The sequence below is a fragment of the Mya arenaria genome, chromosome 6 (genome assembly GCF_026914265.1).
Source record: "Mya arenaria isolate MELC-2E11 chromosome 6, ASM2691426v1".
In the NCBI taxonomy this organism is placed as follows: Eukaryota; Metazoa; Mollusca; class Bivalvia; order Myida; family Myidae; genus Mya; species Mya arenaria.
This window is the reverse complement of record NC_069127.1, coordinates 77,724,613-77,796,701: the sequence shown is the minus strand read 5'-3', so window position 1 is coordinate 77,796,701 and position 72,089 is coordinate 77,724,613. Positions and strand designations below refer to the sequence as shown.

Below are 72,089 nucleotides of genomic sequence, written 5' to 3'. Positions count from 1 at the left end.
TTTTTGGTTAGGACGAAAGAAGGTTATGACTTACCTGTAAGATCTGCGCTCTGAGAGTAATTTACACCAACACGGGTTAAGTATAAAATGACCACTCTCGCGCGCCCACTCCAGAAGTCATTCTGGTTATCTTACAGGTAAGAGTACAATTTATTATTTTAGGAATATATTTCATTATTTTATTTAGATTCTTTTTTCACAAATTGTTTGAAGTCTTTCTTATGAAAAATGAACTGAGTTGTTTATTGAATAAGATTAAAAGAATTATTTCGTCAATATGTTTAGTATTTTATTTGAATTTCTGTTTGCTTTCATATTTCTTGAACTAATATAATTCTAGGAATTACTCAACAGTATTGATATGTTTAAGAAAAAATCATTTATATTTATTCTAGTCACACTAATGAATTTTGTTACTATTCGCTGTGTTAAAAATTGTATCATGTTATTCATGTGTTGCTTTCAATTAAATTTGTTATTTTATTGTATAAGGTATTTATCACAAATTGTTATCTATTGTGATTCTAATAAAGAAGTAATTCTGGTTATCTTACAGTTTTGTCTTCTGGTCGTGTTTCGGATTGAGAGACATAACCTGGTACCTCTCAATGAAAATTGAAAAATGAATATGAGCTTCGCTTCCCCAGTTGGTACGAACACCAACATCAATAACGAAACCAATCCGTAACACATATTCAAAGCGTCATTGATTTTGAATACAACCTTCGCTCACTCCGTCCATTCATCATCATTAAGATTTTAATTCCTGTCATCTGCCTATTACTTTCATTAATGAAACGTACATATATTGAAATATAATTTGTACTACGAGTAATCAAAATAACGATGTTTGGATGATTTAGCATTGGATGACAGAACGGCCTTGTACATTACATATTCAATCTGAACACAGCATACGTACCAGACAGAGTGGAGCTTCACTCTCAGTTTGCTTTGGAAACCAGACATGATTAATTTGCATAGACACAAAATAATGTCCTTATTGTAATTTAAAACTCAAACCAGTAAATCGTCTGGAGATGGCAACAATACAACAATGTAAAACATTTGTTGGAGGACAATTGCCTGCAATTGCAAGATTCTGGAAAAGTAAACTTGTTATGTCCTTGGTGTCTGAGTTCTCAAGATTATTCACATTCAATTAAGTTTGATTTGTTTGTTAAAATATAAGTCGACACCTATTCAACTGTTGGACGTAATGAAATTCGCTTTTTATGTTTGAATGTCGCTGTTTTGTCGTTGGATTAAGACCCGTATCCGATAAAAAAAATTATCTTGGTAATTGATGTTGTCTGGAGTTTCAATTGCATTATGTATTGAAACCAAATGCAGATTGCTCGATTAGGAATCCGTTTCAAATAATTCTGTCAGATCTAATGGAAATACTTTAATTTGATAAACTTCAAAAATGGAAAACTTCTGACATTATTATAGATAACATAAATGTTACAAGTAAAGCCTGTTCTTCATTCGATGGTGTCATTTTCCGGCACAGAGATATATTTGCGTTCATTGATAATGAACCGTACTCTAATATTAAACTCTATGGTTTTTGTTCTGCTTTAATAAATATTATAAACTGTATTTAAATCGATTATATACATTGTTATATATTGTACAGAACGCCATGTGGAAAGGATATAATGTGTTTCAATTTAGCAGCAGCAGCAGCAGCAGCAGCAACAACAACAACGTGTAGCAAAAGTTTACCACAAAATTTATATATTATCAATTTAATTATTTAAATGGGATGTAAAAATACAGTGTTAAAATGAAATTGAACAGCACTGTACAGTCAACGACTAGTTCATTGCTCAACAGAATAGCTCATTGTCGGGTACAAGGAATTCAACTGCCCTCTACACTCAACAACTAGATCATTGTCGAGCAAAATTGAACTGCACTGTACACTAAACAACTATCTCATTGCCGAGATGAAGGAACTGAACTGCACTGTACACTAAACAATTATCTCATTGCCGAGATGAAGGATCTGAACTGCACTGTATACTAAACAACAAGCTCAATGTCGAGTATAAGGAACTGAACTGCACTGTACTCTCCACAACTAGCTTCTTGTCGAAAAGAAGGAAATGAACTGCACAATACACTCAACAACTAGCTCATTGTCGAGAAAAAGGAATTGAACTGCACTGTGCACTAAACAACTAACTCATTGTCGAGAAGAAGGAACTGAACTGCACTTTGCCCTAAACAACTAGCTCATTGCCGAGAAGAAGGAACTGAACTGCACTGTACACTCAACAACTGGATCAGTGTCGAGCAAAATTGAACTGCACAGTACACTCAACAACTAACTCATTGTCGAGAAGGAAGGAACTGAACTGCACTGTACATTCAACAACCAACTCATTGTCGAAAAGAAGGAGCTGAACTACATTTTTCACTCAACAACTAGCTCATAGTCGAGAAGAATGAACTGAACTGCACAGTAAACTCAACAACCAGGTCATTGTCGAGAAGAAGGAAACGAACTGCACAGTGCACTTAACAAATAGGTAATTGTCTTGTAGATGGAACTGAACTGCACAGTACACTCAACAACTAGCTCATTGTCGAGTAGAAGGAACTGAACTGCACAGTACACTCAAAAACTAGCTCATTGTCAAGTAGAATGAACTGAAGTACACTGTACACTAAACAAGTAGCTCGTTGTCGAGTAGAAGGATATGAACTGCACTGTACACTCAACAACTAGCTCATTATCGAGCAGAAGGAACTGCACTATACAGTACACTCAACAACTAGCTCATTGTCGAGCAGACGGAACTGAACTGCACAGTACCCTCAACAACTAGCTCATTGTCGAGAAGACGGAACTGAACTACACTGTGCACTCAACAACTAGCTCATTGTCGAGAAGACGGAACTGAACTGCACTGTTCACTCAACAACTAGCTCATTGTCGAGAAGACGGAACTGAACTGCACAGTACTCTCAACAACTAGCTCATTGTCGTGAAGACGGAATTGAACTGCACTGTTCACTCAACAACTAGCTCATTGTCGAGAAAAAGGAACTGAACTGCACTGTGCACTCAACAACTAGGACACTGTCGAGCAGATGGAAATAACTGCACTGTACATGCAACAACTAGCTCATTGTCAAGAAGATTGAACTTAACTGCACAGAGCACTCAACAACTAGCTCATTATCGAGAAGAAGGAACTGAACTGCACTGTGCACTCAACAACTAGCTCATTGTCGAGCAGAAAGAACTGAACTGCACAGTACACGCAACAACTAGCTCATTGTCGAGAAGAAGAAACTGAACTGCACTGTGCACTCAACAACTAGCTCATTGTCGAGAAGACGGAACTGAACTGCACTGTTCACTCTACAACTAGCTCATTGTCGAGAAGACGGAACTGAACTGCACAGTACACTCAACAACTAGCTCATTGTCGTGAAGACGGAATTGAACTGCACTGTTCACTCAACAACTAGCTCATTGTCGAGAAAAAGGAACTGAACTGCACTGTGCACTCAACAACTAGGACACTGTCGAGCAGATGGAAATAACTGCACTGTACATGCAACAACTAGCTCATTGTCAAGAAGATTGAACTTAACTGCACAGAGCACTCAACAACTAGCTCATTATCGAGAAGAAGGAACTGAACTGCACTGTGCACTCAACAACTAGCTCATTGTCGAGCAGAAAGAACTGAACTGCACAGTACACGCAACAACTAGCTCATTGTCGAGAAGAAGAAACTGAACTGCACTGTACAATTCACTCAACATTAGAATTCTTGAGAAGACGGAACTGAACTACACTGTACACTAAACAATTAGCTCACTGTCAAGAAGAAGGAACTGAACTACACTGTATACTCAACAACTAGCTCATTGTCGAAAAGAAGGAACTGAACTGCACTGTGCACTCAACCTCTAGCTCATTGTTGAGGAGAAGGAACTGAACTGCACAGTACACTCAATAACTAGCACATTGTCGAGGAGAAGGATCTGAACTGCACTGTAACCATTAACAACTAACTCATTGTCAAGCAATGGAAATGGAACTGCACTCAATAACTGGATGATTATGGAGAAGAAGTAATTGAACTGCACTCAGTAACCAGTTTATTGTCATAGGCATTTTTTTGTTTTGTTTTTATGTAAGTAGTTATTCCTTCTTCAAACATGTTTTTCATTTGTTTAAAGGAAGATGAACATGACAGAAAGATCGTATTGGGTAAACAAATTGATAAATTATTTCTTTAAAGTACACCTGACACTGACGTTATAGCCTTACTTATGACCTTCAGTCTAGTCGTAGTAATGGTAATGGGACTCATTCCATTGCCTGTCCTTTTAAACGTTAATGGAGAACTTCTGATATATTGATAGATAACATGCACGCCTTTTCACTGGCATTTTTTTTCTTCATATGGGATATTTCTTTTCTGAAATTTATATATATGCGTTGATTTTACGGTGAATCGATCTCTAGTTTAATCGTGTAAATACTTAATGAATGTTCAGATTTGTTCGTTTTTAAGCCGAGTTTTCGTGTATCGACTCAAACTTTCAATATCTGGCGTTGTAGACTGTTTCCATTACAAGAGTAATTTGAAAAGCACATAACAGAAATATAACGACTAGTGCGGTTTGAACAAATAAGAACATGCTAGTGTAAAGTATGCCATGTGGATCATAGGGTTTATCAATGAGAGATGGTGAAGATGAGTTTGGGATATAATTATATGACGTCCCTTGAGATATTTGGTTGGCAGAATACACTTTCAAACTTCGTAAAGCAAATAAAACAGAAATGGGATTAAGCACTTGCCTTGTCTTGTGAGATTCCGGTCCGTTTATAGTTCCGAGAATAATTTATGTCATGTTGTTTATTCATTATGGCGAAGTCGAAGCGAAAAGCGGAAAAAATGGTTCGGCTTTATTTTGAGAGTCATTCTCTGGTAACTGTTATACGTACAATGCAAAGAATGTTTCCAAGACCAAGATCAAGCCGGAGTGCAGAGAACATTGCCATGGCTCATTGAGTGATAAAGGAAACACCCCGAAAACCGGTAAGGGAAGTTTTTGAAACGGTTACAAAGTCCTCTAGTTGTGAAAGTATTTATAGAATATTATGTTACGATTTAAAATTGTTTCCATGATCATTGTCTGTAATGCAGCATTTGAAACAGACGTCATTAGCAGATTGGAATTTGTTAATTAGACGATTGATCATAACGGTCTGTATAAAACACGTGAAAAATGATACCATACATGCTACAATACTGCCTTCCGACGAAGCATTTATGACGCAATTTATCAAGTAGTATACGAACACTGTCATTATGTTGCAGTTGAAATTAAGGTTTTCAGATGAAAACCATATATGTTTGAATTCTACAGCGAACGAGCAAAAAAATCAAGTATGGGGGGATTAGAAACCTGATTTTATCTGGAAACTCCACTTCACGACCAGAAAGTGACGATATGGGCAACATTGAGCTAAACCGGTGAAATCGGGCCATTGGATAGCACACACAGTGAATATTGGTTGGTATCAATCGGAATACCCCGCCCTTTTCCCATCGAAAACAACTTCGGATGTATGACAGTACATCAGAAGAAGTTGGGAAACAAGTTCCTCCCTGCACTGTACAAGAAGGCATGGATATTACCGACATTTGGTTTCAGCATGACGGAGCTATACCACATACCTCGACACAGGTACTCGTTTGGCTGCAAAACATGCTTGTAGAAAAGTTCATTTCATGTAGAAAAGACAGACTTTGGCCTACACATTCATTGAGTTTTTTCATATGTATATGTTTTCATTTTTTTTGTTAATTTGATGAGTTAGTTTATTGAAAATGGATTCAAATGATGTATACTTAAAATAACACTTTGATGTGCCATTTGTATGCATGTTTTAATTTCTAAAATAGTGCGACATTTGCTTAAGTTACTGTACATTACAATGGTATCATAAATTATGAATCACCCTACTATGTCTCGCAACGAGCAGGTCGATAATATCCAACTAACTGCATGTCTTATCGTGAAATTGACTTTAAGTCTGACAGCTTTAAAAAAAAACAATAAAACATGATTTATAAATAAATTATATTGTTCAAAATATAGTGATTTCACTTCGTACACACATTGTCTAGTATGCAATAATGATCAAAGAAAATTATGTTTAGAAAAACAAACTCGCGTATTCATAGCGTTATTGATGGTTTTAACAAGACGTATATTAATGAAACGTACATGTAGTATTGACAGATAAATTTGTTCTAAGAGTGATCAAAATAACGATGTTTGGATGATTTAGCATTGGATGATAGAACGGCCTTGTCTCGAGATCATTTCACATTACATATTCAATCTGAAAACAGCATGTACCAGACAGAGTGGAGCTTCACTCTCAGTTTGCTTTGGAAACCAGACATGCTAAATTTGCATAGACAAAAAAGGTCCTTATTGTTATTTAAAATTCAAGCCAGTAAATCGTCTGGAGATGGCAACGTGACTACAATGTAAAAAAATCTGTTGAAGGACAATTGCTTGCAATATTACGATTCTGGAAAAATAAACTGATTATGTACTTGAGGTCTTAAATTTTATACATCATTCAAAAGCAATTAAGTTTGGTTTGTTCGTTTGTTTAAGTATAAGTATACACCTATTCGAATGTTGGCTGCATGACGTAATGATATCCGCTTTTTAAATTTGATTGTCTCTGTTTTGTCATTGGATTTGTATCCGAAAAAAAATCTTGGTAACTGGTCTTGTCTGTAGTTTCAACTGCATTATGTATTGAAACCAAATGCAGATTGCTCGATTAGTAAACCGTTTTGCAATACTTCTGTCAGATCTAATGGAAACACTTTAATTTGATCATTTGATAAACTTGAACATCGAAAACTTCTGGCATTATTATAGATTACATGCATGTTACAACTAAAGCTTAATCTTTATTTGATGGTGTCATTTTCCGGCACAGAGATATATTTGCGTTCATTGACATTGAACCGTATTCTAATATTCAACTGTACGTCTTTTGTTCTGCTTTAAAAAGCATTATAAATGTTCTGTTCTTTTATATTTCATTTATATATCCAAACTGTGTTTAAAGCGATTATATACATTGTTATATATTCCCCTTTATATATGTTTTTGAAAATTGCCTTAACCCTAAAATGTCTTTATTTCTACATTTTGAGAGCCATTTACTCTATATATAATAATGACCGGGGATTATAGAAAAATGGTTGTTATTCTATAGGGGCTCATCATCTTTCATTCCGACGGCTTCTGTGGAAGAGCTTAAACCTTTTGGCTGAATTTATCCGACTTATACAAGCTCATCTTGACATGCAATAAGATAAATAGATAAGTTTTTTTTCCTCTAAATTTAAGTGCAATACGTATATACAACAAGAAATTACAAAATGATAGTATTACGCATGGCAATGAATTCACACATATATACGATAAATATTTAATTCAATTCAATCAATCAACATACTTGTATATAATAATTCGTATCAGAATTAGAGATATATTCTCAAATCGAATCCAACTATAGTATACGAGTTAAAATATCACACATCAACTGTAAGCAACAAATGGAAGCTAATATAGCGCAATGATTAGACAACGCAGTAATTGACACAAACGTATATTATATTATCATGATCCCGTTACATCGCGATAAAAAACAAAATGCCACTGTAAAGTGTATGGTACAGTAAGCCATGTGAAAATGATAAAATGTGTTTCAATTTAAAAGCAGCAGCATCTAGTTTAATCGAGATAACATTTTATGAATGTTCCGTTATGTTTGTTTTTAAGGCGTTATTACGTTTATCAGCTCAAACTTTCAATTTCTGACGTTGTAGAGTGTTTCCAGTACAAGCGTACATTGAAATCCAATTAAAACACATAATAGAAAAATAACGACTAGTGAGGTTAGCGCAAATAACAAAATGCTTGCAAAGAACGCCATGTGGATAATAGTTGGCAGTATCAATACAAGATGGTGAACAAGAGTTTGGGAAATAATTATATGACGTCTCTTGAGATACATTGCAAGCCCAATTTTGTTTGCAGACTACACTTTTTTTTAAAGCAAATTGGATTAAGAACTTGCCTTGTCTTGTGAATGTCATACGGTTATAGTTCCGAGAATGATCGTGCTTGTACCACTTTTGACTTCAAATAATTCCTCTATAGAATCGCGTTTTTGATGAATATTTCATTTCAATTTTAATAAAAAGTCAAAAGTATTGCACACTTATATATTTGATTTCGCTTTATTTAAATAGCCTAACGATCTTTTCATAAAGTTAACCAAACAATAAATTAATTAAGAAGTGGCGCGTTGTTGCGCGTGACTTATCTTACAAGGGGGTCGTAAGACGGTTTTTGTCTAGTACTAGTCACATGATCGGAAAAACATGACCGGTTAGCAAGAAATATTTATCTCCTGCCCTAGATTATAGGTATCTTCCATGGCCGAGAGTGTAAGACAGGTTAATTTCGATCCGAGCTTAGGGTGTTTGCGGAAACGAGGTTTATGTAGCATCATGGAAACCTTGTCTTGTGGCAATATTTAGAACGCTATTTAATTATTTCTCGCTTCAAATGTCACCATAAAACAGTTTTCACGCACCGTTCAAGAAAAAATGTTTCACTCTCCTTAGAACTATTTAAAGACCATTGTGACTTTTAACATAATCTGAATCACTGCGCGCATATCCATGACAACCACGAATTATCGCATATACATACGTAACTATTTTCACTAAGCACAAAAGAGTTCCAGCAAAAAAAAAAATTTTTACTAAATTTTGTTTAACTGGGGTGGGAGGAAAAGCATCTTTGTTTTTTTTTTGCTTGGTGACGTTAACACTTCATGTATGTTTCGACACATATGAGGTTAAGCGCTTACAAACTTTTTAATACGACGTCATCAACCTTATAGACCGAGGCGCCCCCATTGTGTCACCATTGTAAACAGCCAAGTTTGAGGCTTTCAAATACACGTTTTATAAAGGAAACCTGTATACATTTTAACCGATATGAGCACATAAATATGTAATCTGTCAAAAACCTGTGTGTTTTATACATTTTAATACTTTATATGCCAGGGTTTTGCCTTTTCGTTTCGGGCATCTGCCATTTCTTCATAAAAATGGCTGATGAAAATTAGGCTTGGGAAACACCCTTGTTTAAATATTAAGAAAATACCTCCAATTGAAGCGTGTTATGTGTTTTACGTCATCAGTTATGTGAAGAAAACATGTCTGACGAGGAAAGGTGAGTTTTTTTTGCAGAGATTAAAAAGTCTAAAATGGTTTGCAGTTGGTGAGAAGTGGCCCAACTTGAAAGAGTTATTTATGCTAATAGAACAAGTTTGCAATAAAATGCAATGTGTTATTAAGAAGCAACATGTATTTATAATCAGTTTTAAAGCAATGTTGTTGATATATTTTTGCCATGAATTGCCGCTATGCAGTCAAACAGGGTACCCCATTTTGTCCGGACAAGCATCCAAGATGGCGTCAAAATGTTTACATATTTCGGATAAATCATTCATTCGGACAAACAAAACAAGCGTTAGAAATACTACTTATCAAAGATAGATTGACTTATCAGATCAGTGTATTCAAGTTAAATAATAAACATTAACACTTTTATTTGACTTGGATTTTTTTTTTTAATATTCTGATAATATTTCCGATGGTTCCAAATTGTAATCAAATCAAATTGGACAAACAAGATAGATGTTTGAACAACTAATTATTCGCGTGATAAATCAACTAACTGGATGAATTGAAGTAAAGTTGAATATACTGTATTATTAATGAAATTTCTGGTTAATTACAATATCTGATTATTATCAAATAATTTGATAATATTCCAATTTCCAGATTACCCTCTGGAACTAGTGAAAGTTCTGAGATTCATAATCAACAAGACCATGAGCGCTGTAACTGTGGTGCCAAGGCAAACCATCAGTAGGCTCCAAACAGTCAGTGTGTCCCATTGACATTGCCTGGGCACGCTCAGCCAGCCAGTCCTAGGAGTGGGAGCATTTCGCTGTTTAGTGACAGTAACAGCCCCTTCCAGTTTCACATCTGCCATGAGGTATTAATTAAAAACAAATGTAATATTTTGTCATTGTTCTATGTAATTGTGTAAGCATTATTTTTTAAAAAGTCTTTCCTTAAAATATTTTCAACCAATATTTAGCAGGTGATTAATCATTGCTCATATATCACCAAATCTTAAAATCCGTCAGCACAGTAGACATTTTTATGTTATGCATGTAACAATCATATAGGTATAATTGAGTTAAAAAATAGCGTGGCAGCTACACATAAATGTAACTACTGAATAATAAAATGAAAACAATGGGAAATTATGTTTATTTTAGTCTGATGAGGATTTTATCTCAACAACTGAGGTATTCTTCAACCTGTCAGATATTAGCAGATGGGAATTTTCTCCATTTTGCGAATATACCTATCTTTATCAATTTATATATAATTATCTATTGATGTTTATATAAAAAATGTGAATACAATAAATGTTCATGAATAAAACAGTATTTTGTGTTTAATACAAGACAAAAATGTTCTTTAACTTAAACTGGTGGGCAGTGATGGCATGTTTGTTAATAACCATGTTGAAATGTGTGAGATACTTTGAATAAAAGAGGAATATTGAGAATTATTATTTTAGCTTCATGTTTTCGGGAACTATAGCAACTTTATAATGCAATAACTTAAGAACCACTAAAGATATGGACTTCAATCAAAAACCATTAATCTGCATTTGAAAAGACCTTTCCAATGATTTATAATGTTTAATATGTTTCTCAAAGTAAAAAGAATGACCCGTCTTTGTTGTCAGACTTCAAATACACAGGAGGTTCGTATTTTGGTATTGAATGACCGTCCCAAGGCGGTTACTCCAACAGTTGTCAGTGACCATATTTTGATAGTTGTTCATGTATGTTGTCTTGTAACGTGTCGTCTCCTGTATCTCCCTATGTCATTGCATGTTGCATTGGTTTAATGATGTCTTCAAACCGGTTTGGTAGTAATCGGTCTAATAAAACAAATCAATGTCGTTTTTTATGACCGTGTAATAGATAACTCCAGATTAGATTTTTATACTGGGCTTGGGTTTGTATTATTACTAATAATTTATTAGGATAAGAACTGTTCATCTACTACAGATACGTACGCGTATATTTATTTTTTGCTGTGGACTGGTGAATGAATTCTTACACGATTTTGGTATATGTGTGAAACAGCAAAGCTTCAAGGGAACTAGACACCAGATGATACTGTACAATTGTCAAACACTTACACAAAATTATTATTTTAATCATTTAAAATGTTGTATTATCGTCCTCTTTCTCGCTCGAAGCGACCATTCTAGGCTTGTTAAAGAGAATATGCCGAACCTTTTGGCACTGGCAAATACCGTCAAAACATACACCTATTGAATGTATGGGTTTTGATTGGTCATTGTTTTGCAGAATTATTCCTTAATGTTTAATACCGATTTGCATGGCCTAAATGGGCTACAAATTTACCAAGGAAATTGCAATTCAGATTGCACTGATGCTTTATTCCAACTTGCTCTAGTATAATTCCCGCTGCATTATCGAGCTCAAATGCACCCATCTCCATTACCTGTCAATAAACGAGACAGTTGCACAATTACTATGAAGTAACAGATGACAAAACATACTGTTTTTGTCCTTCTTCTTTATTTGAATGAATGTTTTATTTTAGCTGAGTGGTATGTCTTATGTGTGTCTTGTTGATCAGCACTTTATGTTTTTTGTCCGTTTTACTCTGATTTACGTCTAAAATGCCAAAAAATAATTATGACATAAGGTGTTTGTCTGAATATACTTACAATATTTATGCGAAAAGCCACAGACACAAGCTCATTAGCAAAAAGTTTAAACATAAACCCGGTTTAATGGCACTGGGTAAACGCCAAAGACATAGAACATAAAATCACAAACTAGAAACATGGAAGAACAGCACAAAACTCCACAAACAGCACAGTGCATACATACTTTATATAAAAAACTAGGTATGTTTATCAAGAATTGTTAGGTACCGCCTTGGAACGGTCAGTAAAATGTAAATTTACTGGGAGTTTAAGCCAGTTTATGTGCACAAACCTCACTCATATCCCAACAATCCTTAATAAAGATAAAACGCAAAAGGTAAATCTTATCAAAGTATGCATTTATTCTATGTCAGCATTGATGCAGTAAATTGCTTTGTAGTTCAATATAAAATAGTTGACGAAACATAGGTATTGTACATAACGTACTTGTCAAAAAATAGGTATCCGGGATCTTTAGTTCTGGGTAGTTTGTTAGGGAGTTTTTGCCTTTAAACAGGGCTTATTTCCTGAAATTTTAACAACACTGCTTGTCCCTATGGTTTTCATTGTATTATTTTATATTGCCGATATTGCCAATAAAACTTAAAACTTGTCCGTTCGGCTTTGCCTTTGGTCCTTAACCCATTAAACAAGATCTTGGTGAGTTGTTGGCTGCTTCGCTTGTCATAGTTTCCACTGCATTATAAATTTATATCAAATGCAGAATTGCTCGATTTGGACACTGTTTTGCAATACAACTGTCAGAGATCTAATACTGTCGAATTTGATTTTTTAATGGAAAAAGTCTGGTATATATAACAGTTTTATGGCCATGTGGATCATCATTAAAATTTTTGGAAGTATCCTTTTCTGACGTACATCAATGATTAACGGTGAGACCTGTCCTAGTTATGTTTATGAAAACTGTTGATAAATGTTCTGTTTTGTTCGATTATAAGGGTATGCTTTCGTTTCTCAACTCCCATGTTAATTGTGATTCATTTTACCGAAACACAAATATTGATTGAGCCCTGTTCTGTAAATATTCCAAACTGTATTTTAAGTTTCTTGTTTAATATGTTTCATTTTTCTTTTATGTTTTTCGATTAAATATTTTCACTGCAATCTAAGCAGTGAAAGTATCAGCTTTTAGAACAACTTTTAAAACAAATCGTAGTTACAAAACTTTGATCAACACTTTTGAAACACCAATTTATGACAATATTGAAAATTTGATATTAACAAAATATTTGTTTGTTAAATAAACTTTCAGAACCGTTATAATTTAAGACTTCTTCATCATAATTTTATTTTAATTATTATTATAAAATACATTTTGTAAAACACATTGCACTTGACATTTTAACGAGTAAAGTTGAAAGTATCAAAAGCACTCTTCTGCAATTTATGAAGTGGTCGTTATGTAAATGTACATTTTGGACTTTATCAAATATAGCCGGCAACCTCCTTGGCGCCGTCTTTTACAATGTTTGAGCTGAATCACAAGTAAATAATAAGTTTAAAAACAAATCAGGCAGCCATAGGATTGACAGTCTACGTCATCGGCTATCAAATCTGAGCGTGAGGGGCGTCCAACGGGTATCAAAGGCATATGCAGAAAAGGGGGTATTTAAAAAATATATCAAAATACTTCTCAGCAAAGCACAAATGAAACATAAGTTTTATTTTATTCAGTGTAAGATCAGGTTTAAGAACGTGCTCCTGTGAACGAGCTAAAACCCTTTGGTCGCATTTTCTCTAGTTGTAGACTGTTTAAATACAATTTTTACATTTTACTGACAGTTCCAGGGCGGTACCTAATAATCCTTGATATACACACACCTAGTTTTTTATATAGTATATATGCACTGTGTTATTTGTGAAATTTTGTGCTGATGTTCCATGCTTCTTGTTTGTGATTTTTTTGTGTTTGTGTTCTATGTCTTTGGCTTTTACTCTTTGCCATTAAACGGGATTTATGTTTTAACTTTTGGTTACTGAGCTTGTTTCTGTGGTTTTTCACATAGATACTAGAATTAAATATATATACATAATAGATATATAATGGTTTGTGAGATTGTGACACTTATTAAAATGCTATATTGATAAGTACGCCATGTCGATATGATACAATGTGTTTTAAATTAAAAAGCCGCCTCTCATTTTCTTTCACGTATTGAATCGATTGAAATGGAATGGAAAATTAATGATGTTTAAATCGAGCAGACGGAACGAGTTGTACTCTACTGTCAACAAGGCGTTCATTGACAATTTTTTTTTTAAATTCCATCCCATTATTGTGTCTCCTTTTATGTCCATGTATGGAAGGTTGTGAATATACTATTAACAAAACATATAAAAAAATCTTTCTCAAAACCATTACAGCGAATGCGTTTTGGGTATACACGTAGAAAAAATCATTTTCTTTCTTTTACAGGACATTTAAGCCTTACGTATGACCTTCAGCCTAGTAGAAGGAGTGGTAATGAAGATCACTTCGCCACATGTCCTTTTTGAAATTGAATCAAACATTTCTCTTTAGATACATTGAAAACATAACTTAATTTGCAAACTTCACATAAAAATATTGGGAAAAAAATAAAACAGAAATGGGAATACAAACTTGCCTTGTCTTCGGCAAGATAAGGGTTAGATAAGATATAACTTTGATAAGATTTACCTTTTGCGTTTTATCTTTATTAAGGATTGTTGGGATGAGAGTGAGGTTTGTGCACATAAACTGGTTTAAACCCCCAGTAAATTTACATTTTACTGACCGTTCCAAGGCGGTACCTAACAATTCTTGATAAAAATACCTAGTTTTATATATATATATATATATATATATATATATATATATATATATATATATATATATATATATATATATATATATATATATATATATAGTATGTATGCACTGTGCTGTTTGTGGAGTTTTGTGCTTTTTTTTATGTTTCTTGTTTAGTGATTTTGTGTTCTATGTCTTTGGCGTTTGCCCAGTGCGATAAAACCGGGTTTATGTTTAAACTATTTCCAACTGAGCTTGTTTCTGTAGCTTTTTGGATAAATATAAATTTCGGAATAAGATATATGTAGATACGTTGTTAATAAAAGACATGTTTATTATTATAACATAATAGATAGGTCATCTGCAATCTGCTAGATCGAAACCTTGAGGGGTGGTATGGGTCAAAAGTCCTTGTTATTGATTGCCATACAGCATTACTTTGACCTGATGAAAGAACTTACTAACTGCATGTAGAAACAAACGCAGCTAGTGTGTACTTGCATGTAGGTGATGGATATGAAAAGGGACTGGGATTATAATCACTTGAGATGGCATTTAGCAGAATGTCTGTATTGTACTATAAAACCCCCAAATATATGTAGATTAAAGACCTCGACTAGAAAAAAACAACAAATCAATAGTAAACCAATTCCATGTACTCTCCGGTGGCGTGTATTATTTGATTAAGAAGACAAAAAGTCTACTTCAGTTGATTTGAAGGAAATTTTCAACAAGCTGATTCAAATGTTGCGTGACATAATAGAAGGCAACACACAATTATACAAATCTTGGTACAAGATGAACCTGGTGGGTTGCACAATATCCATGCAGTTACGGGTAACACGACTTTAGTTTTGGGTATATTTGTTTGCAAAAATTGTATCCTGTATGTTTAAAAAAAAATAGAGAGAATCAACAGTTTTTAAATTTATATTAAACACATTGGTTTACACAATTTTCTACACTTAAATACAACTATCAGCGTGACAAATATCCACTAGTCAATGCTTTACTTAAGAACTAGTGTAATTTTAGTAGCCAGTCAACAATATGTACCACCTTTTGCATCTTTGGAAAGTTCCTTTATTGAGTCAGATTTATAAACAACAAAACAATGTTATTCTAATACTCATTATGATTTTAACTACAACAATATAGCTGATATTTGTCACTTACATGTAAAAGAAGAACACTGCCATGTTGACAATTAATTAATGCAACAAACAGCGGAGAAACTGTTAAATATTGCAAAACATATTTTTTTAAACTAGGTTCCCTTTTGTTACAACCACGTACCTGTTTAATTAATGAAGAATGAATGATGCGTTTTCCCTCTTGCGGAAAAATATGATTATCGCAACATTCAAATACATTTATTTTAACAGTTATATGGTAGTCATGGTGCACTGAATTTCTTGAGAGCAATTATATAAAGGCCACATTTTATTGCCAAAAACCAACGTAAAATTGACGATTTCCAGTGCCAACTGTTGCAATAAAAGGATAATTTATAGAACATTAATACAAAACTTTATGAAATCAATAGAGATTGTATTACTACCTTTTTGTTTTTGCTCATCAAATGTGAAAGTTCACTCGCACATCAAAACTCAAATAACCCTTTATTTCATTACGTATGTTAAAAACTACAGAAACAAGCTCATATCGAACGGTAGAGCTACTTCCTAATGACATTCACTAATGACCCGCAAAATCATTTTCCAGTAAGATTTTATGCGAAAATAATTTTATTAACACATAATGGTCACTTAAGATCGTTTAAAGAGCATGTCACGTTGTCAGAAATATCGCTCTAGTACATATGCTGAAGGTCTATACAGGTCAAAGCCAGATGTTCCGTTGTGTTTTATACAAGATATAAGAGTATAAAAGTACACAGACAAACAAAACAGTTTCAACAGAGAAAAAAATATGACTGAGCAGATATGATTCCGTATTCAAGCTCTATTTTCATGAAAACGAAGACAGTTTTTATAATATGACATGTCAATTGCTTTGATATCCGTTGAGATGTTAGTACTAACATTTGATGCATTTAAACGCTGAAGAAACACATTCAAAGTGTCATGTAATTAAAATATATTGCTGAAAACGAACAAAATTCATGCAGCACTCAACATTGGTGTTTCTCAGTCAGGCAAATGACTAGATTCTTGAATTATAATGTCTATGCATTACAAGATGTCACAATTTTAAAAAAAACCATGATAATGCATTACTTTAAATTTTAGTTCTGCTTATCAATTGTTTAAAACTTATTAAAAATGTAAACGTGTGAAAGAAATAGTTAAATAATAATGTAATTTCACGAATATAAATAAATCGTAAAATGAAGTGATTAATACAATTGTATTATGTGATTATTTATACGAATCCCTATTTCAAAACTATATCATATTATATGATTGTATATAATAACAAACACCGTACTACAGACGTCCTCTTAATAACACATTCAGTTGAGTTTTGGTGTTCAGATCCCCAGGGCACTCAGTCGCCAGCTGCTTAATCCATGTTCCATGATTAACCTGTGATACCAATATCATACAATGATACAATATTCTATCGTGTCGGATACCGATACCAGGCAGTGAAACGGGTAATGCATTATGCATTGCTTTTGATGTACATTACTACAAGTATTATATACTTTTATTATCATGTTTTGAAAAAAACAACACATTTCTTTTAACTTAATGAGGTAGCAATTTGAAATATATATATTTACTTTACTTAATTTACTTATGAACTTAACAATGTTATTGCATTGAATCATCTGAAAACACATCTTTTGTCCACTTAGGCAATGGTCTTCTGGATAGAAAGTATGTAAATATATTACCAAAATGGTATGATGTAAATTCATATATTCTGAATGTATAGGAATCACTACAATTCTCGAAACTATATTACGCCTAAAGATGTGTGTAACCAGTACAATGAGAGACACACAAAGTGACACATACTACTTTTATTAGTAAGATTAGACCGAATTCATATCAGGATGAGATACAAGATATGTGTGTAACCGGTACAAGAAAAACACACAACAACTGTATTGCAATCTCGTGAAAGAAGTCTTTCTTTAGTATCAGGAAAAAAAACTGAACCCCATACTTCTGAACTAAATAACACATATTTATCTAAATCTGTCAACATACATGTTTTCAATATCTCCGTTTTCAGTGACATATTAGACTAATCAATTGTTAGTTTATACTGGAGTAAGAAATAATAAGACAAAACAATGTCAAATGTAAACAGGTTAAAGTCAGTTCATTCTCCCAGTCATGTCTAGTATCATACAATACTTCGTGTTCCAGACATCTTGTAGCAGCACGAACAATATGATTTTTTGAAACAAAACATGCTTTATTTGCATAGACAAAGTAAAACCCTATTGTTATTTAAATTCAAGAAGGTAAATTGTCTGGTGGAGACAAACACAATTTAGTTCAAGCGCCAATGCCTATGCATAACTATACATAAATGTTTACGAGTTGCATTTATAATTACGTCTTGGTTTCTATTTTTGTACGTATTGCTGTTTGTTTGGAATTGTGTCTTTAAACATTGTTTTGATCCTTGTGTCTTTAAACATGGTCTTTATATGTGTGTCTTTAAATAGGGTCTTGATCTTTGTGTCCTTAAACATAGTCTTAATCTTTTAAGGAGTGAGTTGCGAAATTGATGTAATTATCGGGGTATGAACGCAGTTTGGATGGTTTAAGTGTGAGGAGTCCTTAGAATAATCCCCGGTTATGGATAACGCAATTTGTTTCTTTTATTTACACCAAATTATGATATATTATTGTTTGAATAATTGTTATAAAAAACTTCATTTCATTTCATCTCATATTTTTCTCACCCATTCTGTAAATAGAACGATCCAACCGAAACCGGAAACAGTTCATCATATTTCGTCAAATTAATGCGGGAAAAAATAAATAATTTTAAACGTAAAATTGAAACGTTGATGACACAATAAATTTAACACATCATAGATACACACTTTCTTACATGTTGATTTCATTTGTTCGTTACCTGCTGACAAAATACAAACAAAAACAAGATGTGTTTTTTTAATTCACATGTATATTAATATGCGATGAATCGCGATCCGAATATATCCGATATAAAATGTTGCGTTCATCGGAAGATTATTCGCAAGTGCCGAAAGGTACTAGGACTTCATTTAAGGTATGAAAGTTGAGGTCTAAATATTGTGTCTTGATTAAAATGAAGGTTACCCCGCTTGCCCCTGTAGGTTGGATTGGGTTAGATAATTCTTTAAACCGGTTTGGTAAGACATCGGTTTAATAAAAACCACCATTGTTATTTACTGGCCCTGCAGTTATCATATCCAAACTTAACTTATATCCCGGTCTTGCTCTTGTATTATTAGGTAAGAACAGTTCATTTATCAAGGATACGAACACGTATTTTTATATGCCGATGTTGCAAAGGGCATGAATTCTTACGCGACTTTGGTTTTTGCATTAACCAGCAACGCTCAATTGAAGATGACGAAGTATCCTTAGCATGGGCAAATATTTAATATTTTTACGCCATTGCTATTGCTTATTTCTTTTGCAGAACTAATCCTTTAAGTCCAATAACGATTTGCATGGTCTACAAATTTTACAAATGAAATTGTTAATCAATTAAAATGCACAGATGACATTTTCAAAATTGATCAAGTATAATTACCGCTGGATTATCTAACATTTGCACAACTATCATGAAGTACCAGATGGCAAGATCTATTTTTTTTCGTTCTTTTTATTTGAATGAATGTCTTACGTAAACTGCGTGGTATGTCATGTGTGTGCCTTGTTGATTACCTGTTTATGTTTTTTTTTCCGTTTCGCTCAGATTAACGTCTAAAATACCGATTTTCCAGATCATGGAATACTGTCAATACATAAATGTTTGTATTGATATATTTCTTTAAATAATATAATTTATCTAAATGTATTGAAAATGCTTTGTTAAGACGTTCCGTAAGCATTCTAGCAGTTGCTCCGTGGTCGTACATCAAATTATTTTCGAAATATGCTATTTTCTATATTATGTACTTCATTTTTCATTTCTCACCACTGTGTACATTTCATTCTGTGCGTTATTGTTCATAAGCTTAATTCATTATCATTTGGGCATTTGCCTTATCCCCTATATGTTTTTGTTCATGAACAAAGCGTAAGTTTATTGTCATAAGGGCATTTGTCTTGTGCCTTTTTATGTTTTTGTTCATGGACAAAGGCTTAGTTCATTGTCATTAAGGCATTTTTTGTGCCTTTTTATGTTTTTGTTCATGGAAAAAGGCTTAGTTCATTGTCATAAGGGCATTTGCCTTGTGCCCATAAACAGGGCTTATTTCCTGAATGTTTGACTACTGTGCTTGTCCCTATTGTTTTCATGTATTATTGTGCATTGCCGATAATGCCAATTAAACTTGTCAGTTCGGCGTGGCCTTTGGTTCTTGAACCATTAAAAGAGTTTTTGGCTGCTGGGCTTGTCATTGTTGTTTCCATTGTATTATTAATTGACACCAAATGCAGAATGGCTCGTTTTGGAAACCGTTGTCAGATCTTATATTGTTGAAATTAATAATTAAATGGAAAACATCTGATGCATCTATACCGTTCCATAGTCAGTTTGTACTTCATTTGGTTGGTTGTTTTTTTTTTACATAAATAATTGTGTTGAATTTACAGTGAAATTGGTTATATTTTTTTTTGAATTGTTTAGGTTATACACATGAAGAAAACAATCCATTAAAGAAGAGGTCATAATAGCCTTACATATGATCTTCAGCCTAGTCGTAGTAGTGGTAATGAAAGTCACTTCACCACATGCCCTTGAGACATTAGATCACAAATGTCTCTTGAGATACATTGCAAACATAATTTTATTTGCAAACTACACATACGAACATTTATAAAGCAATTAAAACACAACTGGGAATACAAACTTGCCTTGTCTTCGGAATAAGATATTTGTAAAAACGTTGCATAAAAGTCATGTACATTTCATAATAAATAGGTCACCTGCATTTCGCCAGATTAAAACCGTTGCGTTAAAGTTCATTGATATAGTTAGGTCAATGTTATCGAGTACCTTACAGCATTACATCAGGTAATATTTTTTATATTTGTAGCAAATCAAAGCAACTATTTAGTTCTTGCAATAAGGTGGTGAACAGGAGACACCAAAGAGCTTTGATTAAACTCACTTGGCACGGCATTGAACTGTTATGTACTTATGAACAAAAATAAAGCAAGTAGATTTTAGACATAGCTTAAAAAAACTAAATCAATATTAAACCAATTCCATGCTTCCTCCGGCGGCGTGTATTATCTGGTTAAGAAAACAATAAGTCGACTTCAATTCATTTGAAGGGAATTTTCAACAAGCTGATTCCGATGTTGCGTGACACAATAGAAGGCAACACGGAATCATACAAATATTGGTCCGAGATGAGTTGTACAATAGCTATGCTGTAAATGAAGACAAAGCATATTGTTTTTGGTATTATTATTTTTTGCTGATTTATTTCTGTATGTTTAACATTAGAATTGATGAAGTAAAATAGTTAGGACAACAACCAAATATACATTTATCCATGTATCAAGACATATATGATTCATAATTTGCATAGCAATGTCAATGCGTTTGATAAACAATGTTTGCAACCACTCGCAGTTTTACATATTACAACTATAAGCTTGCCAATATATTTCATCATTAATGCTTTACTGAAAGCTAGAACTTGTACATTTTTTCAATAACCAGTCAATAATACCACCTTTTGCATGTGCTTCCTTTAGTCAGATTTGTTAGCAACTAAACCATATTATACAAAGATTCGGAATTATAAGCCTATAACAGAAATAGTTTGCATTTATATTGACATGCAAAAAAAACCCACTACCATGTTGACAATTAAATAATGTAACAAACAGCTGATGTTTTGTTCCATATTTCAAAGCATATCTTGCTTCTTAATAACATTATTTAAATGAAAAGCTACATAAACAAGCTCAGTAGCCAAAAGTTTAAACATAAACCCCGTTTAATGGCACAGGGTAAACACCAAAGACAGAGAACACAAAAACAAAACATCACAAACAAGAAACACGGGACAACAGTACAAAACTCCACAACGACACAATGTATATATACTACATACAAACTAGGTGTGTTTATTAAGGATTGTTAGGTAACGCCTTTGAACGGTAAGTAAAAAAATAATGTACAACTCAGCTCAAAACTTCCAAAAAACCTAGAACTTAAGAAACTTAAAAAAGGTTTTCCCTCTTGCCGGGAATCACGAGTATCGTGGAGTTCAAATATAGTTATTTAAAAAGTTATATTGTAACCATGGTGCACTGTATTTCTTGAGAACACTTAAATGAAAGCCATATTTAATAGCCGAAACAAACGAAAATTTACAAGATTCCAGTGCTATCCAAACTGTTGCAATAAAAGGATAATTTAAGATAAGTATAGCACTAATAAACCAATAACACAATACCTAAATCAAAATGAACTGTTTCATTACCTTTTTACTTCTTGCGCATCGAATGTACCAAGTTCACTCGCACATAAAAAAAATCAAATAACATATATAAAATAAACACATAACAATATATTTATATTATTGCTATCAAACAAATAAAAACATCCATACAATATTTTATTGATACCATTTAGCTTCAACTCATAAGATGTTTTTTACGTATTTGTCGTCAAAACAAATCTGCACTTGATCCGATTTTTAAATCTCCCGATTAAAAATTACCGTTACCTCCCTTCTTGAACATTCAAAAGAAAGAGCGACTTCCTATCTTAACCTAATGACCATCACAAATGACCTGAAATGAAAAAAAAAAATCATTTTCCAATTTTGAGTAAGATTTTATATGAAAATAAGTTTCTATACACAGAATGGTCACTTAAGTCCTTTATTTCTTAAGAGTTTGTCATTTTGTCGGAAATTTTGCTCGAGTGTCAAATATGCTGAAGGTCTCTACAGGTCAGATTTATTTGCGTATTATACTTCAAGTGTTGTGTTTGACGATCCTAGGAGCCATATTTATCCTGAAAATAAACTGAGTTCTAAGGGTATAATATAGCATAGGCAAACAAAACAGAGGGTAAAAATATGGACGGATTGTTATCTTTGCTGGATAGAGGAAAATCATATTTTAGTTTTTTAAATGTATAAGAATCACTACCATTCACGAAACAAGGTTACGCCTATGCAAGTGTGTAACACGTACATTGAGACACACACACACAAACACACACACACACACATTGTACAGCAATCTTCGTGTATCAATGACAAACAATACTATGTGTTAGTAAGATTTTACCGCATTGCAGGATTTGATATACGATATGAGTGTAGACCTAACACTAACAAAAACACACACACACATCAACTATATTGCAATTTCGTTAATGAACTCTCAGGTAAAATAATGAACCACATACTTCTGTATCAAATAACACATATTAAGTTAAAACTTTAAACATATATGTTTTCGAGTTCTCTGTTTTCAGTGACATATACGACCTATCATTAGATAGATTATACCGCATTAAAGTAAGACATAGTAAGACAAGTCAATGTCGAACGTCAATAAAGTACATTGTTAATTATCCCAGTAGTTTCTATTTTTGTACCTAATGGTGTTTGTTTGGCATTGATCCTGGTGTCTTTAAACAGGGTCTTGATCCTGGTGTTTATAATCAGGGTCTTGTTCCTTGTGTCTTTAAACAGGGTCTTGATTCTTGTGTTTTAAACAGGATCTTGATCCATGTGTCTTTAAACAAGGTCTTGATTCTTGTGTTTTTAAACAGGGTCTTGATCCTTGTGTCTTTAAAAAAGGTGTGTTGATCCTTGTGTTTTAAACAGGATCTTGATCCTTGTGTCTTTAAACAGGATCTTCACCCTTGTTTCTTTAAACAGGGTCTTGAGCCTGTGTTTTTTTAAACAGGGTCTTGATCCTTGTGTTTTTTAAACAGAGTCTTGATACTTGTGTCTTTAAAAAGGGTCTTGATCCTTTATTTTTAAACAGGGCCTTGATGGTTTATAGATGTCTTTAAACCGGTTTGGTAAGACATCGGTTTAATAAAAATCTTTATTGTTGTGTTTTTCTGGCATTGCAGTTATTAAATCCAAACTAGACTTATATCTCGGGCTTGTTTTTGTATTATTAGGATAAGAACTGTTAATTTATTAAGGATACGAACACGTTTATGTTAATGCTTGTGCAAAGGACATGCATCCTTTCGCGACTTTGGTTTTTTCCTCATTCAGTAACTCTTAATTTATGTTATAGATTTATTCAAAGAATTGACAAATACTGTCATAGTCTATACATATGGCATATGCGACGTTTATATTGATAATTTCTTTTGCAGAACGTATAGAAATAAATACCGATTTGCATGTTCTAGAAATTTTACAAAGGAAATTGTAAAACAATTAGATTGTAAATACCGTCATAACATATACTTATTGAATGTATGACCTTTTTTTGATCATCGTTTGGCAGAATTATTCCTTAAATTTTAATATCGATTTTCATGGCCAATAAATTTTACAAACGAAATTGTAAATCAATTAGATGGCACCGATGTTAATATTCAAATTTGATGTTTTATGATTATCTCTGCATCATGCAGCTCAAATGCACACATCTCCGTTACCTGGCAATATACGAGATAGTTACACAATTACTGTAAAGTAACAGGTGACGAAGAATATTGTTTTTGCTTTTGTATTTGAATGTATGTCTTATGTAAACTGAGTGGTATGCCTTGTGTGTGTCTTGCTCATTACTACTTTGTTTTGTTGGCCAACAAATTTTGCAGACGAAATTGTAAATCAGTTAGATGGCACCGATGTAAATTTTCAAATTTGAACTTTTATGATTATCTCTGCATCATGCAGCTCAAATGCACACATCTCCATTACCTGGCAATATACGAGACAGTCACAATTACTGTGAAGTAACAGATGACGAAGAATATTGTTTTTACTTTTGTATTTGAATGTATGTCTTATGTAAACTGAGTGGTATGTCTTATGTGTGTCTTGCTGATTACTACTTTGTTTTGTTGTCCGTGTTGCTCTGATCTACGTCTAAAATACCATATTTCCAGATCATGGAATACTTTTAATATATTTATGTTTATATTGTTATTTTTTAATAATATAAGGTATAAATTGTCTAAATATATATGCAAAAAGCTACAGAAACATGCTCAGTAGCAAAAAGTTAAGATATAAACCCGGTTTAGTGGCAATGGACAAACGCCAAAGACATAGAACACAAAATCACAAACAAGAAACATAGAACAGCACAAAACTCTACAAACAACAAAGTGCATAAATACTATATATATATATAAATAATTGGTATGTTTATCAAGAATTGTTAGGTACCGCCTTGGAACGGTGAGTAAAATGTAAATTTACTGGGGGTTAAAACCAGTTTATGTGCACAAACCTCACTCTTATCCCAACAATTCTTAATATAGATAAAACGCAAAAGGTAAATCTTATCAAAGTATGCATTAAATTGAGGAAACTTATCAATTAAACAAATAATAATAAAAAACGAAAAGGTTAACCCCAAGTACTTCAATGATTAGAGATCCCATCTCTATCTGCAGACGGAGGGAAACAATTCAGAGCACCTAATGCAAATACTTTTCAAAGATACGATGCAGTCATCGTTAGAAACAAAATACATCACACACAGTCTGCCTTATAAAAAAAGGTTTAAAACTGTGTGATCATAGAGTTTCATAATATAAAGCATATCATTCTACTAAAACTGGGAACAAATAAAGAAAAACATTATTAAAAATAAAAGCGACTTGTATATGCTATTATCTCCTTCCAAATGTTTTGAAAACGTAAAATATTTGAAGAAAAATAAGTCACAGCCAAAACATTCGGAGTCAGTCAACACGTGTCCGCCAAATAAGGTTTTAAAGATAACATGAATTAGCAAATTCTTCATAAAAATCAAAGAACTGAAAGTTTAGTTATGAAAGGAGGCGATATGCAACCCAATATTTTGTTTCAGGTATTCATCTTCAAAAACAAGAAGGCAAGTGCTCTTCAAAATATTGCCTTTATATCCACGGTTTAAATGAAATCCAAGTAATTCATTAAGTCTATCTGCCCAACTACCTGCTGGAAACATTCTAATTTTACGAATATTCTTTAAAACATCACCATAAAAATCGGGATGAGCAATACTATCAGCAATGAGCGATTTAAGACTACTATTGTACTTTGATATGAGATTATAATGACCATTAACAAATTTTGAGAAAGTTTTCCTTAATTTAAAATATCGGAAACCCTGTTTTAGAAGTTTTTGCGTCATAAGTTTACTGCGAGAGCTGAATTTTTTTTTACATCTGTACATATTCTTGCAAATCGTATCAACTGTGCAATAAAAACACCACATGATGGTGAAATAGGAACATTACCATCTAAAGAAGGGTAATTTATTATTTTAAAATTAAAATCATCACGTTTATCATAAAGATTGATGCTCAATATATCTTCCTTTACTTCTAGTTGCAAATCTAAATAGGATGCTTTTAAAACGGATGTATTAGATTTATTAAATTGCAATTGTGAAGGGTATATCGAATTAATGTTATCTGTAAACACAGGATTATCTAAACTTAGAATATCATCAATATATCTAAACGTGCTATTGAATTTTCTAACAAGAGCTAGATCTCCAGACTTAAATAATTTTAACATATATTCACTTTCATAGCAGTATAAAAAGAGGTCTGCAAGTAAAGGTGCATAATTGGCACATATTGGAATTCCAATATTTTGCTTATATAAACATTTACCAAATTTAAGAAAAGAATTATTTAGTAAAAAAATTAAAACTTCAATGACATCTGTGCATGTCCAATAGATGTAATTATCTGAGCGATCATTAGTAAAAAAAGCCTTTTTAACATTAACTGCCATGTAAGTAGTTTTCTCCCTCGCAAAAGTTTGTTTCGATAAGAGGAGTCAATTTGTTTGTAACTTAAGATTGTGGAATAGATGTATAGAGCGTTGAAAAGTCATAAGTATTAAGTACTGAGACTTTATACCGTCTATTTTCAAAATCATTAACTAAATCTAAAGAATTATTGATAGACCAAAAGAGATTAACTGCAAAATTCTCATAAAGTTTACTACAGTATTTTTTTACATGAAACTTTATAGCAGTTAAGCAGGATGTAAGTAAAATTGAAACTTGTTTAGTAGAGCAAGAAATAGAATTAACAATAAATCGTGATTTATACGGATTTTTATGCATCTTAGGCAACCAGTGTATTGTAGGAATGTTTTTATGATCATCATTCAAAATAACTTGAAATTTAGCATTATAATCAATATGATTTTTAATAACACTTTCTTCATCGAGTTGGCTAGAAATGTAAGTTCTGGAAGATTGTAACTCTTCAATAATAGTATTTACATAATATAAACGTCAAACTATGATTACATTATTAGCTGCTTTATCAGCTGGTACAAATAGAGGTTTTTTTTTATATAGGGATTTGATATCCATTATCAACTTTGGAGTTATCGAAATAGACTTTGGGGGAAGTGCCAACGGATTATTGTTGAAAAACTCTATTTTCTTATCTATTAGGTACAATATTTTATTCATCCACGGATATAAGGCATTTGGTTCAACCCCTTCTCTTTTGCACCAGCTTTTACTATATTTGGATAAAGTGTCTGTCAATTCTAATTTACATGTATGAAAATTAATTTCAGATGCAATCCGGTATTTAGGACCTTTATTAAGCAATTTTCTAAGAATATTATTTTTAATAAAAGAAAAATCTCCTTTAACAATATGTCCAACAGGGTCGTAGCGGTACATGGAGTCAATACAATCTCATGAAGAAGGTCTGATACTACTTTATTATAATAAAATATGAAATTTCTAATAGGCTTTTTATATTTGTAACATATCATTGGCATTTCTTTATTCTTAAAGTATTGTGGAATACATTTTTCTACATTTTTATTCTTAAATAAATTATTTAGATTAAGAAGATCTATACCCTTGTTGCTAGAAGAAAGTTTAATGCGATATCTTTTGCTAGTATCAACATTTGCAATAGTGGGATGAAGGTAATGTTTAGTATATCTATTAACGATACAAGCGCATTCATATATGGATCAGTTCTTAAAATAATATTATCAGCTTCCATATCAAGTGACCGTAAAGAAGTTAATGAAAGGGAACATAAAGAAGAAAGAAGCCGATGTTTGCCATTTTGTAACAAGATACTATTACATTTTAAGTCTTTCCGTCAGGAGTTGCTTCGTAGTCGAACATGAAATGACTAATAGTACGAACTATTTTATTTTGTATATTATGTATTACCTTTGTGTACATCTCATTCTGTACGTTTTTGAACATGGACACAGTTCATTTTCATTTTACTATTTGCCTTGTGCCTGTTCCCGTTTTTGTATAAGGACAAAGGCTTATCTAATTGTCGTTTGGGCATTTGCCTTGTGTATCAATATGATTGTTTCATGACCAAAGGCTGAGTTCCTTGTCGTTTTGGCATTTGCTTTGTGCCTCTATATGCTTGGTTTATGGACACACGCTTAGTTCAGTGTCGTTTGGGCATTTACATTTTGCCTCTTTTTGTTTTGTTTATGGTCAAAGCCTTAATTCATTGTCGTTTGGGCATTTGCCTTGTGCCTCTATATGTTTTGTTTATGGACACACGCTTAGTTCAGTGTCGTTTGGGCATTTCCATTTTGCCTTTTTTTGTTTTGTTTATGGTCAAAGCCTTAATTCATTGTCGTTTGGGCATTTGCCTTGTGCCTCTATATGTTTTGTTCATGGACAAAGCCTTAATTCATTGTCGTTTGGGCATTTGCCTTGTGTCTCTATATGCTTTGTTCATGGACAAAGGCTTAATTCATTTTTTTGTGTTGGAATTTGCCTTGTGTCTCTTTATGTTTTGTTCTTAGACAAAAGCTTAGTTCATGTTATTAGGGCATTTGTCTTGTACCTCTAAACGGGGTTTATTTCCTGAATGTTTAACTTATGGGCTTGTCTCTATAGTTTCCATTTATTCTTGATTAGGTATTGCCGATATTGCGTATGAAACTTAAAACTGGTCCGTCGGGCTTTGCCATTAGTCCTTGTCCAATTAAACAAGATCTTGGTGAGTTGTTGGCTGTTTGGCTGCATTGCATTATTAATTGACACCAAATGTAGATTTGCTTGATGTGAAAACCGCTATCAGATCTTATATTGTTGAAATTGATCATTTAATGGAAAACCTCTGATACCTTTAAAAGATTACATGCATGCTCTGTTTACAGTTTGTTTCATTGACAGCTCGTTCTTCATTTTGAAGCTTTTTTCTGAACTAAATGTTATGCTCGTTTTACTTTTTGTGATTAAATTGTCCTAATGTTCCGTTAATCAACTCAGATGTTCACGGTGATTCGTATAAACTGAAACACAAATATATTTCAAGCTTTTGTTACGTATTCGTTCCAATGTGTAATTTAGTGTTAATGTATATTTTTGGTCTGAAAATGTCCTCACACTGTTCATGCAATTGCAAAAAGGACATTTTGCATTGAAATCATTAGGCTGTAGAACCTGCTTCTGTGGGAAGAGCTTAAAATCTGGATTGATTAAGCTGGGGTTGTTAACTGTTTTAATACAATTTTACTTTAACATAAAATTAAAACACATACTATATAATGATAATTTCAGATTGGGACTAATAGCATACTATGTAAAGAGTAAAATAAAGAAGGCACTTACAACAACGCATACTTAGTTTTCAATTATATTTACTTTCACGTTTTGATTGGTTGGAAATGAAATGAACGAGAGCTTGCACAGGAATGTGACAAATGCCAATGCAGTAGTATTCGGTAGTTTTTGGTCCATATGGACAGATAACCTGCAGTTTGATCGCTACCGTTTTAAAGGGCAAGGTATGAAGATTCAATTAAAACTTAGAATACAACAAATGGCTATAAGAAATTTTTAACGTTTAAAGAGAGTGGAGAAACAAAATAAATAGCGCTGAATAACTGTTAAATAAAATAAATGAAGTAAATAATGTGGGTAAATGTTTTTATCATGTTTAATGTATTGAAATCCTGTTATATATTGTAATAGGGGTGATCCACTGGTAGCGTTCAAACTGCCTACACAGTACGAGGATCTTATGCCTAAGTTTTTATCAGTTATTAACCTTTGACCATTGACCTTTAAATTGTTAAGGATCATCTACCGCTCATGATCAACCCGCCTACCAAGTATGAGATATCAGAGACCAAACATTATTCAGCTGTAAATCGTAAATACATTTTCAGCTCATTCCAAGTTTAAGAAAATTGCTGGGTCTTCCTGCCAAGTTTGGGGTCCCTGTGCCCCACATTCTTCAGTTGTTGATCAGAAAGGTATTTTCAACTCAAGGTTACCACAACCTTGACCTACTGACCTGAAAATCGATAGGGTCAATCTGCTGGTCATAATCAATATGCCTACTAAGTTTTAGGTTCCTGAGCCCATGCGTTCTTCATATCAAGGTAACAACGCCCTTGACATTTGACCCACTGCCTATAAAATCTGTTTGTCCCGGCCAACCGGCCATCCATTTTTGAGATCTCAGCGATCTTCAGTTATTGATCGTAAACAGATGTTCAGCTCAGACCTTGACCTCAAAATCAATACACTTCATCTACTGGTCATCACCAACATGCCTACCAATTTCTTGAGTGGCTTGGTCACAGCTTTTTTCAGTTATTGATCAAAAACGGACGATTATGACCTTTGACACACAATCCTCAAAATCAACAGGGTTCATCTACTTGTCATGACCGACCTGTCTACCAAGATTTGCGGTAGCTGAGCCCCAGCGTTTTTCAGTCATTGGTCGGAAACATATCTTTAATTCAAGGTTACCACGGTCTTGATTTTGGCCCACTAATCTCAAAATCATAACGTTTTATCTACAGGTCATGACTAATCCACATATCAAGTTTGACGTCCCAAGGCCTAAATCTTGCGGACGTACGGGCGGACGTACGAACATTAGGTGTATTTCTTCTTTTAAATAAACTCATCAACATGTGTTTTATGGGCTTTCAATACTGACACTATATAAAAAAAACACTAACGCTAATGTAACAAAATCCAATAAGCGCTAGATCTTTGCCCGGACAGACATCCGGTCTGATTGCTAAATGACGCCCTCAAAGGGCAAAAACAAATTAAGGGAAAAAGAGGGAAATAAGCTGCACTCTACAGTCAAACATTACTTCATTGGCATAGTCTTTTTTTAAAGTATATTCTCCTGTTTCCATATATGGAACACTGGGATAATTTTATGAACAAAGCACCAATATTTGCTTTTAAAAAACATGAAATTTTAACACTTAAAGGCATCATTTCCGAAGAAAATTCAGGACACTGACATTATAGCACTAGATATGACTTTCGAGTCGTATTGATGGTAATAAAATCACTTCATCACATGCACTTGTGAAATTGAATAACAAATGTATCTTACAAATGTCTCTGCAAACATAATTTCATTTGCAAACTAGACATGATCAAATAATAATTAAAACACAACTAGGAATAAATATTGCCTTGAATTCGGATAAATATATTTTGAGATGTTTTTAAAGAAGAAAATATACATTTATATTTCCTAATCAATAGGTCACGTGCATTTCTTTAGATCAAAACCTCTGAAGACGACATGCGTCAAGGTTATCGAATATTTCACAGCATTACATCACCCGATAACGCAAGAACTGCATGTAACAAATAGAAGCAGTGATTGAGTTTTTGCATAAGGTTGTGAACAGGAGACATGGCTGAGATTAAACTCACTTGACATGGCATTGAGCAGAATGCTAGTATTGAACTTTGGACCAAAAATAAAGCAAGTAGTTCTTAGAATTGACTGGGAAAAAAAACTAAATTAATAGCAAACCAATTCCATGCTCTCTCCGGCGATGTGTATTATCTGATTAAGAACAGAATAACTCCAACTTAAAATTTATTTGAAGGGAATTTTCAACAAGCTGATTGCAATGTTGCGTGACACAACCATACAAATGTTGGTCCATGATTTACCTTGTTAAGCGCACAATAGCCATGCTGTAACGGGTGACAAAGAATATTGTTTTTGGTATTTTTATTTTTAAATATTTTTTTCTGTTTGTTTAACATCAGAATTGATGAAGTAAACTAGTTAGAACAACAACGAAATATACATGTATCCATGTCTCAAGACATACATATTAAATTACGTCAATGCTGCTGATAAAACATGTGGGCAAGCACTCGGAGTTCTTAATTGTATGTTTAACAAATTGGTTGCACTCAACAATAATAATGGTGCCAAAATAGTTCACCACCAATGTTATACTTAAAGCTAGAACAAGTGCATTTTTTCAGTAACCACCTTTTGCATAATGTGTTTGCTCATGGAAAAAGACTTAATTCATTGTTATTAGGGCATTTGTCTTACCGTCTATATGTGTTTGTTCATAGACAAAGACTTAATTCATTGTCATTAAGGCATTTGTCTTACCGTCTATATGTGTTTGTTCATGGACAAAGACTTAGTTCATTGTCATAAGAGCATTTGCCTTATCCCCAATCTGCTTTTGCTCATGGACACTGGCTAAGTTCATTGTCATTTGGGCATTTGTCTTGTGCCTCTATATGTTTTGTTCGTGAACAAAACATATCTTATTGTCATATGTGCATTGCCTTGTACCAAAACAGGGTTTATTTCCTGAATGTTAAACTAATGGACTCGTCTGTATAGTTTCCATGGTATCATGTTCATGCATTGCCAATATTGCCAATGGAATGTTCAAGCGTGTGACGTCTCTTTCTTTTAAAGTTTTACGTAAGGTAATCATTTGGAAGAAAAGTCTAGCAAATACATGTCGTGTTTTTATGCCCCCGAAGGTGGGCATATTAAAATCGCACCGACCGTCCGTCCTTCCGTCCGTCCGTGTGTCCGGCTCAATAACTCGTGTCCGGGCTGTAACTTTCCCTTGTATGGACAGATTTTAAAATAACTTGCCACATGTGTTCCACATACCAAGACGACGTGTCGCGTGCAAGACCCGTGCCCCTACCTCAAAGATCAAGGTCACACTTAGTCTTTATTCACAATGGAGTGCTGCATATAGGACATAGAGTATAGGTTGTCGTGTCCGGGCTGTAACTTTCCCTTGTATGGACAGATTTTAAAATAACTTGCCACATGTGTTCCACATACCAAGACGACGTGTCGCGTGCAAGATCCGTGCCCCTACCTCTGAGGTCAAGGTCACACTTAGTGTTTATTCTCAATAGAGTGCTGCATATAGGACATAGAGTATAGGTTGTCGTGTCCGGGCTGTAACTTTCCCTTGTATGGACAGATTTGAAAATAACTTGCCACATGTGTTCCACATACCAAGACGACGTGTCGCGTGCAAGATCCGTGCCCCTACCTCTGAGGTCAAGGTCACACTTAGTGTTTATTCACAATAGAGTGCTGCATATAGGACATAGAGTATAGGTTGTCGTGTCCGGGCTGTAACTTTCCCTTGTATGGACAGATTTTAAAATAACTTGCCACATGTGTTCCACATACCAAGACGACGTGTCGCATGACAGACCCGTGTCCCTATCTCAAAGGTCAAGGTCACACTTGGGTGTTTATTCACAATGGAATTCTGCATATATAAGGACATAACAGTGTCGGTTGTCAACTATGGATGGTATTTTTTATGTTTAGAGGCAATTTAAAATAACTTGCCAGATGTATTTGACATTTAAAGGCAAGATCAACTCTTCATGTACTGACCTTGTTCATAGGTCAATGTCACAATCGGGGGCATTCGTCACATACTGTGACAGCTCTTGTTTTTTATAATGTTTTCATTGCTGTTCCCAGCTTTAGTACAGTGATGCTTTTTATTATGAAACTCTATGCTCACACAGTTTTAAACCTTGTATTTACTAAGGCAGTGTGTGATTTTCATAGTTCCAAACAATAACTGCATCGTATCTTTGAAAGGTTTTTGCATTTGGTACTCTGAATTGTATTTTTTCGTCTGCAGATAGAGTCGGGATCCCTGACCATTGAAGTACTTGGGGTTCACCTATTTGTTTATTATTATTTGTTTTATTATTAAGTATCCTCAAGTTAATGAGTAATGATAATATTTACCTTTTAGGTTTTTACTTCATTCTGGAATGTTGGGATGAGAGTGAGGTTGTGCACGCAAACTGGTTTAACCCCCAGTAAATTTACATTTAACTGACCGTTCCAAGGCGGTACCTAACAATTCTTGATAATACACATAGTTTTTTTATATAGTATATATGCACTGTGTTGTTTATGGAGTTTTGTGCTGTTGTTCCATGTTTTTTGTTTGTGATTTTTTGTTTGTTTCTGAGTTCTATGTCTTCGGCGTTTACCCTGTGCCATTAAACGGGGTTTATGTTTAAACCTTTGGCTACTGAGCTTGTTTCCGTAGTTTTTCATATAACTATTAAAACATATCTGTTGGACTTGGTCTTTAGTCCTTTTCCCATCAAGCAAGATCTTGGTAAGTTTCTGGCTGCTTGGCTTGTCATTGTAGTTTCCATTGCGTTATTAATCGACACCAAATGCAGTATGCTCGATTTTAAAACCGCTGTCAGATCTTATGTTGTTAAAATTGATCATTTAATGGAAAACATCTGATACATCCATCAGATGACATGCACGTTACGTATACAGCTTCATGGACAGTTTGTACTTCATTTGGTTGTTTCGTATTCTGACATATATAAATGCGTTAATTGAATAGTAAATGTGTTCTATTTTTTGCGATATAAATTGTATAAATGTTCCGTTTATTCACTTAGATGTTCACGGTCATTCACATTTCTGTAACACAAATATGTTAACACAAATATATTAGGGTAGCACACCCCTAATGGGCACTATTATAAACTATGATCAGCTTGATAATTACCTGTTATTAATTATAACACTTATATATTAATTATAATTATGTGTATCATTTCCTGGATTCAAAAACAAAATTTACAGTCACAGAAGCTTATATTTATGTGTAAAAATGTACTCAAATACTTTTTAATGAAAATACCATTTTAACTTTAAAAAAAATGTTAGCTAATGAAAACAAAGAAGAAAAAAATAAAAAATATATTTGTGCTTCTGGCTGGAATCGAACCATTATCTTGAAACCCTCAAAAAATTTGTAGTCCTATGCTTAACAACATAGGCTAAAGCATTAAAATTGAAGAGTTTCAAGTGGAGGTTTCATTAGGGGTGTGCTACCTTAAATGCTTTTGTTAGATATACGCTCCAACCTGTATTTTTCCTGTATTGTTCCTAAAATGTCCTCCCCCCCCCCAAATAAATAAATAAAAATAAAATAAAAATGTCATTGCAAATGGTACATTCTGCACGTTGTAGAACCTGCTTCTGTGGAAGGGTTAAAACCACTTGACTGCTTTATCTCGCGATATAGACTGTTTTAATACAATTTCAATTTGACATGCAATTAAAACACGTACTAGAACTATAATTATTACTCAGAATGTGACTAATAATAAAATGCTGTCGTAAAGAGTAATGTTAACTACGTCATATCGATATGATTAACTTTAACTTTTAATTAAAATGCAGAAGCATCAATAACAACTCATATTTCACCTAAACCTCTAATGTCATTTAACTTTCACGTTTTGAAATGACAAATGGAACGAACAAGAGCTTTCACAGGAATGAGAAAAATTTGCCCCGAAATGCCTCGTTTGACAGGTAGTCAGTAGTATTTGGGCATATTTGGACGGATAGCCTTCAGTTTATAATATGTAGTCGTGACAACCTCCCTATGAAGTTTGGAAATATTGATAGCTACCATTTTTAAAGAGAACGGGGTGAATATAAGTTATTGCTAGATGGAGTGGTTATTCTCTCAAGCCTACTGCACATTCAATGAGATTGTTAGCCATTATTGAACATTATGGTATGTTAATACTTGACTTAATGTTAAAGAAGTTTTCACAAGGATTCATTTTTAGTGAAAACATAGGATAAAAAAGATGGTATAAAAATATACTTTTTATGTTAAAGTGAGTAAAAAAACCCAAAATAAATAGCACTGGCAAACTTTTAAGTGAATGATGTATGCAGATTACTTTATAAAGTATACCGTATTGAAACCATGATCTCCATTATAAGGGTCATCATCAGGTAGTGCAAACTGCCAATCAAGTATGAGGCTCATATACCCAAGTGATATTCCGTTATTGACCTTGACCTTTGACCACTGACTTCAAAATTGATCATAAATACCCATGCCAACCTGCCTATCAATTATGAGACCAAGTGTACTTCAGTTATTGATTGCAAACAAATTTTCAGCTCAACGTCACAAAGACCTTGTCATTTGCCCGCCTGATCTTAAAATCAGTGTGGCTCATCAACCGCTCATGACCAATTTTTCTACCAGGTTTGAATTTCCTGAGCCCTAACGTTATTGATCGGAATCATATTTTCCGCCAAAGTTCATCATATTATATATATCTGCTGGGCCTTCCTACAAAGTGTTCATCTGCTGATGAATGGAAATGGAATTCTAGCTCCCAACGCCCTTGACCTTTAAGCCCCTTTTCTAAAATTCAAAATGGTTCATCTACTGATCATGACTAATCTGCCTACCAAGTTTGACATCCCTTGGCCTAAGGGTTCACAAGTTATTAATCGGAAACTGAGGGCTCGGACAAACGGAAAGACAGACATACGGTCGGATGCCGAAATGCTGCCCTTTGCAGTCAAACAAATTGATTTTGTGTATGTCGAACAGAGAATAAAGCTGCACTCTACACTCTACTCTCTACAATTACTTCGTTTGCATTGTTTTTTAATTTCATTCCAAACTTTTCCCCTTTTTGTGTCAATGTTTGGAAAACTGTGATCATTGTATTAACAAAACACAAATATTTGTTGAAAAAAAAACACATGACAGTGACTCTGTTATGGGTGTACATTTCCTTAGAGAATACAGGACGCTGACATTAAAAGTAAGACCTTCAGACAATCGATTCGTAGTAATGGTAATGAAAATCACTTCTAGAAAATCTCTAGAGATACACTGAAAACATGATTTCATTTGCAAACTGCACATAAGAACATTGGTAAAGAAATTAAACCACAACTTGGAATAAACACTTGCCTTGTCTTCTGAAAATATATTTGTAGATTTCTTTTTAAAAATAAGCATACCTATTTCCTTATCAATGGGTCTCCTTCATTAATTTAGATCAAAACCTTTTAAGATGACATGCGCCAAACGTCATTGCTATCGACTACCTTACAGCATAACACCATCCAATAACGCAAGAACTTCATATAGAAATAGAAGCAGTTAATGAGAGCCATGGCTCGGATTTAACTCACTTGAAATGGCATTGAGCAGAATGTCTGTATTGTACTTTGGACAACAAATAGACCAAGTTGATTCTAGACTGGACTTAAAAAACACAAAACTAAATCAATAGTAAACCAATTCCATGCTTCCTCCGGCGGCGTGTATTATCTGATTAAGAACCCAAAAAGTCTTCTTCAATTCATTTAAAGAAAATTTTCAACAAGCTGATTCCGATGTTGCGTGACACAATGGAAGGCTTAACAAAATCTTGGGCCAAGATTAAACTGGTTAAGTTGCACAATAGCTATGCTGTAACAGATGACAAAGAATATTGTTATTGGTATTTTTTTAAAGATTTGTTTCTGTATACTTAACATAAGAATGGAAGAATTAAAATAGAAAGGGCAACAACCAAATCTCCATGTACACATGTATTAAGACAAATATGATAAATGATTTGAATAACAATGTTTATGTGTTCACTTAAACCATGTGTGCGATCACTCACAGCTCCTAAATGTATATTTAACATATTGGTTACATTACTATTATCTACACCGTAATACACTTATGAGCTTACCAAAATATTTCATCATCAAGATATACTTCTAAAGCTATAACTTGTGTAATTTTTCAGTAACCAGAAAATAATACCACATTTTGCATCTTTGGAAACTTCCTTCCTTTAGTCAGATGTGTTAGCAACTAAACCTAGATTTATAATGATTAAAACTATAACAGAAATGGTTTGCATTTATATTACTATGCAAAAGAAAATCACCCCCAAGTTGACAGCTAATTAATGCAACAAACAGACAAGGTACTGTTAAATATTACAAAGCGTATCTCGCTTCTATATAACATAATGTACAATCCAGCTCCAAAGTTTTTATAAGGAAACTAGGTTCCCAGTTTAACAAATCATTACACATATTGGCCATTTAAGACCCTTTAAAAAGTTTGTCATTTCATCAGAAATATTGTTTGAGTGTTCACATTTGCTCAATGTCTCTACGTGTCAAAGACAGATGTTCTGATGTATGTTATACAAATTTTGAATTTGACAATCCTAGGAGCCATATTTATCCTGAAACTAAACCGAGATCTAAGAGTACAATAGTGCAAAGACAAACAAAACAGTTTTAACAGAGGTAACGTATATCGACCAATTTCTATCATTTTCTGTGTTTCTCAGTTAGGCAAACGACTAGAAAATGATTATTGAACTATATGGTATATGCACCACATATTACTACAAATAGTAATGCATTACTTTAAATTGAATTGCCAATTTTGCTAAAGAACTGTAGAGTATGTACAAATTAAAAATAATTTATTATGACAATACAGTCCAGACTCGCTATGTAGACGTCGGATATCTCGACTTTCCGGTTGTGTCGACTTTTTTCTCCGGTCACGAATTTATTCCTTCTTATTCTATATAAAATAAATCTGTTTGTGTCGATTTTTCTATCTCGATTTTTTCGCTATGTCGACCTCCTAGTTCAGTCCCTGTGGTCGAATTTCACACGTTTCCCTTGTTCCTTATGTCGAACTATAGATCGAGCTAGGTGCGAAAATATTCATGACTTGCGGCATGTCGCTAAACTAACGTGCGTGTCAAAATAACAAACTGTCATAATTGGAGGTTATTTAATAAGTGTGAATAATTAAAGTTGTTTGTTTATTTTTTTGATTAAAGAGACATCTATTGTACAAGAGACATTTATTGAAACGCACGGGGACGCCGGTGATATCATGGGAAAATTCGACAACAATGAAAGTTACGTGACGAAGAAATTTCTCTACACTGCATGTAGAAAGAAAACTTTTTAAACCAATTAATTGAATTGAATTAAATAAATTTGACACAAATAAATCATTTTTTTTACTTTATTTTTCAATAATACGTTTGCTGTTATCACGACGGTAATATTTAACAAGACCGTTCAATTACAGAAGTCGGACATCGGACATAAATTAAACTCAGATGTGTTGGGTTTGGTGATATTCTTTTTTGTAATTCGGATGTGTCGAATGTTCGTTATGTCGACTTTTTTCCCTAGGTCCCGACAAAGTCGACAAAACGAGTTTCGACTGTAATAGTATTTTATGATTTTTTGGTAATATTATATTAAAAAGAAAACACACACGCACGCACGCACGCACGCACGCACGCACGCACGCACACACGCACACACACTGTATTGCAATATCGTGAATGAACTCTTTCTGTAGTATTAGGAAATTAAATGAACCCCATACCTCTGAACCAAATAACACATATATACGTATTTAGTTAAAACTTTTTTATTTTTTTTATTTCTGTTTTAAGTGACATATTACTAATATTATTATTAGACTAAATATTAATTTGAATCTACTGCAGTGAAGTATGTATAATAAGACAAAACAATGGCAAACGTCAAAACGGTAAAAGTACAAGTTCATTCTCCCAGTCATGTCTAGTGTCATACAATACTTCATGCTCCAGACAACCCCGACCAGCACAACCAATATGTTTTTAAAACTATACATGCATTTGCATAGACAAAACAAAACCCTGTCTTATTTCATTTCCAGAAAGTTACTTGTCTGGAGAAGTCAAACGCAATTTAGCTAAAGCACCATTGCTTATGCATAACTTTACAGTTAACGAGATGCATTTATAGTTAATTGCAATTTCCGTTTATCAACGACACAAAATACTATTTATTAGTTAAAGATTATATCGCATTGCAGGATGAGACATAAGAAATGTGTGTAAGCGGTACAATAAAAACACCCAAGAACTATACTCAAATCTCTTGAATGAACTCTTTCTGTAGTATCAGGAAAAACTGAACCCCATACTTATGAACCAAATAACACTTATTTAGTTTAAACTTCACTTAACTTAAGGAATCGGTTTAAAAAAACATTATTGTTTTTATTTTTTTATTTCTGGCCGTGTTGTTATAAAATCCAAACTAGACTTATATCACGGGCTTGTTCTTGTATAATAAGGATAAGAGCTGTTAACTTATCAAGGATACGAGCACGTTTATGTATATGCTTTCTGCAAAGGACATGAACACTTTGAATACATTAATGTTTCTATTGTTATTTTTTAATAATTTAAGATATAAATTGTCTAAATATTTAAGCAATGCCATGCTAAGTCTTTCCGTCAGCAGTAGCTTCGTAGTCGAACATGAAATGACATGAAATAGTACGAACTATTTAATTTTGTATATTAAGTACTAGGCAAAAGCATTAAGTATTTCTCTCCTTTGTGTACATCTTATTCTGTATATTTTAGTACATGGACAAACTTCATTTTCAATTGACTATTTGCCTTGTGCCCGTTCTTGTTTTTGTATATGTACAAAGGCTTATTTAATTGTCGTTTTGGCATTTGCCTTGTCAATCTATATGATTTGTTCATGACCAAAGGCTGAGTTCCTTGTCGTTTGGGCATGTGCTTTGTGCCTCTATATGTTTTGTTTATGGACAAACGCTTAGTTCAGTCTCGTTTGGGCATTTACAATTTGCATCTTTTTGTTTTGTTTATGGACAAAGCCTTGTACATCTAAACGGGGTTCATTTCCTGAATGTTTATATAATGGGCTTGTCTCTTTAGTTTCCATTGATTCTTTATAAGGTATTGCCGATATTGCGTATGAAACTTAAAACTTTTCCGTTGGGCTTTGTCTTTATTCCTTGTCCAATTAAACAAGACATTGATGCTTGGCTTGTCTGAGTTTGCTTTGCATTATTAATGTAAAAACCAAACGTAGATTTGCTTGATATGAAAACCGCTATTAGATCTTATATTTTTGAAATTGATCATTTAATGGAAAACCTCAGATACATTTAATAGATTGCATACATGCTATGTTTACAGTTTCATTGACAGCTCGTTCTTCATTCTGACGTTTATTTTCTAAACTTAATGTTATGCTCATTTTACTTTTTGTGATTAAATTGTCTCAATGTTCCGTTTATCAACTCAGATGTTCACGGTGATTCGTATAAATATATATGCAAAAGGCTACAGAAACATGCTCAATAGCAAAAAGTTTAAACATACACCCGGTTTAGTGGCAATGGGCAAACGCCAAAGACATAGAACACAAAATTACAAACAAGAAACATAGAACAGCACAAAACTCTTCAAACAACACAGTGCATAAATACTATATATATATAATTGGTATGTTTATCAAGAATTGTTAGGTACCGCCTTGGAACGGTCAGTAAAATGTAAATTTACTGGGGGTTTAAACCAGTTTATGTGCACAAACCTCACTCTTATCCCAACAATTCTTAATAAAGATAAAACGCAAAAGGTAAATCTTATCAAAGTATGCATTAACTTGAGGAAACTTATCAATAAAGCAAATAATAATAAAAAACGAAAAGGTAAACCCCAAGTACTTCAATAATTAGAGATCCCAACTCTATCTGCAGACGGAGGGAAACAATTCAGAGCACCTAATGCAATTACTTTTCAAAGATACGATGCAGTCATCGTTAGAAACCAAAAACATCACACACAGTCTGCCTTATAAAAAAAGGTTTAAAACTGTGTGATCATAGAGTTTCATAATAAAAAGCATCATTGTACTAAAACTGGGAACAAATAAAGAAAAACATTATTAAAAATAAAAGCGACTTGTATATGCTATTCTCTCCTTCCAAATGATTTGAAAACGTAAAATATTTGAAGAAAATTAAGTCACAGCCAAAACACTCGGAGTCAGTCACAAACTGAAACACAAATATATTTCAAGCTTTTCCTCATCCCCTTAATGCAATTGCAAAAGGTACATTCTGCATTGAAATTATTAAGCTGTAGAACCTGCTTCTGTGGAAGAGCTAAAACTCTTCGTTGCTTTATCTAGGGTTGGTAACTGTTTTAATACAATTTTACTTTAACATTAACTGTAAACACATAATATGTATTGATAAGTCAGACTGGGACTAATAACACACCCTGTAAAAAGTGAAATAAAGAAGCACTTACACCAACGCATACTTTACATTAATCTCCAATGTTCTTTAATTTCACGTTTTATTTATAAGAAATGGAATAAACGAGCTGGCACTGGAATGTGACAAATGCCAATAGCCAGTAGTATTTTGCCCATATGGACAAATAGCCTTTAGTTTATAACGTATTTTCATGACGACCTATCCAGATCGCTACCATTTTAAAGAGCAAGGTATGAACACCTGACTTTAGAGAGTTTTATGACCAAGATTCAATTCAAACCTAGAATAGAACAAACTGTTATAAGAATTATGTTTTTATTTTAAAGAGAGGAGTGAAGAATCAAAATAAATTGCACTGAATTACTTTTAAGTGAATAATGTAGATGAATGGTTTTATCATGTTTATTAACGTATATAAATTCTGTTATATATTATAATTGTGGTCATCCCCTGGTAGCGTTCAAACTGCCAACACAGTATAAGAATCTTATGGCCAAGTCATCATCAGTTATAAACCAAAACCTTTGACCTAAAAAATGTTACGGATCATGTGCCGCTCATGACCCTGCCTAACAAGTATGAGATGTCTGATTCCAACCACTATTCAGTTATTGATCGTAACTACATTTTCACCCCAATGTCACCACGACCTTGCCTTTGACTCGCTGGTCTAAAAATCAATAGAGCTCATCATGACTAACCTGTAGACCAAGTCTGAAGCCCCTTGGCCCTAGCTTTTTTCATGTATTAATCGGAAACATATTTTCAGCTTAATGTCACCACGACCTTTAGCTTTGACCCATTTGATACAAAATCACTAGGGTTCTCTGTTGGTCATGACCAGCCTGCCTTCCAAGTTTGAAAATATTGCTGGGCCTTCCTGCCAAGTTAAGGGTTCCTGTGCCCCAGCGTTCTTCAGTTGTTGATCAGAGAGGTATTTTCAGTTCAAGGTAACCACAACCTTAACCCACTGACGTGAAAATCGATAAGGTCAATCTGCTGGTAATATTCAATATGCCTACTAAGTTTGAGGTTCCTGAGCCCATGCGTTCTACATCTCAAGGTCACAACGCCCTTTAGCTTTGACCCACTGTCTACAAAACCACTGATTTTTCTGTTGGTCCCGACCAACCTGCCTTCCAATATTGAGGTCTCAATGCCTAAGCGTTCTTCAGTTATTGATCGAAAACATATTTTCAGCTCAATGTCACCAATACCTTGACCTTTGACCTCAAAATCAAGTTCATCAACTGGTCGTCACCAAGATGCCTACCAACTTTTGGGGTCGCTGGGCCTAAATCTCTACCGGCTATTGTTCGGAAACAGTGTGTACGTACGGATGGACCTACCAACATTAGTTTGTTCCTTCATTAAAACAAACTAATGAACATATGTTTTATGAGCTTATAATACACAAACTATATAAAAAAAACACTATTGCTAATGCAAAATAGAGGGAAATAAGCTTCACTCTACAGTCAACAATTACATCATCGGCATAGTCTTTTTAAAGTCTATTCACCTGTTCCATGTATGGAACACTGTGATAATTTTATTAACACAACACCAATATTTGCTTTTAAAAAACATGACAGCGACTCTTTTGTCGTATACACTTTAAATATCATTTCCGAAGAGATTAAAGGACACTGACAAAATAGGATTAGGTATGACTTTCGAGTTGCAGTAATGGTAATGAAAATCACTTCATCACATACCCTTGTGAAATTGAATAACAAATGTCTCTTGAGATACATTGCAAGCATAATTTCATTTGCAAATTAGACATCATCAAATATAAAACACAACTGGGATTAAACCTTGCCTTGAATCCGGATAAATATATTTTTAGATGTTTTCAAAAGACGAAAATAGACATTTATATTTCCTAATCAATAGGTCACGTGCATTCTTTAAGATCAAAACCTTTGAAGACGACATGCGTCAAAGGTTATCGAGTATTTTACAGCATTACATCACCCGATAACGCGAGAACTACATAAAACAAATAGAAGCAGGTATTGGGTTATTGCCAAAGGTGGTGAACAGGGGATACGGCTGGGATTAAACTCACCTGACATGTCATTGAACAGAATGTTTGTATTGTACTTTGGACAAAAAAGGTTCCTAGACGAATGGAAAAAAACTAAATCAGTAGTAAACCAAATACATGCTTACTCCGGCGACGTGTTTTACCTGATTATGAACACAATAACTCCAACGTACGTGTAGAACAAGCGTATTTTTCAGTAACCCGTCAATAATACCACCTTTTGCATAAGGGCATATGCCTAATCCTAAAAATAGTTTTGTTCATGTACAAAGACTATTGTCATTAGAGCATTTGCCTTATCCCCTATATGCTTTTGCTCATGGACAATTGTTAAAATCATTGCCATTTGGGCATTTGCCTTGTGCCACTATATGTTTTTTTCGTGGACAAAGGCTTTGTTCATTGTCATTTGAGTATTTGCCTCGTACCTGAAAACGAAGTTCATGTCCTAAATATTTAACTAATAGGCTGTCTCTATAGTTTCCATGGTATCAATATTGTGTATTGCCGATATTGCCGATTAATTTTAAAACATGCCTGTTGGACTTGGCCTTTAGTCCTCTCTTCCCATTGAACAATATCTTGGTGAGTTGTTGACTGCTGGGTTGGTCATTACAGTAACCATTGCATTATTAATCGACACCAAATGCAGACTGATCGATTTGAAAACCGCTGCCAGATCTTATATTGTTGAAATTGATCATTTAATGGAAAACATCCGATACATCTAAGGCCTTTTCTTAAATAAACTGGTTAACGGATCCGCCGCCCAGCTATTTCGAAAACTCCACAAAAATAAATTGAAAAAAAAAAATGATTTTTTTTTTTTGGTATTTTTTTTTTTACAAAAAATATTGATAAAAGTAAATCTTTTTTTTTGCGCTCATGAAATGATGTAAAACCTGTTGCCTATTCCTTTGCACTATAGGGATGCAGTTTTAAAAACTGTTTTCAAAATGGCGGCCTCAATGAGCTGAGATCATACAAGAAAATATCTCATTTTCAACATACCATCTGCATTTAAACGATTTGTTTGGTATTATCTGACATCAAGGCTGATGTCTGTATCAATGGTAACAAATCACAATTAACCAGAGTAATTGATAAAATATATTGCCCTGTGTTTGTCTTAGGGGGCATTAATTGTTAAACAAATTATATGGAGACTACTATTCAAGTAATCAAAATATTTGTTAAAGCTGCAGAGAAATATCCTAACTTCAAAGAATGTATTAATGAATATAAAATCATTTTTATTTTTCCTTATTTCATTTAAAAAAATAATTGAGTCAGTAAATTTTCTACAGTGTGCTTTTTCTGTTGAGGAGAAGTAGTGCCCAGCAATTAGGAGACACAGGCATATTCATTGAAATGTGGAAATAGTGTTGCAAATAGAAAAACTCTTGCAGTCAGGATGTGCTTCAAAAATCATCAACAAAAAGTGACTCTAAACTGAAAGTTTGTAATAATATTGACTTTAAATGTGACATTATTTTAAGGTGGAAGTGTATAAAATGCTTATATAATGATTACATTAATTTAAATTTGAAATTGGTAGGAGAGAACATTGGACTGTAAAGCCAAACATATGTGAATGATGAAGTGAGCATCTGAACATATCAATATTCATTATAATATTGAGTTATTGCAGACATTGTGTTGCATAGAAATCAAAACAAACTTAAGCATTTCAAATGTCATTCATTACTTTGATCTTTTGGTTTTAAGTTTCGCCACAAACGCCATGAACAATACATGTATTGTAAAAAATAGTTATGAGTATGAAATCCTTTTTTCTTTTTCGCACCACCCATCCAACCTTTTTTTTAAAAAAAATCCGTTAACCAATTAATAAAAATATTGCCTAACAGATGGCATGCACGTCACGTATGCAGTTTCATGGACAATGTGTTCTTCATTTGGTCGTTTTCTGGCATAAATAAATGTGTTGATTTAACAGTAAATGTGTTCTATATGTTGTGATGAAAATTGTATAAATGTTCCGTTTATTCACAAAGATATTCACGGTCATTCATATTATTGAAATACAACATGTAGACACAAATATGTTAAAAGCTTTTGTTACATATTCGCTAAGAACTGTGTTTTTTCTGTATTTTTTTTCTTAAAATGTCCTCACCCATAAAATGTCATTGCAGCAGGTTCTACATTGAAATTATTAGGTTATAGAACCTGCTTTTGTAAAATGGTTAAACCCATTTGACTGCTTTATTTAGCGTTGTAGACTGTTTCAATACAATTTCAATTTGACATGCAATTAAGACACATTCTAGAACAATAATGATGAATTAGATTGGGACTAATGATAAAATGCTGATGTAAAGAATAATGTAAACTACGTCATGTCGATATGATAATTTTTAAGTGTTAATTAAAGTGCAGAAACATCAACAAGAAGGCATATTTAACCTTAACCTCCAATGTAATTTACTTTCACGTTTTGAATTATGGAAAATGAAATGAACAACAGCTTTCACAGGAATGAGAATAATGAACGCGAAATGCCCCGTTTGACAGATAGTCAGTAGTATTTGGGCATATGTGGACGGTTTGCCATACGTTTATAACATATAGTCGTGACAACCTCCCTATGCAGTTTGGAAATATTGACAGCTTCCACTTTTAAAGAGCACGGTTTGAAGAAAAGTCACTGCTAGATGGAGTGGTTTTTCTCATAAGCCTATTGCACGTTCAATGAGATTGTTGGCCATCATTGAACATTTAGGTATGTTAATATTTGCCTTAATGTTAAAGAAGTTTTCACCAAGATTCATTTTTTAATGAAAACATAGGATAAAAAAGATGGTATGAAACAATATAATATTTAAGAAATATAACACACCACTAAGGGTCATATGACATTATAAGGACCGGCCAGTCAGTCACCGAAAGTGTATATGGACCGAGGCGTTAGCCGAGGTCCATTCACCTTCGAGGGCTGACTGACCGGTCCTTATAATGCCATATGGCCCGAAGTGGTGTGTTATATTTCTTATATTATACCGAACACTTTTCATTACAATTCAATATTTTTAAAGCGATTCAAATGTGTTTTATTGAACAAAGCGAATAATGTTTACTTGCGACAAGTTTTCGCCGTTGTGAAAATAGCAAGCCGCACTTACCAATTGTATGACGTCAGCGGTCCATATTACATTTTTGCCGAGGTCCGGACCGGCCAAAAATATAATATGGACCGCTGACGTCATAAAAATAGATTTTCATCAAAATAGTGATATATGGACCGATCGAGTTTATATATACAAAGAAGGGACGAATTTATGTGAGGTATAATATTATGTAAAGGTTAGTAAAAAAACAAAATAAATAGCACTGGAAAACTTTTAAGTGAAATTGCCCTATAAAATTTACCGTATTGAAATCATGATATCCATTATAAATAGAGGTAATTAACAGGTAGTGTTCAAACTGCCTATAAAGTATGAGAATCATATACCCAAGTGATAATCCGCCATTGACCTAAACCTTTGACCACTGACCTCAAAACTGATCATGAATGTTCATGCCAATCTGCCTACCAAGTATGAGACCAAGCCTTCTTCAGTTATTAATCGTATACAAACTTTCAACTCAACGTCACAAAGACCTCGTCATTTGCCCGCCTGATCTTAAAATCAGTGTGGCTCATCTAACACTCATGACCAAGTTTTCTACCAGGTTTGAGCCCTAGCGTTCGGAAGTAATTGATCGCAATCATATTTTCAGCCAAAGTTCATCATATTATATTTATCTGCTGGACCTTCCTACCAAGTGTTCATCTGCTTATGAATGGAAATGGATTTTTAGCTCAAGGGCACAGCGCCCCTTTTCTAAAATTCAATAAGGTTCATCTACTGATCATGACTAATCCGCCTACCAAGTTTGACATCCCTGGGCATAAGGGTTCACATGTTATTAATCGGAAACTGAGGGCTCGGACAAACGGAAAGACAGACGTACGGTCGGATACCGAAATGCTGCCCTTTGCAGGCAAACAAATTGATTTTGTGTATGTCGAACAGAGAATAAAGCTGCACTCTACAAATACTTCGTTTGCATTTTTTTAAATTTCATTTCAAAATTTTCCCCTTTTTGTGTCAATGTTTGGAAAACTGTGATCATTGTATTAACAAAACACTAATATTCGTTGAAAAAACACATGACAGTTACTCTGTTATGGGTGTACATTTGAAGAAATCATTTCCTTAGAGAATAGGACGCTGACATTAAAGGTAAGACCTTCAGCCCAATCGATTCGTAGTAATGGTAATGAAAATAACTTCTAGAAAATCTCTTGAGATACACTGAAAACATGATTTAATTTGCAAACTGCACATTAGAACATTGGTAAAGAAATTAAACCACCACTTATCCTCTGAAAAATATATTTGTAGATTTCTTTATAAAAATAGGCATACCTATTTCCTGATCAATGGGTCCCCTTATTAATTGAGATCAAAACCTTTGAAGATGACATGCGCCAAACGTCATTTTTATCGACTTCCTTACAGCATAACATCATCTAATAACGCAAGAACTGCATATAGAAATAGAAGCAGTTAATGAGAGCCATGGCTCGGATTTAACTCAGTTGAAATGGCATTGAGCAGAATGTCTGTATTGTACATTGGACAACAAATAGACCAAGTAGATTCCAGACTGGACTTGAAAAAACACACAACTAAATCAATAGTTAACCAATTCCATGCTCGCTCCGGCGGCGTGTATTATCTGATTAAGAAAACAATAAGTCTCTTTCAATTCATTTCAAGGGAATTTTCAACAAGCTGATTCCGATGTTTCGTGACACAATAGAAGGCATAATAAAATCATACAAATCTTGGTCCAAGATAATCCTGGTGGTTATAAAATAGCCATGCAGTACTAAACAAATGACAAGAATACTGTTTTTGGAATTTTTATTTTTTAAAGATTTTTTCTGTATGTTTAACATTAGAATTGATGAAGTAAAATAGTTAGGACAACAACCAAATATACATGTATACATGTATCAAGACATAATTATATGATAAATAATTTGAATAACAATGTCAATGCTACTGATAAACCATATGTTCAAGCACTCGCCAAAAATAGTTCATCATCAATGCTATACTTAAAGCTAGAACTAGTGTATTTTTTCAGTAACCAGTAAATAATACCACCTTTTAGCATGTTTGGAAAGTTCTTTTCTTGAGTCAGATTTGTAGGCAACAAAACTATCTTATACTAAGGTTCATAATGATTAAAACTATAATAGAAATAGCTTGCATTTGTACAGTCATGCAAAAGAAAACCAATACCAAGTTGACAGTTAATAAATGCAAAAAAAACAGCTGGGGTACAGTTCAATATTGCAAAACGTATCTTGCATCTAAATGGCATAATGTACAATTCTGCTCCAAACTTACAATAAGAAAACTAGGCTCCCATTTTTTTTACTATCACCTGTTCAATTAATGAAGAATGAAATAATGATATTTCCCTCTTGCAGAGTGACATGAGTAGCGTGAAATTCAAATATATTTATTTTAAAAGTTATATGGTAAGCATGACGCACTGTTTTTTTTGAGAAGCCTTAAATGAAAGCCACATTTAATAGCCAAAACAAATGGAAATTTACGAGATTCCAGTGCCACCAGAACTGTTGCAATGAAAGGATAATTTAAGATCAGTCTGGAACTTTTATAACATTATTACAAGCACTCAATGAAAACAATATGAGCTATTTTATTACCTTTATAATTCTTACTCATCAAATGTACCAAGTTCACTCGCACATCAAAACTCAAATCACACTATATTTCATATTAAATAAACAAACAGAACAATATTTTACATATTTGCTATCAAACAAACAAAGAAGTCCATACAATTTTTCATCAGCACTATTAACCTCTATTTCATATGATTATTTGTCTCTATTTGCTGTGGAAAAATAATGAACTTTGCACTTGATACGCTGTTTATAACTCCCACTTTACAATAACAGTTGCCTCCCTTCTTGAACCTTCAAAAGGGAGAGCTACTTCCTGTTTCAACCTAATGACCTTCACAAATGACATCCAAAACTGTTTTCCTAATTTCAGTAAAAGATATTTTCATTACACGTATTGGTCTTTTAAGCCTTTTTCCAAAGCTTGTCATTTTGTCAGAAATATTACATGAGTGTCACATATGCTGAAGGTTTCTACAGGTCAAAGTCAGATGTTCTGATGTGTTTTATACTTCAAGTGTTGCATTTGATGATCCTAGGAGCCATATTTATCCTGAAAATAAACAGAGATAAAAGAGTATAATAGTGCATGGACAAACAAAACATTCAACAGAGGGAGAAAAATATGGACAAATTGATATATTTCCTAATTCCAAGCTCTATTGTCACAAAAAAAACCCAAACAGTTGTTATGATATAACATGTAATGTGCTAATTGCTGTTCTATCTGGTTAGATGTTGAAACCTACATTTTAAAATTTATAATTTAAATGCAGAAGAACCTAATATTCCCAGTGTCAGGTTATTAAAACAAGAGGCACGTCAGTGCCTGTGCTCCACTGGCCAAAAGGTTCAAGCAAAGACCACCTAACGAACATTTTCGTCAAGTTTCATAGAAATACAATCATCAATTTTTGAGGAGAAGTTATTTAAAAAAATTTTTTACTTTAATAGCTCTGGCTGCCATGTTGTGCAGTGGACCGAAATGATTTGGGCAATTTGAGTAAAGGAGCACCAAACAAACATTTCTGTCAAGTTTTATCGAAAAAAGGTCATCAGTTTCGACGACAAGTCGTATAAAGTTTTTTTTATTTTTTAGCTCTGGCAGCCATGGTGTGCAGTGGACTGGAACCATTTAACAAATTTTGGTTAATGACCATCCAAGGAACATTTCTGTTAAGTTTCATCAAAATCTGATCATCGGTTTCTGAGAAGATGTTCTTTAAAGGTTTTTCTATTTTTTTGCCCTGGCAGCCATGTTGTGCAGCGGACCGGAACCATTTGAGCAATTTTGGTTAAGGACCACCCAAGGAACAATTCTGTCAAGTTTCATCAAAATCTGCCTATCTGTTTCAGAGGAGATGTCGTTTAAAGATTTTGCTATTTTTAGCTGTGGCGGCCATATTGTGCAATGGACCAGAACCATTTGAGCAATTTTAATAAAGGACCACCCAAGGAACATTACTGTCAAGTTTCATCAAAATCTGCCGAACCGTTTCAGAGGAGATGTCGTTTAAAGATTTTGCTATTTTTAGCTCTGGCGGCCATATTGTGCAATGGACCGGAACCATTTGAGCAATTTTGGTAAAGGACCATCCAAGGAACATTTCTGTTAAGTTTCATCAAAATCTGATCATCGGTTTCTGAGAAGATGTTCTTTAAAGGTTTTTCTATTTTTTTGCCCTGGCAGCCATGTTGTGCAGCGGACCGGAACCATTTGAGCAATTTTGGTTAAGGACCACCCAAGGAACAATTCTGTCAAGTTTCATCAAAATCTGCCTATCCGTTTCAGAGGAGATGTCGTTTAAAGATTTTGCTATTTTTAGCTGTGGCGGCCATATTGTGCAATGGACCAGAACCATTTGAGCAATTTTAATAAAGGACCACCCAAGGAACATTACTGTCAAGTTTCATCAAAATCTGCCGAACCGTTTCAGAGGAGATGTCGTTTAAAGATTTTGCTATTTTTAGCTCTGGCGGCCATATTGTGCAATGGACCGGAACCATTTGAGCAATTTTGGTAAAGGACCACCAAAGGAACATTCCTGTGAAGTTTTGTCAAAATCCGCTTATCAGTTTCAGAGGAGATGTCGTTTAAAGTAAAAGTTTACGCACGCACGCACGCACGCACGCACGCACTCACGACGGACAATCTGTGACGACATAAGCTCCATGGCCTTCGGCCAGTGGAGCTAAAAATTGCTGAAAACAAACAGGATGCCTACAACACTTATTGTTTTTTTCTCAGTCAGTCAAGGGGCATAACTTAATCTATATGCATAAAGAGTTATGGGACTTGCTTCACCAATGTGTATTTTGATAGTGAATGCATGTCATTGTTTTTTAACTAATTGTGAATAGGGCCCGGGGCTTAAAAATTGTGAAAAGAATGTCCAAATGCCTTGAATTGCTCATAAACCCTTCCATATTTTCAATCCAAGAAACAAAGCAAAGACCCCTTTAAGATGACTGCAATTTAACATGTTTCTACTTGTTGAATTGTTGAATTTGTTTCAGTTCAGGATTGTGAATTACCCGATATTGTGAAAATAGTCTACTTTTTGAATTGTGAATCGGGCTTAACTACAGCCTCATTTTCAATCAAAAGAAACACTGAATGAGCGTTCCAAGTTTTGTGTAAATATCTTTTAACCATTTTTGTGTTATAGCCCAATGTTTATGTTTTGCACAATGACAACTATGCAAGGAAATGAAAACAGGGTGAGATTTTTTGTTCCAAAACAGACAAACTAAATATAACAAATCACAACGACTCCTTTTTGCAACAAGAAAACACACATAATAAGCAAACAAAATGAGCAAAGAGTAGATACTGAACTTATCACAACCATCATTTTTTTCAAATATGTCAAGATCACTTGCAAAAAGTGTTATTTCTTGCATACGTCACTCATGTTCATATACTGTTGTTACGGAGCTTTGATTTTGTAAAAAAACAATGACAGTTTATGTTTTAAAAAAAAAAGTGTTTTGGTGAGAAGATTTTTTAATTATCATTCGGGTCAGGTTACCCAAAACAAACATTTGTTTTAAGCCTCAGTGTGATATAATTGATATCATTCTTGCCATTATAAAGCAATAAATAATTGATACAATTCACTGCCTTAATTTCTTTTTACAATCCACACAAAATATCAATGACTTCATTTCCAAAATATTTATTTGTTAACAATTCATTTGGCACTTCTTAAGACCACATACATTTTCAAGTCAGTTCTTTTTGAGGCATACAGAATTTTCTTGTTTTTTTTCAGAATGATAACAGATATATTTCAACTTCTGAATACTGGATGTCAGAGTTTAATCAATAAAACAACTATAATTTGTCACCAAAGAGCAATAACTACATGTAGAAATCTATGCAGATAATGAGTTATTGCATTAAGGTATTATCTACCTAGTTAGTAAAACACATATAATAATTATACACACACTGGTTATACAACACTACCCATAATTGAAATACAGTTAGTGTGAGACAGTTGAATATGTAGAGATACAGAAGTTCCACTACAGGGTTGCTCAATTCAAAAATGTTACTTGGCATGGAAAATCCATATTACTGGGAAATCTTGGAAACAAAGCTTGGATATTACTGAGAAATATTGGAAAACAAAGCTAGCAAGTTATCAATCTTGATATTTATGATACTGATAAGCATTTGTCTTATGGAAAACTGATTTCACAGATTTTCCAACCACTTAACAAACAGAATACAGACTTGCACCACATAACACACTGAAGGGATCAGGGAAAACTTGACTGGCATAAAAGGTATTAGAATGTTTAACACAGGGTTTTTAGGTGGTAATGATACATAATTTTTGTATGTCATTAAATAACAAATGCTGTCGTTTGATTGAATAAGTATTTAAATTACTAAAACATTTGACTGGATATTGGTTATAAAATGTAGATATTTTGTCAATATCTAAGTTTTTTAAAGATATATTAAAAAAACAGGAAGCCATGTATTTAATACGCCAGTCAAGTGTCACTGCTAGCTGGATATACCACATACTGCAGAGAGGAGGGGTCATTCCTGTAAAGACAAACAGACGAACACGTGAACCCCATGCTGATGGTCACCACTGACCAGAGTCATATAAATCCAGTGTACTGGTATGTGGCCATACAGTTGATGTAATGGTTTCTTTCTAATTTGGCCTTGATAAGAAGTCAAGTTATATGATGTACAGTTATGTGAAATTTTGATCTTTCCTGGTTACTCCATATTATTTTAGTATTATTTGAATGGGTTTAATTTGAGGCAAAAAATGTCAGTTATGAAAACACACTGTTATGACCTAAAAATATTGAAAATCGGTTATTACACTTTTTGATTTGTTTGAAATAAAGCATAAAAATACAAACTGCCATAAATATCTTCAGTCATATATTAGACATGATTTATAAGAAATCAGTACATGCATTTCTATATAGTAACTTTATAAAAATATTATATTAACTATACATGTACATACAGTGTTGTAATGGTAATTTATTACTATGACAGTTTTTCTACTCAGTTTGTTTAAATTTGTGTGCACAAAATTCATTAATTTAAATGTTTCAATATAAAAAAGACATTACCCAATAAGTCTGAACCTAAATAAATGATGAATGATTTTTTTGAAGGCAGTCAACTATATAAAGGACAAAATTTGCATAGATTTGAAACAAAGATGAAGTGTTTCCAATTGAATATGGAAATATATGACTCTGGTCTTAATAATATAAATGAACAGTTATGAACGAGATTGTTTCAAGCTGTTTATGCTAAAAAGCTGTTTCCAACAGATCGTGATGAATGTTTTCAATGTGAATATATGAATGAAAGACAACAGCTGAAAAGCAATAAATGTAAAATTTATACAGATGTTAAAACAAATATATACCGTACCAAACATCCCACAGAATAGCTTTCGGGACAGGTTTTGAGGATTTTACTAATATACATGACATGCCATACACTTGAAAATTATAATTTGGACAAAATCTTTTTTCATTCCATTACATGTAAACTGGAGTTCAGGATGGAAAACCACTTGTCCGACTCTGTGACCATAAACTAGTCTCAAATACACCCCGTTGATAGTAGAACCCGGGTTGCCTAGGTGAGAAGCAATTTCTCTCCACTGAGCTAACCTGACAACCCTACACTTGTGACACAGTATCTTTATAAGACTGATAAAACAAACTTAGCATACCAATGTTAAAATAGGTTTCCCATGTGTATCAAAGTTAACATTAGTTTACCATGTGTATCAATGTAAATGTTAACATTTGTTTCCCAAGTGTATCAATATTAACATAAGTTTCTTAAGTGTATCAATGTTAACAATAGTTTTCCAAGTGTATCAATGTTAACATTAGTTTTGCAAGTGTATCAATGTTAACATTAGTTTCCCAAGTGTATCAATGTTAACAATAGTTTCCCAAGTGTATCACTTTACATGTTAGTCTCGCAAGTGTATTAATGTTAACATTAGTTTACCAAGTGTATCAATGGTAACAATAGTTTTTCAAGTGTATCAATGTTAACAATAGTTTCCCAAGTGTATTAATGTTAACAATAGTTTCCCAAGTGTATCAATGTTAACATTAGTTTCCCAAGTGTATCAATGTTAACAGTAGATTCCCAAGTGTATCAGTGTAAATGTTAGTTTCCCAAGTGTATCAATGTTAACATTAGTTTTCCAAATGTATCAATGTTAACAATAGTGTCCCAAGTGTATCAATGTTAACATTAGTTTCCCAAATGTATAAATGTTAACAATAGTTTACCAAGTGTATCAATGTTGACATAAGTTTCCTATCAGTTTGATTTGGTTCCTCATCAGATGGTAAAAAAATCATATAAGAGAAACATTTTTCTTGTCTGTAATTTTTGTCTTGTAGAAGGATCCATAAAACTAAACATTTATTCAATATTCCAACATGGAAATAGCAATAACATAGAAGTATTTAAGAACCGGTGAGTATTATATCATAAGTGACCATTAGTGAATGTTGGTGAATTTATAACAAAACAGCCGAGCAATATAAACTTTCTTCCTGGACAAAGATCATTTTTGAGAAGCTTGTATACAAAAATACAAGTTCATAATCAATTAAAAAGACTATTTAAGAGCTCTGCAAAGCTTTTATGTACAGGTGAAAACTTGTACTGTTAAAAATGGGCCAAGTTTAAATAAAGACAAAAATAACCTTTGCCTTCCACAAAATGATGCAGAATGTCACATCTCTTTGAAACATGGTTCAGTAACAGACAGGGGAACCGGAATATTTCACCGATTATTCTAACAATGTGCCTGCAGCGCCAATACATCAAGACATTTGCCCTACATAATAAATCACAGCAGAAAAATATGCAGCTGGCGTCTGTCAATTGTCAGGACTATTTTGTCGATACAAGCTATTGCAGAATAGATATTTTCCTTGTGAAATTTGATTAAACTATGTGGTTCAACTTCATCATTGCTTTTTTTTTCTTTATAACTTTATTAAGCATTTAAAGTGACATAGGTATGATAATCATTATTCCAGCTTAAAACAATAATGAATTAAGAAATCAGAAATAGTTTGATCAGAGTCGCATGTGCATTTTTATGAAAAAGAAACATTTAATTCAACTTCCCACAATAGCAGACACTTCCAAGTGAATGGCATGTATAAACTATCAATAACGTCCCATGCAAATAGAGTCCCACTGATTTTACCTGGTCAAAGGTTGATTGTTACATGTTTTAGGTACATGGGACTACTTATTTCTCTGCAATATATAGGATTACAGTCTTAGCATTTCTTCATATATAAGATCAATCTTGCATATTTCAGGTCAATTATGCAACAAGGATAGATGAAAGACTAGTACAGATTCACATTACAAGTTAAGTAAGAATTTTAAATGCATTATGTTATGTGTCAGCAAATGTTGACTGGAACAAAACAAAACACCTGTATGCCATTTTATAAATAATCCATACCCAACAAATATTCCTGTAAGTATGTTATTTTTGTTTCAAAATCTAAGCACTACACAAAGCATTCTTATGCCCAAGATAATACCATCATAACTTAAGATGTAAATGTCTTATCTAACTAAGTGTTATACCTGTAGTGAGCTCATGACACCACTGGCGATATTTGACAACCGTCCAGCCACTTTATTCACTCCCTGTTTCACGCTATCTTTCATGTCCTGGAAATCAGTGCCACTCCCGTATGATTGACGAGACGACCGGGATTTATCATCACCTCCGAACAAGTCTGCGCTTGATATACCGCTAGAGCCTTCAAACTTGGAAAGATTTTGTCGAGTCTCAATCTGTAATGAGAGTTATTTGAAATGAGTTATTTAATACATGTCAACTAGAACACCAATAATCATCAGGGATTCTTCCACTTGAACAATGGTCATAAATAGAAAATTATTAAGGTCTGAATCATTAGACTTGCTATAAGTGTGTGTATGGTAATGTATTGCCCCGGGACCATGTGTACCAAATTTCATAAGAATATTGACTTGTGGCCAAGCTTACAGTTTTTACACATTGCCTCATGCTGACAGAGCCGAAACAAAGTCTATGACAATACTTCAATTTGTTTTCAATGAAGATACAGATTGTCTACAAATTGAATGTTTCTCTTGACCAAGTATATTCAGACAAATATAAATGAACATAAGCTCCTCCAATGCCAATATACAGGTATTTTTATATCAGAAAAATATTTACTCCTGTAAACATCTGTTTTAAACAAAAGATTTTACATGGAAGCCTAAAAAACAGCATCCTACATCATATCTACTAATTTTTACATATCACCCCCCCCCCCCAACTTAAACATCCTTTTTCTCATCCCCATAGTCTTACATCCATTTCATTTTTGTTGAAAAACTGGTCTGATGAGATAGATTTAGCATTGCCAAATTTCTTCTGGGCATCGTCTGTGCTGGGCCCAGCATCATAGTTCTTCCGCGTCCGTGCTGGTCTGTAAACACACAGGTACACAATAAAATTCTGGTAAAAAAAAGAGTACAATATATTTAGAGGAGAATATACCGGTAAATGCTATTCTGATCATTTGCGACTTACTTTCATTTGACCAAGATTCAAAAGACAACAATTGTGAGTTTGAACATGTGCTGAAACTTGAAAGTTGAAATGTCATATGACAAGAGCTATAACTATGAAATCAAATTTTGATTATTTATCTCAAACTACAGTATAAAGTTAAAACAGCCTTTTTAAAAAAAAAATCCTCAAACAAAGATATGTCAATCCTTAGAAACAGAAAGAGAAAAATTAAGTTCTGCATTTGTTTGTCAAAATGTTCTAAACAAAATATGATGTTGACAGTTGTGTAAAACAGAGTTACCCCAGAGAGAGAGAGAGAGAGAGAGAGAGATCTCTATACAGAAAATATTGGAATACTATTTACTAAATGATTGAATGAGAGGGCTACAAATTGAACACAATAGCTTGTCTGTTGTATTTTAGTTGAAAAAGGGGGATATCCAAAACAACTTTTAAAATAGTTATGAGCGACACAAGTCCAGAAATGCCAATTTTTGCTAATTCAAGGGCCATAACTCTGGTTTTACTTTGCTAATTCAAGGGCCATAACTCTGGTTTTACTAAGTGCCGCGGGAAATGAAACCCTACGTGCCAAACTTTATCATCTAAACAACATTCACCAGGTTTTCTTGGTTCTAGGTGAAATAGCTATGGAGTTTTGAGCGATACATGTTGGCATAATACTAACAGACATATGCACTTAAGCAGAAGGGCAAATCTAAATCCCCCACTCATATTTGTGAGGGCATAAAAATAATCACTACAACACTTACGCTGACACCAAGGCTACGACAATAACTTACTCGTAAAACAGACAAGCTTAAAATAAAGTAAATTATGTTTTGTGAAGCACTGTTAACCAATGAACTTAAGCTGAAACGGTACAGTTAACTAAACAGATGATAACATAATAAGCATACTTATTTGAAGTTCTACTTCAACACCATTTACACCCCAAACTGAATTGCTTACAGGATTGGGTATGTTAAATGCTACAGGAGATATACACATCAAAAGTTGATGAAACAAAATTCCATTACTTATCAAGGCTTATGTTTTTCTTTTTCTTTATAGTATATTTAATAAAGTGAAGCATTCAAGTGATAGTTAACACTTTAAAATGATATATTTGTTCCATCATCATAAAATCAAACACTGAAAATTTAAAAACTTTGACTGATTTTTTTAATCAATGAATAAAAACATTTCATCACTTTTATTCAGAGCTAAAATTCTGAAAAAAGTTATTCTGTGATGATAAGAGTTTATTTAAAATGCATTTAATGTGTATATTGAATATACCGTAAATGACTGGGTATTAGACGCACTTTTTTTCCTCAGATTTTGATGCAAAAAAATGCCTGCGTATAATACCCAGTAACAATTTTTTGAACTTTTTTCTGAGGTCAATTTCAAGCCGAGAGTTTGTTTAGATTTATGTAGAAAGGGATGTTACTCGCGTCATATTGATCGAGTATATACGGGTTAAAACGGCAGTTGAAGATCGGGATACGGTATATCGTAAGACGTTTATAATTTCAACAAAAATATTTTTCGATTAAAGTTACCGTAATTCACCTAAGAGTTCGGACACTCTAAATATTTGGACACCCATAATTATTTCCCAAAATAATTTATTTTGCGTACCTAATTTTCGGGCACCCAAAGGACATCAATCATAACTTTCATAGTTACCAAGTTTCACAGACGAAGATTATTGATTTTTATCTCTACAATGCCTGGCTAGATTACCTAACCGTATACACCACTGAGACAATTTAATTAGTTACTACCCATCCTAAACGATTTATTGCCTGTTGAAAAGGAAGTGTGATATATTTATTTGAGGATTCAACAAACAACAAGGGCAATCAAGGGATTAAGAAAACATCGACATGGCATGTTTGTAAAACGATCTGCCAATAAGCTTTTAAACATTTCTACCTCACTTATAGACTGTAAGAATCAATAATCGTACAGTTATACATTAATCCTGCATAGCAATGTCCATGCTCTCCACGAGATCCTCGTGGGTATAACTGTAAGTTATGTGACGTCACACAGTGTGACTCTTTGATCTGAAGCCGATAGAATGTGTTTATTCAATTCAGTGCATGTATAAAATGGTGTTTTAATTAACTTCATGAAGGATTTACACTTATAGGCGTAATAAATAAGTTTATGACCATTGATTACTACGGATAAATTAATAAGTGGTAAAAAGCAAACATGAAGAAAAAAGGCAGGTTAAGCAAACATGTAAATAAAATGTAAAAATGATAATTTTCTATGTATTCGGAGAGCAAAAAAAATAATTAATTTATGGTGTCCGAACTCTTGTGAATTACGGTATTCAATATTATTTTGAATAATAAATTGAATTAAACAATAATCAAACTTACATATAAAAAAGCAAAGTTGGGCACTGTCAAAATATTTTTTGCATAACATAACTTTTCATTCTCGACAGTATGGTTGTATGGTTTTAAAGATAACCATCGCCATTTTCACGAAAAATTTTTTTTTGTCACTGTCAACAAACATGGTGGCTGAAAATGCCGGACGATTTTGACATTTTTTCTATGCGTCTTTTAACCAAAAACATAGATTAAAAGTTTTTTCTCGGATTTTTCACAAATTTTATTCCCTGCGTCTTATACCCCCTATCGTCTTATACCCAGTCATTTACGGTATTATGTTTCACCAATAATGACTATGCCTGTCTACATGTTTACCCATACTGATCGCCATCATCAACATTTGACCAACTGCCTTCCCTAGCGCTGGCATTGAAACAAAATAATTTACCACACTTTAACAAATGACATAATTTTAAGTTCTCATTTTTTCCATTGATACACCACCTGATACCCGAATTCTTTTGAACACAGGAAACATTACCATCTGTTCAGCAGTAAGTCATTAGTTTTGCATAACAACATAAGGTCGGGCGGATATTTATAGGATAAATGGTCTAGTGGACACATAGTTTCATAAGTTTTATATTTATGAGGAAGACAATACAATTTGGTTCACATAAAAGTGCCATTAAACACATGACGAGAATCAGATACAGACCATTAAACACATGACGAGAATCAGATACAGACCATTAAACACATGACGAGAATCAGATACAGACCATTAAACACATGACGAGAATCAGATACAGACAAATATGTGAATCATTCTATATTATTGACAGTATAAAAGTGCCATTAAACACATGACGAGAATCAGATACAGACCATTATGTGAATCATTCTATATTATTGACAGTATAAATGTCTGTTCTCCTTCAATGACCAATGGCATTACCGTAGTTTATTCGATAAATCATTCTGTGCAAAAATCAGGTGTCTGATAAACAGTTGTAGTCAATTGTGAACTAGTACTTATTCTAGCTGTACTTGTCTGCACTTACAGTAGCCAGATTTCAATATACATTCACGCAATAAAAAATCATTTTCTATTAGAATAGAAGCATCACATATGAGCCAATCAAAATCAGTTCTTATGACAACAGTATAAAACATGTGTCAATGATTTATAATTTAAGAACTAAACTAACCTTCACTAGGGCCTAAAGGTTTTGGCCAATGACATTGTGTGTTGTTTTTTTTATAGATTTTACAATTTAAAGGTGTTGCTTGATGTTTTTTAATATGAAATGTGATAATGATTTTGATTGAAAATTTGATAAATTGAAGATTTTGATCCTAACATAATTAAATGCAAAAAAATGTTGCTGTTAAACATTTTTGATGCATACTACCAGTAACAAAACTTTTCCTTTAAGCAAATTGAAATGAATGCAAAATGAATCCCACACAAACAGACCAACCTGTTTTCCTTTGGCTTTGAGGTTATAGACTCAGAGTGGGATTCCTGCTTGCTGTCGAATCTGTCCATACCCCAGCCACTTCCACCACTGGACGACCCCCAGCCGGAACTAGAGTCATCATTTTTACGATTTCTCTCTGTTGAGCCGAATGGGCTGTCATATCTGCATGGGAGAAAGATTGAAGAATGAGAACATTTTCTTAGAGAATAACTAGAACAAATTTGTGTGTAGTATTATAGTTCTTATTTTTATATAAAACATGCAAATGATACCATCTTATATAAAAATATGGCAGAACTTGACTAGTAGGGTTAACATATTTTGCATTGTAATGATAAACCTACAGATATGTAATTTTTTAGTTAGATGTAAAAAAAGAGTAAAAGATATGGAAACAAATCATCTAAGTGTCTTCAGTTATTTATTAAACATTCAGATGGTAACTGCATTTGTTTTATATCATATGTGAAAAATGTAGTTACCATCTCATTCTTTAAAAATAATATTATAGTAAACACTTAACATGCAGTAGAAGAAGATGAAACTGCCAAATGAAATTTTTCACATGGGCAGACCCAAAATACTAAATCCCCATTGTGCTGCAGCCTTAAACGTATGTAGTATACCAAGCCAACATACTTAGGGGGACCTGAGGAGAAACCACCAGAGTAAGAGTCTAGCTCCTCCTCAAAGAAGGAGTTCTTGTTGCTGCGTTGCTCATACTTGTCCGCAGAGAACTTGCCATCATCACCACCCTCTTGCTCGATAGTCTGCATATCTGTCATGGCTGAGTGACTGATGCCTCTGTAATAGAGCGAAAAAAAAACATGAGCTTGTTAGTGGATAAATTAAAATCATTGCTTTATAGTTCAGAAAAATACTCAATGGTTGATTTTCATCCAGATTGAATACTTGTACCTCTGTACTGTAAAGAAAGGTTTTTGTTTATATGAAGGGTATTTATATTGATTAATAAACATGCTCAATATTCCTACTAACCATGAACAAGCATTTCAGTGAAAAGATATTCCCCGCCAACGATGGCTTGTTTGTGCTTGATGGCTTGTTTGTGCTTGAAGGTTAAAAAAAATCTCAGAAAGAATAAGATAAGCACATTGGTTTATCCCTTTCCGAGCCAAATTATAAAATATCGACCGGGACTACTTTATGATAAAAAAATTTAACGAAATAAATCAGAGGGATGATTAAATAAAACTGTCTTTTCCGAAACTGCTTATTCGGAAACATCAATCATTGCAAAATAGTACTCAATAGTTGAGATAAAAATGTAGCCGTAGAAATTCACCTAAGAAGTTCATTGCAGGATGTTGGTTCATATAACATTCAAGTTTCATTAAATTCTAGCAGCTAGTTACTGAGAAACGTCTGCAAACAATGATTTTTTAATAAATCAAGGGCAATAACTCTAAGGAAAATTGACCAATCCAAAAGAAAAATAGACAGGCATCATCACAGTATGTTGGTTCTTATTTATTCCAAGTGTCATGAAATTCTACCAGCTAGTTGCATAGAAAAGGCTGCAAACATGGATCTTTTAATAAATCAAGGGCAAATAACTCATATAGAAATTACACAATCCAAAATATAAATAAACAGGCATCATCGCAGTATGTTGGTTCATATTTATTTCAAGTTTCAAGAATTTCTACCAACTAGTTACTGAGAAATGGCTGTAAATGAGTTTTTCAAAAAATCAAGGGCAATAACTCCAAGTACAATTGACCAATCAAAAAAAAAATTGAACAGGCATCATCCCAGTATAGTAATTCATAATTATTTTAAGTTTCATGAAATTCTGCCAGCTAGTGACTGAGAAATGGCTGTGAATGTGCATTTTTCAAAAAATCAAGGGCAATAACTCCAATGACAATTGACCAATCAATTTTTTTTTTGGACGGGCATCATTCCAGTATAGTGGTTCATATTTATTTTATGTTTCATGAAATTCTACCGGCTAGTTACTGAGAAAACGCAGGTGACGGACGGACGGACGGACAATGCCATTTCAATATCCCCCTCCCTATTTCATAGGCGGGGGATAAAAAGGATTTAACACTTGATTTCTTTTTCCCAAAGTATGTAATGAAGAGACCCCTCCGTATCCCCCCGCCCCATCTCCCGAGTCCTGTGTTTCTGCAGAATTGTAAACCATGAAGTACAAGATACCTGCTTCCTCCCCAGCCCATGCCTAGTCGCTCCATCTGGGCGGCCTTCTTAGGGTCAGCAACCTTCATCTTGTCTTCCTGTTTCTTCCGCTCCACACTCATGTCCTGGTACGCCAACCGCATACTTGCACTATAATACCGTGAAAACTATGTCTATACATGTATTTCATGTCCTGGTACGCCAACGGCATACCTGCACTTTAATACCATGAAAACTATGTCTATACATGTATTTCATGTCCTGGTATGCCAACTGCATACCTGCACCGTAATACCATGAAAACTATGTCTATACATGTATTTCATGTCCTGGTACGCCAAACGCATACTTGCACTGTAATACCGTGAAAACTATGTAAATACATGTATGTCAATCAGTTAACAAAAGCACTGCTTTACATTGACTTTGGCAACATGAGTACCAAGTTTCATGAGAATATATTGAACCGTTTTTTGGGGTATTGGTATTGCTGTTCGCATAATAAAACTGGAATCTCTAAAAATGACATCAAGAGTATTACAATACAGTGACTGTTTTTCTTCTAAAACTGGACAAGTTAAAATGTTATCATTGGAGCTCTAATTCAAATTCTATTTTAAATCAAATTACAACTTCCCTGGGGAGTTCATCACATGAAGCATTACCAACTTCATCCAAATAGCAAGTCTTACAAAAACTACCAAAAATCAAAATTCAAGACAAGAGCTCATGTCAATTTGCAATAACAGACAAAGATAGTCCAACACTTACAGTGATTTTTCCTGCTCCTCCTTTGTCTTTGCCTCCTGTATGGCCATGTTGGCAGCCATCTGTTCACGCTCCTTGTCTCGCATCTCAGCCTTGTTCTCGATATCCTTGAAGTTTGCCTTCACCTTCTGGGCTCCAAATCCTCCCTTCTGTATAATAGAAAATAAATAAATATTATTATGAAACAAACGCTATGGTGTGACAGGTAAATCATTTATCTTGTTTAACCATGATTCATTAATTCTAATACCAAACTTACAGAACAAAAATATTATGCAGTGAAATATTTAACTAACAAGATTTCTATTTTCTAAACACCCAATATTATTTAACACTAGTATTATTTACGGAATTAAATTAACACCCTTCATAGTAACTATCAATAAAGCAGAAATGTGCCTGTGTGAATAGAAAGTCATTAACTGACAAAGTTTGAAGTCTCTAACCCCTTTTTTGGCTGTTTTCTTCTGACCAATCAGTGACTTCCTGGGTTCTGCCTTGGCCATTGCTTCAGTGGGGGACATACTGAGAGCGTGTTCCACACTCGGCCCCTCCCCCTCCCCAAGCGGCTCCGTCTCCTTGTTCCCATTCTGTATTGCCATTGGCTGAGTGAGTCTCTGTCCGGCCGTGACCGGTTCGCTAGGTGCAGGTGCCGGTTCCTGGAAGGGGGTCTCGGCATCGTCAGCATGCTCAGCGAAGAAGTCCACCTCCTTGACCTCCGGGGATGAAGGGTCAGTGTGGCTGTCTATGTGCAACTGTTAGATACAGATGTTAAACTACATAAGGAGGTGTGCCTTTACTTCTTCTTATTAAAATGAATTCAGTATCTGGGTAGAAAAAGAACACATTAATTAGGTTTTGTTTTTTAAGTTTAATTTACAAGTAATCACATTAAACTAAACTGGTAACACACAGAGAAAGATGTTCCTGCATTTATTGTACAAATGATACTGTATGGCAAAATTTAAGAATACATGTAGATATACAAAGTAAGGCTTTAACGAATTCAGTATGTGTCTTTATTAGTGGAACTTAGAAGCAATGAATGAATAAGCAACAACTTGTTACAAAAGTTGACATGATGTTATTTTTTAACCATGAAGAATAACTGATCTCATTGTACACATAGATAAACTTACTGCTTCTATAACATGGATACAATATGTTTAGCCCCCCTCCCACACCAAAAGCTGTGTAGTATGGGTATATCCCACCTTTTGACAATGTGACTTGATGACATATTACATACATATTTGTTGTGTGCAAAAAAGTGCTTGACATGCAGAATGTAAAGAACTACAACCATGAAAGTTGGAAATTTATCAAGCCCAATTCTAAAACTTGACGAACCTTCCCATCAGGACCTAACTTTAGATCTACAACAGCCTAAACAACAAACAAATAGAAACTAATAAAATACACAATAAACAAATGTTTGACACATATCACAGAGAAAAGAATCCACCATTTAGCAAACATACTATGATACAAGGCAGGGCTCATGGTTGAACACATCTTATGTTTGCCAATCACCGTGTAATGTTTAGGTGTAACTAATGGTATCCAATGTACGGTTATGAATTATAGAGGCCTGGTGACCCCATATTACTTTGGTACCATTTGAGAATGAGTTTAAAAATTATTCAGAAAAAAAAGAATCACAAAGATTTATTTGCCTTGAATAATTTCCAAATACTGGTAGGTATATATAAGTCCAATTTAAATTAAAGCATTAAAGTATACTTTGAATTAAGTACTATTTAAATACCATTATTGTAAGGGTCACCAGCAATCAAAATTTAACATTAACTAATTGCTTGATGATTGACAAGCTTATTTGTACTTTGGATAACTTAAGTCATTGGAGTGGAGAGGCAACAAAAACAGAAAAGCTCAACAAACACAGTTAAATTATATCATAAAATTCCTCCAATTTACAAAGTTATTTTTACACTTAAATCAAAATCCCAAGAAATCATTTAATATTTGTCTATGCATGTTGTTAAAGTACAGATGAAGGGAAACAACTGTACATACCTTAGTCCCATGAAGCCTCATAGCTTGCGTGGCAAGAGAATGTAACTTGTCCTTGTACATTGAGGCTGCACGACTGTGGTACTTCTGCTGGGCATCTTTTGATGTGCAACCATGTTGCCGGAAAAATGCCATCTGCAAAAATTATAAAGCAAACATGTTTTTACCTGAACTGTCTATGAAAAGGTAAACTACACATATTAACATTTCCTCTTAGTCTGAGTAGGCCGGTAATGAATGTTTAAATTCTAAAGGTATATATGTCTAAGATTGTAATAATGCAGCTTTTAAGAAAAATATTTTCCTGACTCAAACGCAAGTACATTATACAGAGTTACAGAAAGCTTGCATCATGCAGGAAATCTATATGCTCAAATCTTGTATATCTTAATGTGAATGGAATCAAATCAAAACATGCTGCATGCGCAGTTCACAATACTACAATAGAGGTCTGTAGTGAAACATTGATCAAAATGTTTTAAGTGTTTTAAGTTGATTTAATGGTGCCCAGTCATTGAAATTAGACTTTTGAATGAACAAGCCGGAATTCATATACTATAGCTTGGCATCAAATGTTTGAACAAGCCCTGCTATATAAAATTCAGAATTTGAGCAAGCCCGGAGATATTTTACCAGTGCAGGGCTTGCGGGCTTGTGTTAGTTTCGACCACTGGGTGCGGATGGGTAACATTGTTTTAATGTTGATTTAATGGTGCTATGAGATTGTCCCATTAAACCAAAACATTGCTTTAATAAATGGTAAAGAAATAATATAGACAAATAACATGTTTTTGCAAATTGGGGTTTATACAAAATACACTTCAGACAGCCCTACAATAAACTGAAATAGTCTAGCAATGCCAGAAATGCTTAATCATTATAATGATTTTAATAACAGTTACTGATGATTTGATTTTAAAATAATATTTGTTTACATTATCATTTATTTTTTAAGGTCAGTTTTAACCAAATTAGAAATAATAAATACAGGGTTGTCTCTCACGTCATGGGAAATAGGGCCAGTGCCCTTCAAAGTAGTAATTTTGTCAGAAAAGGGGAATTTGACATAAAAACTAATATCTCAAGTCTTAAATAAAATTTATTGTAAGTGAAATGCTGCATCATATATAGACAATAACATTCACATTACATATAGTAGCTGAAAAATGCATATATCTTGGCTATATTTTGTCTGATTTTGATTACTTTTTTCTTCATAAACAGGACAACCAATTTTTGACAAAAATTGGGGGAAACTATTTTATTTAAAGTGGGTAATCAAAATAACTAAAAAGACAGCTCTGTACTCAGGGCTGTGATCGACCTGGGAGCTGGAGGGCTGAAACCATTTCAGCCATGGGTTCTTGGGGCGCTCTTGGGGGTCAAAAGCACACAGCCATAGAAGACAAACTGGCTTCTTAGAAGGGAATCCCTGCCTGTAATGAATTGTGTTAACTATCTACCTAACCCACAACTGTAAAATAGATACTGTCCAAAACAAACATACAGCATTCGCATTTCCTCCAACTTGCATTGCCCTCAGCTGGAACCATGTCCAGTTGGTATCAAGCTGTGTAGATCTGATGAACGTAACATGGACCCCAAGTGAGCGATGAACAGCTGAACAGTCTATACACAAGAACACTCCATAGGTGACGCTGGCCCATGTTGGATTGTTACTGCTACAGTCATAACATTGCTGTAGTAAAAGTAAAAACATACAGCTGTCTTTCAGAAAATCAGATTAAAAACTTAGTTCAACAAATAATCAAATCATTGAAAGGCATTTCACCAATGTGTATGAATATTAGTGATGGGCAATCGGTTGAATTTTACAATCGATAATCGGTTACAATCGGAGACCATCAACCGATTAGACATCGGATATTATAGAGCAGTGGTTGCTAGTGATATACTTGAAGGTAATGGGTATCACTTCGTCTATGTAAGCTGAATTGAATATATAAACCAAACAATAGAACTTACATATTCATTTTTCAGGAAACTAACAAACATAAAACATAAAAAAAATATATAAGTTAAAAAGAAAACATTAAACTGAAATGTATACATCAGAAATTTCAAAGTCACCAGTATGAATCTACCAGTAAATGTTTGTTTAGAAATATTGTCTGGTCAATGAGATATGGGTTCATTCTACATCTCTTCTTGCTCATCACCTGCGATCTAGTTACTGTATACCTATTTTGCGTAAGCCTTTTTGCAAAGGCAACAATACGCCTTGCTTATGTCAAGGTTTTCTTTGGTTGGAGGTCCTGGTTTGATTTTTCTAAATGCAAAAAAGAGCCAGACTTTAGATTTTGCTTTCCCACCCGGATAATTGTGTAACGTTTCTTCCCTAACTAGCTCGGACACGCTACCTTAAATTAAACTATAAACCTATTCTCGGACTGCATTGTCCCAAAAATAAAGTATGGAATTAATAATATATACAAGTGATTAACAATGATTGCTTACAAAACCAATGATTGGAGAAATAATTATAATGGTTCAAAAATCAACGTTCAATTATCCCAAAAGCAAGAACGAACAAACAGAAACACTACAACAACTATGCTGTGACTTCAAACAGGACCAGCATACACAACGCTTATAAACCAATCACAATATATCAGCGAAACCCACAGTCCTAAATGTATAGCTTTTACGGGGAATCAAACCATTGACCCTGTTCCGTCTGTATCGCAATGATCCAGGCTTACTAAGAGGCCAAAAAGAAACCCCACGGATGTCCGAACCTGGAAACTAGAAGCTGTAGCGCAATGCTTCACTTTAATTCTCCTAGCCTCCAATAGTTCAGAACCCGCCCTAAACAGTACAAAAAGATACTTCAAAGCTTCCCTATATATTATTAACTTGATGTTCTTACATCGGCGTCGAGACACGAACTAACTATTTCTATGCCTTTCGCTTCCTTTATACCCTAACATCACGTGACCAGAATGGAATGGTCCATTCTTAACAAACTCTAAGGATGAAACCATTATATATAACTAACGTTACAGAGTAGGGGTGTCAAGTTTATCAAACATACGAAAACGTAGAAAACTATTAAGAATACAACTTATTCGTATTAATTAATCATTTACTAGCTAATACCTGTAATCTTCAGGCCGTAAATTTAGCTTTCGCTATCGTGGCCCCTCTGGTAAATGTCTTCTTTAGACATTTAATACTAAAACCATAACATTAGCATTAAATACACGAAATCATCATAAAGAAGCCATAGCGATAAAGCGAAAATCAAATACTCTATAAAATTCACTAAAACAGAAATGATTATTTTCCGGGCTCCGGACTACATGATTCCATGAACATTACAATTGTACAGCATATCGTCATTGTCTTCTGCCATTCTTACGAATTGTACCCAAAGAAAAATGAGCGGAAATGTCGGCAAGATAAAAAAAATCGTAAATGAATACTGAGTAACCTCCCTTGATAAATTTGTATGATGTTCCGCGATAATCGATTATGATTATTTACAATCGATTATCGCCGATTTTGAAGCTTTCCGATCAATTTTCGATTATAATCGATCATCTGCCCATCACTAATGAATATTCAATCATCTACAATTTTTATACCTTCATGTGTAAATGTGTCATTAAAATGAACAAAGTGACACTATATTAAGTTAATTATTATAATCATTTTGGCCAAGGGATTTCCAATACCGAAAAAATATGTTTACATACAAAAAAAAACCGCAAATTTAACAGAGTAAGTCAATCATTCAATTAACGATTGATATTGACTTCACATTTTATCGCGAAAATCTATTTCAAAGAATAACTGTAATAAATAAATACTTGACTTCCTAGGATGATGTGTCAAATACAAAACGTCAACAAACATGCCGGATCATATGTTTGAATCTTTACACAGAAATATATACTAATTTACACAAAGAAAGGCTTTTATAAAAAGACGTTTACTTTTGCAGTTCTGTTTTTGTAAAATACTTACTTTGTTTGTAGGAATAGAGCGCAATCGTTTAAAAATTGCTTGAATATCTGTTTTGCTTGGTCCGTCGGCCATTTTGGTGGTGACGTTTTGAGACAGTCACATGACCAACACATTTAACGAATTAAATTCGATGGAATGACAGCACCAACTAATGATGGTGATAATGATTTTAATGATGTTGTTGTTGCTGCTGCTGCTTCTGGTGATGATGATGATGATGATGATGATGATGATGATGATGATGATGATGATGATGATGATGATGATGATGATGATGATGATAGAAGTCAGTGTGGTGCCATGACACCCCCACCCACCCAGCTCTTATTCGCTTGTTCGATCCGCTATTGCGAAATATTTGACGTATGAGTTTCTTGCTTATTGAACCGAGTAAACTGTTGTTGTTATATCTATATAAAGTACAAAATGGTGGAACTATTTGTTTGGACTTGAACCGGGAAAATGGCAAATTGGTATATAGAATAGAGCAGTGATTCCATAGGGCCGCACCACGTTTTTTCCGACGATTAAGGTCAAAATTATAATCTTCATCAACTTTCTAAAGATGTTTGAATTGTATTGTCCCCGATATAATAATTTCGACTCAGCATTTAGCTTCATTCACTTCAGCGCCCTTGGGCAATCTTATGTGTAAGCTCATGTAAACATGGCCCCAAAAGTGCTGACTAAATACTATATATATACATATATACATGTAGATGTCACCATTCAGTGGCTGTTAATTGGGACCTTTTATATTTCTCCCAGATTATTTATAGAAACCTCAAGCTATATCATTTTTAGTTTTTACCAAATAGTGACGATAAATACACGCCACAATGATTTAATTTTATATCTGTTGTGTTTTGCATATAATTTAGAAACAACCGAATTCAATTTGTTGGACGATGTCCCTATTTAAAACAATCACTGTAGACTTTATTCGTTCATTATTCATTGTATCTAATTGATATAATTATTGATACTTAAAATACTTAAATCTTAATATATAACAAAATAATAATATAACAAAATCAATTCAATAAATAAAAAAATGAAAACATTAGGGGTCGTGTTCCGGCTTCTCTAATTTGAAGCCGCCACCAAAGCCGCACAATTAGAACAAAATGAGCATCCTGTGGAATTTGACATCGTGTTC

At 33.7% G+C, this 72,089-nt stretch overlaps 1 protein-coding gene across 7 annotated transcripts; it reads right to left on the bottom strand.

Moving 5' to 3' along the window:
* Positions 1–49,215: 49,215 nt before the first annotated feature.
* Positions 49,216–71,023, bottom strand: LOC128237466 (ADP-ribosylation factor GTPase-activating protein 2-like). 7 transcript variants are annotated; one of them, XM_052953028.1, is made up of 14 exons: positions 70,931–71,023; positions 68,448–68,639; positions 66,944–67,075; positions 66,257–66,292; positions 65,353–65,661; positions 64,910–65,055; positions 64,160–64,288; positions 62,612–62,776; positions 61,973–62,134; positions 60,864–60,911; positions 57,925–58,042; positions 57,165–57,377; positions 56,770–56,822; positions 49,216–50,579 (listed from the first exon to the last, which is right to left on the bottom strand). In XM_052953028.1, exons 1-13 carry the CDS (start codon positions 71,000–71,002, stop codon positions 56,811–56,813), a joined length of 1,734 nt encoding a protein of 577 aa, XP_052808988.1. In that variant the 5' UTR covers positions 71,003–71,023; the 3' UTR covers positions 49,216–50,579; positions 56,770–56,810. The 7 variants fall into 7 exon arrangements, with proteins under 7 accessions (XP_052808988.1, XP_052808990.1, XP_052808989.1 ...); XM_052953030.1 differs by lacking the exon at positions 56,770–56,822 and adding an exon at positions 54,062–54,089; XM_052953029.1 differs by lacking the exon at positions 56,770–56,822 and adding an exon at positions 54,069–54,089.
* Between the last annotated feature and the right edge of the window lie 1,066 nt (positions 71,024–72,089).

Bases quoted from the DNA above. Each gene is read 5' to 3' on its own strand.
- LOC128237466 (XM_052953027.1), bottom strand. From the start codon at position 71,002: ATGGCCGACGGACCAAGCAAAACAGATATTCAAGCAATTTTTAAACGA. The intron at 65,662-66,256 runs GTTCGTCAAGTT...TGTATCTAACAG, and splicing joins AGTTAGGTCCTGATGGGAAG to TTGCACATAGACAGCCACAC. The intron at 64,289-64,909 runs GTAAGTGTTGGA...ACGGTATTATAG, and splicing joins GAGGAGCAGGAAAAATCACT to TGCAAGTATGCGGTTGGCGT.